Here is a 72089-nt window from a genome sequence, read left to right as displayed (position 1 = left end):
AGAATTGGCAAAAGTTGAAAGATGATTTTTTCGACGCCACACGGGAGTGGTCGCCAGTATGGTAGGCCATGTGGCAGTACACGGGCGTATGGTCGACTAGCCAGGCCGTACACACGAGACACGAGTGCATAACACGGCCGTGTGATGGGTGGTGAAGCCGTGTGTGAGACACAGCCTTGACCAATTGGGCTGTGTAGGCCACACGGGTGCATGGGCCCACATGGGCATGTGGAATTCGGGGCCAGGCTGTGTGATCCACACAGCCAGGGCCAATTTGGGACGTGTCTGTGTGGGCCCACACGGGCAGACCACATAGGCGTGTGAGACCATTTTTCTGAAAAACTCTATAAGGTTGCACAGGTCGCCTAAGTCGACTGTAACCTGTCGTAGGGTCGGTAAGCATTACTTAGACCCCTGATTCTGTGATATGATTATGTGATGAATGTATTAAGCATGTTTATCCTAGCATGTGTATCTGACTAATTATATGATCTGTTAAATTGTGTTATAGAATGCCATATTTTCTTGATGCATTGCATTGGGGTGGGGTTGATATTATGTTGGAGAAAGTATTCTGAAAGGCTCTTCAGCCTTATATCTGGCGGCATAGCTATGACTATCTGATTATGTGTCACATTCGGTACAGCATGGTGTGTAGGGATGGGTGGGTCGATTTTATCCCCACATGGTGTGTAGGGTTGGACGGAGATGGTGTGTAGAGGCTGGTGGGTAGGACACTAATATTCTATTTTGTTCCGATTCTGTATCTGAATAGGCTAAAGCCCTAACTGATTCTGTAAAGGGCTTCGGCCTGGACTGGTTACTCATGACATCTGATATGTACTCTGTTATGTGATTTCTGTGGGGATTACACACTGCATTGCAAAAACTCACCCCTTTTTGTTTAATCTGTGTAGGAAATCCCCAGACTTGACGGATTAGTGCGGTGAAGAACTCGATGGTGACTACCACGTTTTTCGTTCCGTTTTAAACCAGCTTTTAAGATATTTATTTCTTCTACTTTAATCTAGGTTTTTATCCTGTAATTTATGGACTATGGATGTTTGACTTAAATTTCTGCTTTTAAACTACTTTACGATTTTCATACAGATAATAACGATGAAACTAGATTTTTAAATTGCTAAACTCGGTTTTCCTAAGATAGTATGTTTTGCAAAGCTTCCGCGTAAATGTTTTCTAAAGCTTCCGCGTAAAAGAGGTACGTTTTAATCATAACAAAGACCTTGTATTATTACTCCGTGGTAAGACAAAGAATAACTAATCGGAACGATTTTACTCGTCAAATACGGCATCGCCAGATTCGGTCATAATGTCTAGACCGGGTTTGGGGTGTTACATATAGTTTTTTACACAGTAGATAAAGATTTGCATGAAATTACACCAAGGAAAATTACTAAATTAAACAAACTAATTAAACTAATAATCTCAACTAATGCTTTCTTAATAAATGCTTGAGATGGTTAAATAATGAGTAGTGGAGTGAATAACACTTTTCATGATCTTAAGTCCAATTTTCCCTTTTGTAATTGCTTGAGATTTGGCTAATGTCACAACATCGCCACATTAACTGATTCATGTCATGACATAGGGCCTAAAAATGTTCTTCTTTTTCTTTTTCTTTCTTTTTTTTGTGAAAAATAGAAATTACAACTCAAAGATCAAATATTGAGAAAACTCAATACATAATCCTTATCGATTAACCACAATCCAGGTTCCCTATTTCTCCTAAGTTTGACAATCTTGTCTACAATTCCATTCTCTTCACTTGGAATATGTTGAAGATTCTAATAACTTAGTTGCTTCAATAACAAAAGGATTCTCGTGACTAAAGCAGGATTAGAACCAACACGAACTCTTTCATGTATGAGATTAACCACTTCAAGATTATCTGTCCGGATGAGAACTTTCATTTTTCCTTTAGAATACATGATGTCGCGAAGTTAGCTAATCCACTTCATGAGGTCGACCATGTCATGAGTTAGCCCCAATCTTTTCACAATGTTGTGATTTTGGCTTATCCAAATCATGACTTAGCCTCTTCCATGTCGCAGCATTCAAGGCTATTTTCTACTATCTTCTTTCAAGTTGAGTTTTCTCTGACAACCAAACATCGAAAACATAAAAAATAATTTTAAACTTTAAAAACACTTAAAATGCATCAAAAATTGTAAATTCATTACTAAAATGTAAAATCCCCCCAAAAAACACTACTAAATGTACGATTTTCAAGACCTAAGTAGAGTCGAATCTACAAGTGATAATTCTATTTCTTTAATAAAATAAAATAAAAACATAAGGGGTTTAAATTAAAACTAAAACTATGAAAGAAATATCGCAAGATAAAATATAAGAAAAATCAATATGATGAAAATCTAGCAAAAAAGTAAAATATTGAAACAATATCAATTGGAGATTCAATATGAAAAATAAGTTTTAAGCTCACTTTTTACTAATTATTTTCCTAAATTTGTAATAAATAAAATTTAAAACAAAATAGTATAACTAACAACTTAAATAGCATAATTCAATAAAAATTAAAATAAATTAGAATTTATACACTTGTCATAATTTGGGCTTTCAAATTTTTAACATTTTAGAATACCCAAAAATAATGAAAATTAAGGCTTGATAAAATGATAAACACCCAATGATTTTCGTCCTCATAATGACCAATCGATGACATCAAAAATACCGGTATCATAATTAAAGACTTTGGTCTTTATTTAGGGAAGGCTTTTCTTCGAGTCTTAGCATCCAAAAAAACAAAACACAATCTTATTTTTCATGATAATTATGATGTCAGGAGGTAGATCTCAGCTTCTTCTATGTGTTTTTGTAATACAATACTATAATAATATTAAAGAGTTCAAGACCCAAATGAGAAAGGCTTACATTATTGATTACAGACAATTGCTTATCTTTCTTCGTATGGAACGGACGAAAAAAGTTGCTAGAAATTAAATTATTAGCACAAAAAAGTAAGTTTTTAAAAGCTTTATTAGTGTGAAAATTTGAAAAATACATTTTAAAGGTCAAGTGGAATTTAAAACGAAGGGAAAACAGGCCTAGTACTTGCTTCTTTATTAGTGCTTATTGTAAAAAAGTAATTGGATACAACAATTGCAAGCTATTTCAACACCCATAATTGATTTGCTACGATTACTTTTCTTATAGTATGAAGAAAATTTTACATAATTAAATACATCCCTATAGAATGAACGCTCATATTCCATTCAAGTTGGGTCTTTATAAAGAGGGCTTTCCTAAGCTATTAGCATTCAGAATTAAAACAACAAAACACTATTTCATTTCCTCTTGCTTCATATTTCATGATTACGATGTCAAGTTTGAGGTCTCATAAACTTGTTTTATTTTTTGCAATATCTTGTCTTCTTCTTCAGGAGAAATGCACCGATGCTAGTGTGAGACTATTGTGCAAAGATAGTGAGAGAAAAGCGCTACTTGAATTTAAGCACAGCCTTCAAGCCATGGATTCGTCAGGCGACGATGCCCTTTCTTTATGGGAAAGTGAGGAGTGTTGTTTTTAGGCCGGCGTCGAATGCAACGGCCTTACAGGATATGTTGAAATACTCGATTTTAGCCTTGCAATCTTTGGCTGTAGCAGGTACGATTAGCCCTTCACTGCTTAAACTACATCATTTGACTTCTTTAAATTTCAACAGTAATGATTTTAATGGAAGTCTCATCCCAGAGTTTTTTGGTTCCTTGAAAAAATTGAAATTACTGGCTCTCTCTAATGCTAATTTTAAAGGTCCAATTCCTTTTCTACTTGGAAATCTTTCAATGTTGGAAACTCTTAGATTGGGTGGTAACGGTGGAGACGTGACGTATCGCCATAGTTTCAAAAAAATCTTCAGTGTTGGAAAACTTGAGTGGCTTTCCCATCTTTCTTGTTTGAAAGAGGTTGATCTCAGTTTCACTAACCTGAGCAATGGCAATGATTGGTCTCAAGTCATTAGCCACCTTCATTTTCTTCAAAAACTAAGTCTAAGACATTGTGATCTTCCAAGCATATCTTCTTTATCACTTTCCATTGCCAACTCTTCTACATCTCTCACCTATCTCGATCTCTCTGATAATTATCTCCCTTCTTCTTGTTGAAAAGACAAAAATGGTGGGAGGTGCAATTGGCACCGAAAGAAAAAAATAATTGGCAAGTTGTTTAAAGTTGAAAGGGATAATTGCAATTTTGGTCCCTAATTTTTTAGGCCATTTGCAAGTTAGTCCCTAAACCTCAACTATAAATAGGCCTAACCATTTCTCATTTCAACCATCCCAACCAATCTTTCTCTCTTAGTTTTCTCTCTTCTCCCATTTGAGAATTCTTAAGGAATTCTATTTGTTTGTAATAATTTGGAGATAGTAAAGTTATTATCTGGTGTTAGTGTCCGAGGACGTAGGTATAATTTACCCAACCTCGTTAAAACTCTTGTGTTCTTTCTTGTCCTATTTTTCTTTCAATATTTGAGGGTATAATAGTAGTATTTAATTGTGCTATTAAATTACTATAGAAGGGATATTCTGACTAAGGAAAGACTTGGTATTTAAGAGATCCTTGTGATCCACCTCTCTTCCCTGGGAATTGAACTTTGTGTGATTTTTTAGTACAATAATTTACACGCTTCCGACCCTATTGGAACAATAAGTGGCATCAAGAACCGAAGGTTAATCGTAGTATGCTCTGTGGTTGCAGTTTAAACTGATCTTCCACATCAGAAAAGATTTCCTTAGGTATATTGAAAGATTATGGAGAAAACGGTCGGTGTAGGAGCTTCAACATCGTCCTTGTGGACAAGACCGACAATTGCAAATGCAAGATTGGCCGTGGAGATCTTTGATGGCACGGGCCATTTTGGTATGTGGCAAAGTGAGGTTCTAGATTCCCTTTTTCAGCAGAGTCTAGACATTGCCATTGATGAAGAGAAACCAGATGATGTACAGGAGAAAGATTGGAAGGCGATCAATCGGTTGGCATGTGGCATAATTCGATTATGCCTTTCTCGAGAGCAGAGGTATACTTTTTCAAAGGAGACTTCTGCAAATAAGTTGTGGGTGGCACTGGAAGAAAATTTTTTAAAGAAAAACAGTCAAAATAAGCTCCACTTGAAGAAAAGACTGTTTCGCTTCACTTACATCCCAGGTACCACAATGAATGATCACATCACCAAATTTAATCAGTTAGTCACTGATTTGCTAAATACGGATGAGACATTCAAAGATGAAGATTTAGCTTTGATCATGTTGGGGTCACTTCCTGAGGAGTTTGAGTTCCTAGAAACTACACTACTTCATGGCAGGAGTGATATATCTCTGAGCGAAGTCTGTGCGGCCTTATACAGTTATGAACAGAGAAAGAAGGACAAACAGAAAAACTCAATCAGAGATACAGAAGCTTTAGTAGTCCGAGGTCGTTCATACACTCGGAAGAAAACTTAGAAGGGGAGATCAAAGTCAAAGTCCAGACTTGGGAAAGATGAATGTGCCTTTTGTTATGAGAAAGGCCACTGGAAGAAAAATTGTCCAAAGCTGAAGAATAAGGGAAAAGCTGCTGTAGATGCTTGTGTTGCAAAGCATGATACCGGTGACTCTGAACTATCACTGGTTACATCATCATTATCGTTCCATTCAGATGAGTGGATATTGGATTCGGGTTGTACCTATCATATGTCCCCTAACCGGGAGTGGTTCTCTGATTTAGTAGAACTAAATGGAGGAGTTGTTTATATGGGCAATGACAATGCCTGTAAAACTATTGGGATAGGTTCAATCCAATTAAAAAATCAAGATGGATCAACCAGAGTACTGACTGATGTTCGGTACGTGCCAAGTTTGAAGAAAAATCTCATCTCATTGGGAGCCTTGGAATCCAATGGTTCAGTTGTTACTATGAGAGATGGGGTTTTAAAAGTGACATGTGGCACACTTGTGATATTGAAGGGCATCAGGAAAAATAACTTGTATTACTACCAAGGTAGTACAGTTATTGGAGCAGTCGCTGCAACTTCCGGTAACAAAGAATTGGATTCAATGCAGTTGTGGCATATGAAGTTGGGACATGCCAGCCAAAAATCCTTGCAAATTCTGGCAAAATAAGGATTGTTGAAAGGTGCAAAGGCTTGCAAATTAAAATTTTGCGAGTATTGTGTTCTGGGAAAGAAAAAGAGAGTGAAATTCGGCACTACTATCCATAATACAAAAGGTATTTTGGAATATGTTCACTCAGATGTGTGGGGGCTTCCAAGACACTTTCATTGGTAGGAAAACACTACTTTGTTACTTTTGTTGATGATTTTTCTAGAAGAGTTTGGGTGTATACCATGAGAACTAAGGATGAAGTGCTTGGAGTTTTTCTTAAATGGAAAACTATGATCGAAAACCACACTGGCAAGAAAATCAAGCGGCTTAGGATGGACAATGGAGGGGAATATAAAAGTGATCCGTTCTTCGATGTGTGCCAAGAGTATGGTATTGTTCGACACTTCACAGTTAGGGATACACCGCAGCAGAATGGAGTGGCAAAGCGTATGAATCAAACATTGCTGGAGAAAGTTTGATGTATGTTGTCCAATCTTTGGGTTGGGCAAGCAATTTTGAAATGAGGTGTGACATACGCTGGCCATCTTGTTAATCGTTTGCCATCATCTGCATTAGAAAGAAAAACTCCTATAGAGGTATGGTCTGGAAAACTGGCTACAGATTATGATTTCTTACATGCGTTTGGATCCACTGCATATTACCATGTGAAGGAGTCAAAGCTAGATCCGAGGGCAAAGAAAGCTCTCTTTATGGGAATCACTTCTGGAGTGAAGGGATTTTGTCTTTGGTGCTTAAGCACAAAGAAAATGATCTATAGCAGAGATGTTACCTTTGATGAATCTGCCGCATTGAAAAAGGTAGCAGATGAAGATATTCAGACAAGTGATACTCCACAGCAGGTGGAGTGTACTCCAAAATAGGTAGAGTTTGAGCAGATGAGGATTTGGCCAGTTAATAAGTCTAATTCTCTAGCCACAATGGAGGAATTAGAGGTTGAAGAGGTTCTAACCCAAGAACTGTTAAGTACACCAGAACCAGTTGCAGTTGCAAGGCCGCGGAGAGAAATTCGTAGACTTGCTCGATTTTCTGATATAGTGGCCTACGCCCTTCCCGTTGTTGATAATGATATTCTTGTCACTTATCAAGAAGCAATCCAAAGCTTAGAAAGTGACAAATGGAAAAGCGCCATGGATGAAGAAATGCAGTCTCTCCGGAAGAACAATACTTGGGAGTTGGCTCAATTACCGAAAGGTAAAAGGGCAATCGGATGCAAGTGGGTATTCGCAAAGGAAGATGGATCTCCTAGCAAGAAAGATGTTCGCTACAAGGCAAGATTGGTAGCTAAAGGCTATGCTCAGAAGGAAGGAATTGGCTACAATGATGTATTTTCCCCTGTTGTGAAGCATTCCTCCATCAAAATTTTGTTGGCCTTGGTAGCACAGTTGAATTTGGAGCTAGCTCAACTTGATGTTAAGACGGCTTTCTTGCATGGTGAGTTAGAAGAGGAGATTTATATGACTCAGCCCGAAGGATACACAGATGCTGGTGGTAGAAATTGGGTTTGTAAGCTAAACAAATCGCTATATGGATTGAAGCAATCCCCGAGGCAGTGGTACAAGCGATTTGATGGCTTTATGAGAAGGCAGAAGTACACAAGAAGCAAATATGACAATTGTGTGTATTTGCAGAAGCTGCATGACAGATCTTTCATTTATCTACTCTTGTATGTTGATGATATGTTAATCGCTTCGAAGAGCCAAAAAGAGATAGATAAGCTGAAAGCTCAGTTGAATCAAGAGTTCGAGATGAAAGATCTAGGTGAAGCCAAGAAGATTCTCGGTATGGAGATAAGTAGAGATAGACAGAGAGGCAAGCTTTGTTTAATCAGAAGCGATATCTGAAAAAGGTATTACAATGTAAGTACCCCACTTGCTTCTCATTTGAAACTTAGTGCTCAATTATCTCCGAAAACTGAAGAAGAAAGAGAATATATGGCAAAAGTCCCATATGCTAATGCAGTAGGGAGTTTGATGTATGCGATGGTGTGTACGCAGCCTGACATTTCACAAGCTGTTAGAGTTGTGAGCAGGTATATGCATGATCCTGGAAAAGGACATTGGCAAGCTGTGAAATGGATTCTACGGTATCTTCGAAAAATCATAGATGTTGGTTTAGTTTTTGAGCAGGATGAAGCACTTAGTCAGTTTGTAGTTGGATATATTGATTTTGACTTTGCTGGTGATTTAGATAAACATCGTTCAACTACGGGGTATATGTTTACTCTTGCGAAAGCCCCAGTGAGTTGGAAGTCTACCTTACAGTATACAGTAGCTATGTCTACTACAGAGGCAGAATATATGGCAGTTACAAAAGCTGTTAAGGAGGCTATTTGGCTTAATAGATTGTTGAAAGACTTGGGAGTTGTTCAAAGTCACATTAGTCTATATTGTGACAGTCTGAGCGCTATTCATTTAGCAAAAAATCAAGTCTATCATTCAAGAACCAAGCATATCGACGTAAGATATCACTTTGTGCGGGAAGTCTTTGAAAAAGGAAAAATTCTACTTCAGAAGATTCCGACAGCAGATAATCCCGCAGATATGATGACCAAGGTGGTAACAACAATCAAGTTTAATCATTGTTTGAACTTGATTAACATCCTGAGAATTTGAGCACCTTCAGGTGTATGGCGCTCGAGAGGGCATTTGTAGGCACTACAAAAGATAGCTTTGTCGAATTTGGGGAGTTGAAGGAAGTGTGTGAAGATGTGATTATCCTAATCAAATCTTCAAGGTGGAGATTGTTGAAAAGTCAAAAATGGTGGGAGGTGCAATTGGCACCGAAAGAAAAAAATAATTGGCAAGTTGTTTAAAGTTGAAAGGGATAATTGCAATTTTGGCCCCTAATTTTTAGGCCATTTGCAAGTTAGTCCCTAAACCTCAACTATAAATAGGCCTAACCATTTCTCATTTCAACCATCCCAACCAATCTTTCTCTCTTAGTTTTCTCTCTTCTCCCATTTGAGAATTCTTAAGGAATTCTATTTGCTTGTAATAATTTGGAGATAGTAAAGTTATCATCTGGTGTTAGTGTCCGAGGACGTAGGTATAATTTACCCAACCTCGTTAAAACTCTTGTGTTCTTTCTTGTCCTATTTTTCTTTCAATATTTGAGGGTATAATAGTAGTATTTAATTGTGCTATTAAATTACTATAGAAGGGATATTCTGACTAAGGAAAGACTTGGTATTTAAGAGATCCTTGTGATCCACCTCTCTTCCTTGGGAATTGAACTTTGTGTGATTTTTTAGTACAATAATTTACACGCTTCCGACCTTATTGGAACAACACTTCTGCCATATATCCATGGTTGTTTAATGTTAGCAGCAACCTTGTTTCCCCTAATCTCTCAAGTAACAAGTTGAAAGGTCCAATTCCAGAAGCTTTTGGGAACATGAAGGCTATTCAAGAACTTTATCTGGATGATAATCTTTTGGTACTTGCTGAGAATCAAGTTAAAGGCGATTCTGGGTTGAATGAAATCGGAAAACTACCAGATTTTAGGGTTCTAGATCTTAGGTACAACCTTTTAAATGGATCCATAAGCAAAAGCATTGGACAACTTTCCAACCTGCAAGTCTTGCGGCTTGCAGGGAATTCCTTTGATGGTGATGTGATTTCCGAAGCTCATTTCTCAAATTTCACCAATTTACAGGAGTTGGATTTATCGTACACTTCTTTGACTTTAAAATTCAGCACCGGATGGATTCCTCCCTTCCAACCGAGTCAACTATTGCTTTGCTCTTGCAAGTTAGGGCCTCGTTTCCCAAATTGGATTGACGTTGGTATTCCTTCCATAGATTACCTTGATATTTCTGCTTCAGGAATTTCGGATTCTCTTCCCTACTGGTTTTGGGACAAATTTCAGAGAGCATCGTACATAAACATGTCTTTCAATCAGATCAATGGTACTTTTCCAAATAAATATATCCACATAAACCATCTAGATCTAAGCTCTAATAATTTCTCAGGAGCATTGCCACGTTTTCCTTTATAGGACTTTATGGATATGGGGACCATTAACCTTTCCAAAAACAAGTTTACTGGTTCAGTCTCTCCAATTTGCAATATTACCGGTTATAGTCTTTTGGCATTGTTTGATCTCTCAAATAATCTATTTTCTGGAGTGGTTTCAGACTGTTTTGGAAGTTCTTCGTTTTTAACAGCTTTGAATTTGGGTGATAATAGTTTCTCAGGCTCACTTCCAAGCTCCTTAGGATCTCTTACTTCTCTTGAAATGCTCAGTTTACGTGGTAATAAATTCTCGGGAGAATTACCTTCATCTTTACAGAATTGTGCCAAGTTAAAATTTCTGGACTTGAGTGATAATGAATTATCAGGAGAAATACCAATGTGGATCGGTCAGAAGCTTTCATCGTTGGTTTTTCTTAGCCTTCAAGGGAACCAGTTCAAGGGAAGGATTCCCCATCAACTTTGTGGATTGAAATATCTACAAATCTTGGACCTCTCTGTAAATAAAATCTCTGATACCATACCATCATGCCTCAATAATTTCACTTCCATGACAAAAAAAGTGAGTTTAGATCGAATGATTGAGCATCACCTCTTTTATACTGGACCTAGCTTTTTTTTAAGGACGGTTTGATTGTGCTTAGAAGGATCATTCAACTTAGATATGTTGATGAGGCACTGCTTACATGGAAGGGAACAAAGCAAAGCTATCCACAACTTGGATTGCTACTAGCCATTGATCTCTCTTGTAACAAATTAACAGGAGTGATTCCTGAAGAATTAAGTAGTCTTCAAGAACTGGTTGCATTGAACTTGTCAAGAAACCTTTTTAACGGAAAAATTCTTCAAAAGATTGGGCATATAAAACAACTAGAGGTGCTTGACGTGTCAAGAAACAAGTTTTCAGGAAACATCCCTACGAGCTTGTCTGAATTAACATTTCTAAGTACCTTGGACTTGTCTTACAATGAGTTGTCTGGAAGAATTCCAACCAGCACTCAACTACAGAGCTTTGATCCTTCATCATTTTCCCATAATAGAGGACTTTGTGGTCCTCCGATTTCACCGAATTGCTCAATGGTGGAACCACCTCCCCGCAAACCTGCAGTAGGAGGTGAAGAAGATTGTGATGAGTTCATGAAATGGTTTTACACTGGCATGGGACTTGGATTTGCAGTGGGTTTCTGGGGGTTTTGCAGTGTTGTGTTCTTCAAGCGTTCATGGAGGCATTCATATTATTGTTACATGGATAATGCAAAGGATTGGGTTTATGTTACATTTGTTCTGCTGAAAGCAAGGCTAGTGAGGAGAATCAAAGCTCTTTCAACAAGGTAATAAATTTACTTCCTTCACTCCTTAACAAAGTTCTTTCAATGTTGAGAAATATATATCCTTAAGTAAATAACAAAGTTGTATATTATTATTTTTCAGGTGTGATTAGAACTGCAACTGAAGGTGGTTTTTCCTGCATGTGAGAAAATCTTAATAAAAAACTTATAAATCAATACATGTTTGTCTTTTTTATGATTTCTTTTTGTTTTTTGAATAAATTCTTTTTGATGATTTCTAATTTTCTATGTATTAAGAAGAGATTAGTGATGGCTTTTTTTTTACTTTTTTTTTTGTAATACATTTATGTTATATTTGGTTTGTATATTTATTTTTTTGTCAAAAGTAATCTTGTATCTCCCAATTCCGGCATAGAAATTATGGCCATATACATACAGAGATGTTGCCGTAAATCATTTGAAAATCCAGAAACATTTGAATTGAAAAGATTTTGTTAGTTATTGTTACGTAAAAAGCCAGTTTACTAAAAAACATATCTTCATTAACAGATTCGAAGAAACTATTGATTAATTATACTTTGAAAATGTTTACGGTTGCACCGAGGGAAAAATCTCAGTCAAGTCCAATTTTGGAAAACATGATTAAACACATTTATTTGCAGCGAAATTCTTAGTTAAATTCGATTTGGAAAACATAAGTCGTGTTTTGAAAATCTAGCGTTTTGATGTTCGTGAAGTTTCCCTTAAAATCAATAAAGCGTTTAAAACGACATTTAAAAGTCCAAAATTGAATGGTCCCCAAAAATGTCCAAAATAGTCCAAAAATAACAAAATACAATAGTCCTAATATTTAATTAATAAGAAGAAAAGTAAAATATTTTATCTAAGCTCTTGTAGCACCGACCCGTCCTAAGTCTTAGGGTTACCTGAAAATAGCAAACAAACAAAGAATGAGTTTCGAAACTTAATGTGCAACATATCATAACATCAACAGAAATTATTCAAACATATATAAAAAAACAAAAACTGTATTGGAACACAATAGATGTAGATTTATAAACATACCCCCATCCGCTACACACCATCTTCGACCATCTCAACACACCATATAGGATATTGAATACTCATCCAGCCCTGCACACCGTTTAATGTCGTTATGACACTTTTTTCAAAGTATTTGCAGCTTAGTTGCCAGTTCATTAAGCGATTTATCACATTTTACAAAGATATGTATGATTGTGCCACCAAATACGGCAAAGATATATTTGCTTACACTTCCCGGATATACACTAGTCCCACCCCAATGCACAAACAAAATTTATTAGATATCAGAATATACATGTCATACATGCTATTATAACATATACATATCAAACTTACCATAAAAACAGTTCATGCTAAGCATACATCGTATTAATCAAACAAATACATCAATATTTTTATGTTAACAAAACATCAAATTGACCAAACCAACAAGCTCCTTCTATCCTAAATTCACCAAAAATAATTTTTAAGCCTAACGAGCAGAGATAGGCTTAGGAACAAAAATAATTGAATTTTTTTCAAATTTGTGACTTGAACCCAAGACATTAAACATACAACCAAAGCACTTAACTGTTGAAGCAAATACTTATTTATAATAAAATTTAACAAATTAGAAATTAGATTTTTGGGGTGTTACAACTCTCTCACCCTAAAAGAAATTTCGGTTTTGAAATTTACATTGTTGACGAATCGAGTCCTCAGGTTCCCAAGTGGCTTTCTCAGTGTCATGATTCCACCACAGAACCTTAACCAAAGGAACAGTCTTCCTCCTCAAGACCTTAACATCTCGATCCAGAATCTGAACAAGCTCCTCCTCGAAAATCAAATATGGTCTTATCTAAATCTCCTCAATAAAAACAATATAAGATGGGTCAGACCAATACCGCCTCAACATAGAGACATGAAAGACATTGTAAATACTATCCAATTTTGGAGGTAGCCTAACTGATAGGCAATTAGTCCCACATGTTTCAAAATTCGATAATGCCTAATGAACCTAGGGCTCAAATTGCTCTTACGTCCAAACCGAATGACCTTCTTTCATGGAAATACCTTAAGAAAGATTTGGTCACCCACAAAATACTCGATATCTCATCTCTTCAAATCTGAATATGACTTCTTAGCAATTAACAACCACTAGTTTCAACAAAAAAGGAAAACTACAAAACTCTAAATCAATGCTGAAACAGTGACTAATATGTCATGACTCTATAATGAAAAGGTAATTTACCTCAACAATTACAAGGTATTTTCTTATTACATTAATTATGCCCGTCAAATTAAAAATTATTAATTTTTTTTATAAGATATAAAAATTCTATTTAACAGTAGAGGGATTATAGTTTAAAAACTTGCAATAAACTGTAACTATGAGGGTTCGCTTTTGTTGCTAGAGTTTGTCTAATATCTGATGCTTTTCATATCGATTTTATTATTCATAAAGATTAATTTTTTACTAATTTCTTTTATTTTACTAATGCTTTTACGGAACGATGATTGTTGAAATATTATATTGATGTGCTGAACGGTGAAACCGATACTACAAATTGCTATTCGGTAGTGAGTATTCTAAAAATTGTTATATCATATGCTTTATCTACTGTTTTCCATTGATTTTTTAGTGATTGGACTCACAATGAGCTTCTTAAAGCTCACCCCCTTTTATTTCCATTTTTATAGATAACCTATTAAGTTAGGACTCGGACATGACATTCAGAGGGCTTAGCTCGGATAGTTTATTTATTTTGTTTTAGACTTTATATTATAAATTCGGTAATTTAGAACTATTTTGATTTATTTAAACTGTGGCATGAGAATTACGTATTGAGTTTATGCATGACATTTAATTTGATCTTAGGCTATTGAAACATGGATTTTGATTTAATGATGAATGAATTTCTCGTTTTCATTAAAACTATGATTGAATATAAATTTTTCAATGCATTGTTATGTAAATAAGATTTGAAATACATATAAAATTTGAAATCAACATTTGCAAAGTAATTGTTAAAATCAATCTATTTTTAAAATTAAATTGTATCTTTTAGGAACTTGATAAATTTTTCTACAAAATAAACAAAATTTTTAAAATGATGGTTTCATAGCCATTTTAATAACCAATGTAATCTCTTAAATTTGATTTTAACGTCTAGGCCAGGTTAGGAAATTAAAAAAAAAAACATTTTAAAGCTAAAATGGAATTTAAAACACAAAAAGTAAGTGTAGTCGTGTTTAAAGGATTATTGGTGTAGAGCTAAAGTGAAATTTAAAACATAAAAAGTAAGTCTAGTCGTGCTTAAAGATTTATTGGTGTGAAAAATTGAAAAATACATTTTAAAGCTCAAGTGGAATTTAAAAGACAGAAAAATAAGTCTAGAAGTGTTTAAAGGTTCATTGGTGTGGAAAATTGAAAAACACATTTTGAAGGTGAAGTGGAAATTAAAACAAAAGCAAAACAAGCCTAGTACTTGCTCCTTAATTAGTGCTTATAGTCAGAAATTGGAGACACATCAATTAGAATTGCAAGGTATTTTCTGATTAATATTATTGAAGAATTCAAGACCCATACTTCATTTGCTTCATATGAAACTGAGGAAGAAAATTGTGGGTAAATTAAATTAATTAAAGGTTTAGTATATCATTATATTATATTAATTATATATTATCTAAAATTTATTATGTTGAATTTACTGACCGCTAAGAAAAACTAAAAGGATAAACTATTCTGTTAGTCATTCTAAATAAGGGTCATTCATATTTCGGTTATCTTTTTCTTTTATTAATTGGGTCACTTAAAAAGAAAATTGATTAAATTGGTCACTTTACCATTAAAATGGTAATAGAAGATTACCGGTGTATTTATATGTATTTTTTGGGGGTGTCGAAAGTAAGAATGACTCCGATTTAGAGTGGCTAACAGGTTTATTGTAATTTTAAAGTGATCAAAATAGGAATGACTTCTATTTAGAGTGCTCAAATTACACCATTATGTTACCATGTAATGGTGGAATGACCAATTTAATCAAGTTCTTTTTTGGTGTCCAAATTATCAAATAAAAAATAAAAAAATAAGGTGACTAAAATAAGAACAACCGGTCTCAATTTAAAGTGACTAATGGGTAGTTTACCCAAATTAAAAATTGAATTGAGAAGAGCTTAATTTACAAAATATCAATTTTTTCTAATTTTCAAGTACTTTAAAAATGGTTAGAAATTTTTATTAGTACCATATTTGATTTGTTAAAACAATTGATATATTTTAATTATGTTAATTAGTTGTTAATTTGAGTATTGTTGCTTTCCATGAAATAGAATTATATTTCATATTCAATATATTAAAATATTTCAATTATAATTTGAAATTTTTATTATAATATTTGAAATTATCAAATAAGTAAGAATTGACTTTTTAGAAAGTCAAGTTATTTATCAAAAGCAATAAGTGGCATAATGATAATTAATTCTTTCATCATATAAATCTTACATATGTTTAAAATATTTTATATTATGTTAATAATTATTAAAAATTGAAATATATAAAATCACTAAAGATATTTAACTTGAAGGATAAAAAGTAAATATAATTTGATAAATTATAAAAAACAAAATCCAATCTCAATTTTTTCTATACAAAACGTCATCAACTTATTTCATTGGTGCTTTGTTTGATTGCAATTTCTTAATAGATTAATTTCTACATTTTCGTTTCATTTTCAATAAATATGATGGAATATTATTAATACAATTTTAAATTAAAATCTCATTTCCTCTTGCTTCATATTTCATGATTACGATGTCAAGAAAACTTGCCCACATAGATATTTGTCTACACAACTATTTCAAAGATCAAAATCAGGAAATACGAGGGTAAATTTGAATTTTTTAAAGATGATTACTTAATTTACTAACTAAGAATTATCCATCTGCTTGAATTTATAGTCTTTTTACACAATAGATAAAGATTTGCATGAAATTACACTAAGGAAAATTACTAAATTAAACAAACTAATTAAACTAATAATCTCAACTAATGCTTTCTTAATAAATGCTTGAGATGATTAAATAGTGACTAGTGGAGTGAATAACACGTTTCATGATCTTAAGTCCACTTTTCCCTTTTGTAATTGCTTGAGATTTGGCTAATGTCACAACATCTCCACATCAGCTGATTCATGGCCTAAAAATGCACTTCTATTTCCTTAAGAATACATGATGTTGCGAAGTTAGCTAATCCACTTCGTGAGGTCGACCATGTCATGACTTAGCCCCAATGTCTTCACAATGTTGTGATTTTGGCTTATCCAAATCACGACTTAGCCTCTGCCTTGTCGCGACATTCAAGGCTATTTTCTACTATCTTCCTTCAAGTTGAGTTTTTCTCTTACAACCAAACACCAAAAACATAAAATATAATTTTAAACCTTAAAAAACAGTTAAAATGCATCAAAATATCGTAAATTCATTATTAAATTGTAAAATCCCTCCCCCCCCAAAAAAAAACACTACTAAATGTACAACTTTCAAGACCTAAGTAGAGTCGAATCTACAAATGATAATTCTATTTCTTTAATAAAAGAAAATAAAAACATAAGGGGTTAAAACTAAAACTCTGAAAGAAATAACACAAAATAAAATATAAGAAAAATCAATATGATGAAAATCTAGCAAAAAAGTAAAATATTGAAACAAGATCAATTAGAGATCCAATATGCAAAAATAAGTTTTAAGCTTACTGTTGAGGAGCTGTGTAATTGACTTCTGAGGCAGTTGGGAGGAGTACTTACTATTGGCAGAGTTCGCTTATAACAACAGCTATCAGTCTAGCATTCAGATGGCACCTTACGAGGCATTATATGGTCGTAGGTGTCGTACACCTTCATGTTGGACTGAGTTGGGTGAGCGACAAGTTCTGGGTCCTGAACTAGTTTCTGATACTGAGGACAAGGCTCGTTTGATTCGAGATTTACTGAAAGCGGCTTCTGATAGGCAGAAGTCTTATGCAGATCTGAAACGACAAGAGATAGAGTATTCTGTGGGAGACTTCATTTTTCTCAAGGTCTCGCCATGGAAGAAGGTATTGAGGTGCGATCGCAAGGAAAAACTAAGCCATCGGTTTATTGGGCCGTATCGAATTCTGAAACGAGTGAGATCGGTCACATATCAGTTGGAACTACCTCCGGAGTTAGATCGTATACATGATGTATTCCACGTCTCAATGTTGAGGTACTACCGCTCTGATCCCACGCATATTGTTCCTATTGAGGAAATTGAGGTTCGACCAAATCTAACCTTCGAGGAGGAGCCGGTTCAGATTTTGGATCGCGACGTTAAGGTTTTGAGAAGGAAATCCATTCCTTTGGTGAAGGTGCTGTGGCGAAATCATAGCACTGAGAAGGCTACGTGGGAGCCTGAGGATGTGATGCGTCAACAGTATCCTCATCTATTCTGATCAAGTAAATTTCAAGGCTGAAATTTTCTTTTAGGGGGGTAGAGTTGTAACGCCCCAAAATTTATATCTCTGTTTTGGTAAATTTTGACACAAATATATGTTTGCTTTAGTGGTTATGTGTTCTGGGTGTATGTGGGAGGTCCCAAGTTCAAGCCACAACTTGGGTAAATTTTGGCATTTTATGAATAAAGCCTTAACTGAATTCGATAGGCTTATATTTGGTTGTTCTTAAAAACATAATAGAATGGGCCTACTGATTTGGTGGTTAAGAGGAGTGTTAGTTTACTGGGGGTCCTGTGTTCGATTCCCTGTGTTGGCAAGGGCTAGTACTTTTGCTACAATATTCGGCTAGAGTTTGAGTTTTACTGAAAAACTGAGTAGTGGGTTTAGTGGAGAGAAAATCAAGGAGTTGTGGTAAGTGGGAGTCATGAGAATTTTCTTTTCTGATTGTTTCCTATGCAAATTTCGGCTCTCCCTCTCCCTTGTGTTGTTTCTGACGTTAGCCATATTTTTTTCTCCATTTCCCAAAAATCTACTCTTCTTTTCCATTCCTCTATTGAAATTTTGCTACTATATCATTCTCTCCATCTCAATTTTATTTCTTTCTATTCAATGGTTCTTTTTACAAAAATTTAGGAGCGGGTTCAATAAGTTTCCTTTGTAAACTTTGTCGTTGAACTTTAATAATTTGTGTAGTAATGTGTTCTTCTGCTATTGAAGGCATTAGGTGAGGTTCTGAGCAATGATTTTCGTATCGTGGGTGTTAACGATGTTTGCAAAGGACCTTTGTCGGCGGTAAGTCGAGCCTCTGCTCAATCTCGTTATCTGAATTTGCTAATAAATCTATTAAATTAATGGGGGATATCTCAATTTTAGGCTTAGGAGTGCCTGGGATAGTTTTTACAGCAAATTAAATACAGGTGTGTACTCGATTACACAGAAAACGAAAATTGACGAAAGCTGAAAGACGATTCTGTCACGCCACATGGACGTATGGTCGCTAGTGTGGTAGGCCTTGTGGCAGTACACGGGCTTGTGGTCGACGAGCTAGGCTATGCGCACAAGACACAGGCGCATAACACAGCTGTGCGATAGGCAGTGAGGCCGTGTGCGAGACAAGGGCTCGACCAAATAGGCCGTGTGGGCCACACGAGCTTGTGGGCCCACACGGGTAAACCAAACAGGCATGTAGAATTTTGGGCCAGGCCGTGTAATCCACACGGCCAGGGCCAATTTGGGTCGTGTGGGCCCACACGGGCAGACCACATAGGCGTGTGAGCCCATTTTTCTGAAAAACTCTGTAAAGTTGTACGGGTCGCCTAAGACGATTGTGATCTGTCGTAGGGTCGGTAAGCATTACTTAGACCCTGATTCTGTGATCTGATTATATGATGAATGTATTAAGCATGTTACTCCTAGCATGTGTATCTGACTAATTATATGATCTGTTAAATTGCGTTATAGCATGCCATATTTGCCTGATGCATTGCATTGGGGTGGGATTGATATTATGTTGGAGGAAGTATTCTGAAAGGCTCTTCAGCCTGATATCTGGCAGTACGGCTGCAACTATCTGATTATGTGTCACATTCGGTATAGCATGGTGTGTAGGGATGGGTGAGTCGATTTTACCCCCACATGGTGTGTAGGGTTGCACGGAGATGGTGTGTAGAGGCTGGTGGGTAGGACACTGATAATCTATTTTGTTCTGATTCTGTATCTAAATGGGTTAAGGCCCTAGCTGATTCTGTAAAGGGCTTCGGCCCGGACTGGTTACTCATGACATCTGATATGTACTCTATTATGTGATTTCTGTGGGAATTACACACTGAGTTGCGAAAACTCACCCTTTTCTGTTTAATTTGTGTAGGAAATCCCCAGACTTGACGGATTGGTGCAGTGGAGAACCCGATGGTGACTACCACATTTTTCGTTCTGTTTTAAACAAGCTTTTAAGATATTTATTTCTTCTACTTTAATTTGGGTTTTTATCCTGTAATTTATGGACTACGAACGTTTGACTTAAATTTTTGCTTTTAAATTGCTTTACAATTTTCATACCGATAAGCACGATAAAACTGGATTTTTAAATTGCAAAACTCGATTTTCCTAAGATAGTATGTCTTCCAAAGCTTCCGCGTAAAAGAGGTATGTTTAATCATAATAAAGACCTTGTATTTTTATTCCGTGGTAAGACAAAGAATAATTAACCAGAACGATTTTACTTGTCAAATGCGATTTCAAAAGCGCTATCATGTGACATCGCCAGATTCGGTCATAATGTCTAGGTCGGGTTTGGGGTGTTACATATAGTTTTTTACACAGTAGATAAAGATTTGCATGAAATTACACCAAGGAAAATTACTAAATTAAACAAACCAATTAAACTAATAATCTCAACTAATGCTTTCTTAATAAATGCTTGAGATGGTTAAATAGTGAGTAGTGGAGTGAATAACACTTTTCATGATCTTGAGTCCAATTTTCCCTTTTGTAATTGCTTGAGATTTGGCTAATGTCACAACATCGCCACATCAACTGATTCATGTCATGACAAAGGGCCTAAAAATGCTCTTCTTTTTCTTTTTTTTTTTTTTGTGAAAAATAGAAATTACAACTCAAAGGTCAAATATTGAGAAAAACTCAATACATAATCCTTATCGATTAACCACAACCCAGGTTCCCTATCTCTTCTAAGTTTGACAATCTTGTCTACAATTCCATTCTCTTCTCTTGGAATATGTTGAAGATTCTAATGACTTAGTTGCTTCAATAACAAAAGGATTTTCGTGACTAAAGCATAATTAGAACTAACACGAACTCCTTCATGTGTGAGATTAACCGCTTCAAGATTATCTATCCGGATGAGAACTTTCCTTTTTCCTTTAGAATACATGGTGTCGCGAAGTTAGCTAATCCACTTCATGAGATCGACCATGTCATGACTTAGCCCCAATCTCTTCATAATGTTGTGATTTTGGCTTATCCAAATCACGACTTAGCCTCTTCCATGTCGCGACATTCAAGGCTATTTTCTACTATCTTCTTTCAAGTTGAGTTTTTCTCTTACAACCAAACACCGAAAACATAAAAAATAATTTTAAACCTTAAAAACACTTAAAATGCATCAAAAATCGTAAATTCATTACTAAAATGTAAAATCACCCCAAAAAAACACTACTAAATATATGATTTTCAAGACTTAAATAGAGTCAAATCTACAAGTAATAAATCTATTTCTTTAATAAAATAAAATAAAAACATAAGGGGTTTAAATTAAAACTAAAACTATGAAAGAAATATCGCAAAATAAAATATAAGAAAAACAATATGATGAAAATCTAGCAAAAAAGTAAAATATTGAAACAATATCAATTGGAGATTAATATGGAAAAATAAGTTTTAAGCTGACTTTTTTAATTATTTTCCTAAATTCGTAATAAATAAAATTTAAAACAAAATAGTATAACTAACAACTTAAATAGCATAATTCAATAAAAATATTAAAAATAAATTAGAATTTATACACTTGTCATAATTTGGGGTTTCAAATTTTTAACATTTTAGAATACCCAAAAAAATAATGAAAATTAAGGCTAGATAAAATGATGAACACCCAATGATTTCGGTCCTCATAATGACCAATCGATGACATCACAAATACCGACATCATAATTAAAGACTTTGGTCTTTATTTAGGGACATCCAAAAAAACAAAACACAATCTTATTTTTCATGATAATTATGATGTCAGGAGATAGATCTCAGCTTCTTCTATGTGTTTTCGTAATACAATACTATAATAATATTAAAGAGTTCAAGACCCAAATGAGAAAGGCTTACATTATTGATTACAGACAATTGCTTATCTTTCTTCGTATGAAACGGACGAAAAAAGTTGCTGGAAATTAAATTATTAGCACAAAAAAGTAAGTTTTTAAAAGCTTTATTAGTGTGAAAATTTGAAAAATACATTTTAAAGGTCAAGTGGAATTTAAAACAAAGGGAAAACAGGCCTAGTACTTGCTCCTTTATTAGTGCTTATAGTAAAAAGGTAATTGGATACAACAATTGCAAGGTATTTCAACACCCATAATTGATTTGCTACGGTTACTTTTCTTATAGTATTAAGAAAATTTTACATAATTAAATACATCCCTATAGAATGAATGCTCATATTCCATTCAAGTTGGGTCTTTATAAAGAGGGCTTTCCTAAGCTATTAGCATTCAGAATTAAAACAACAAAACACTATTTCATTTCCTCTTGCTTCATATTTCATGATTACAATGTCAAGTTTGAGGTCTCATAAACTTGTTTTATTTTTTGCAATATCTTGTCTTCTTCTTCAGGAGAAATGCACCGATGCTAGTGTGAGACTATTGTGCAAAGATAGTGAGAGAAAAGCGCTACTTGAATTTAAGCACAGCCTTCAAGCTGTGAATTCGTCAGGCAACGACGCTCTTTCTTCATGGAAAAGTGAGGACTGCTGTATTTGGCTGGGCCTTAATTGCAACGGCCTTAAAGGATATGTTGAAATGATCGATTTTAGCGACCGATTATGGGTTATAGCAGGTACAATTAGCCCTTCACTGCTTAAACTACATCATTTGATTTCTTTAAAATTCAACAGGAATGATTTTAATGGAAGTCTCATCCCAGAGTTTTTTGGTTCTTTGAAAAAATTGAAAATACTGGATCTCTCCAATGCTAATTTTAGAGGTCCAATTCCTTCTCTACTTGGAAATCTTTCAATGTTGGAGACTCTTAGATTAGGTGGCAACGGTGGAGACATGACCTCTCGCCATAAGTTCAAGAAAATGTATAGTGTTGGAAAACTTGAGTGGCTTTCCCATCTTTCTCCTTTGAAAGAGGTTGATCTCAGTTTCACTAACCTGAGCAATGCCAATGATTGGTCTCTGATCATTAACCATCTTCCTTTGCTTCAAAAACTAAATCTGAGAGATTGTGATCTTCCAAGCATCTCATCTTCTTCTGTTTCCCTTATCAACTCTTCTACATCTCTCAACACTCTAGATCTCTCTGATAATAATCTCCCTTCTTCTGCCATATATCCATGGTTGTTTAATGTTAGCAGCAACCTTGTTTCACTTGACCTCTCAAGTAACCAGCTAAAAGGTCCAATTCCAGACGCTTTCGGGAACATGATGGCTATTCAAGAACTTTATCTGCGTGATAATCTTTTTATATTAGCTGAAAATCAAGTTAGGGGCGATTCTGGGTTGAATGAAATTGGAAAACTACTAGATTTTAGGGTTCTAGATCTTGGGTACAACCTTCTAAATGGATCCATAAGCAAAAGCCTTGGGCCACTAATTTCCAACCTACAAGTCTTGCGGCTTGCAGGGAATTCTTTTGATGGTGATGTGATTTCCGAAGCTTATTTCTCTAATTTATCCTATTCACAGGTGTTGGATTTATCCTACACTTCTTTGACTTTAAAATTCAACACCGGATGGATTCCTCCGTTTCAACTGAGTGAAATAAAGCTTTGCTCTTGCAAGTTAGGGCCTCATTTCCCAGATTGGTTTCGGACTCAAATGCACTTCCTAACGATTTTGGAATACCTTGATATTTCTGATTCAGGAATTTCGGATTCTCTTCCCTACTGGTTTTGGGACAAATTTCGGGGATACTCGTACATCAATCAGATCAGTGGTACTTTTCCAAATAAATCTATGCACACAGGCCATCTAGATCTAAGCTCTAATAATTTCTCAGGACCATTGCCATGTTTTTCTTTAGACATTGCAAAAATGGGGACCATTAACCTTTCCAAAAACAAGTTTACTGGCTCAGTTTCTCCAATTTGCAATATTATCGGTGAAGGTTTTTTGGCATTGTTTGATATCTCAAATAATCTATTTTCTGGAGTGGTTCCATCGGTAATAATGGTTTGAAAGTTTCTCGTTTTTAACAGCTTTGAATTTGGGTGATAATGGTTTCTCCGGCTCACTTCCAAGCTCCTTAGGATGTCTGATTTCTCTTGAAATGCTCAGTTTACGCAGTAATAAATTCTCGGGAGAATTACCTTCATCTTTACAGAATTGTACCAAGTTAAAATTTCTGGACTTGAGTGATAATGAATTCTCAGGAGAAATACCTATGTGGATCGGTCAGAAACTTTCATCGTTGGTTTTTCTTAGCCTTCAAAGGAACTAGTTCAAGGGAAGGATTCCCCATCAACTTTGTGGATTGAAATATCTACAAATCTTGGACCTCTCTGTAAATAAAATCTCTGATACCATACCATCATGCCTCAATAATTTCACTTCCATGACAACAAAAGTGAGTTTAGATCGAAGGATTGAGCATCACATCTTAGATACTGGACCTAGATCGTTACTTAGTTTGCGTCTGTATAGTGTGCCTATATGGATCATTCAGGTTAGATATGTTGATGAGGCATTGCTTACATGGAAAGGAACAAAACAAAGCTATCCACAACTTGGATTGCTACTAGCCATTGATCTCTCTTGTAACAAATTAACAGGAGAGATTCCTGAAGAATTAAGTAGTCTTCAAGAACTGGTTGCATTGAAGTTGTCAAGAAACCTTTTGAACGGAAAAATTCTTCAAAAGATTGGGCATATAAGACAACTAGAGGTGCTTGACCTGTCAAGAAACAAGTTTTCAGGAAACATCCCGATAAGCTTGTCTGAATTAACATTTCTAAGTAACTTGAACTTGTCTTATAATGACTTGTCTGGAAAAATTCCAACCAGCACCCAACTACAGAGCTTTGATCCTTCGTCATTTTCCCATAATAGAGGAATTTGTGGTCCCCCTATTTCACCAAATTGCTCAATAGGTGAACCACCACCTGGCAAACCTGCAGTAGGAAGTGAAGAAGATTCTGATGAGTTCATGAAATGGTTTTACATTGGAATGGGACTTGGATTTGTTGTGGGTTTCTGGGGGTTTTGCAGTGTTGTGTTCCTCAAGCGTTCATGGAGGTATTCATATTATCGTTACATGGATAATGCAAGGATTGGGTTTATGTTACATTTATTCTGCTGAAAGCAAGGTTAGTGAGGAGAATCAAAGCTCTTTCAACAAGGTAATAATTTTACTTTCTTCACTCCTTGACAAAGTTCTTTCCATGTTGAGAAATATATATCCTTTAACTAAATAACAAAGTTGTATATTATTTTTTTTCAGGTGTGATTAGAACTGCAACTGAAGGTGGTTTCTCCTGCATGTGAGAAAATCTTAATAAAAAACTTATAAATCAATACATGTTTGCCTTTTTTATGATTTCTTTTTGTTTTTTGAATAAATTCTTTTTGATGATTTCTAATTTCTATATATTAAGAAGAGATTTGTGATGGCTTTCTTTGACTTTTTTCTGTAATACGTTTATGTTATATTTGGTTTGTATATTTATTTTTTTGTCAAAAGTAATTTTGTAAATCATTTGAAAATCCAGAAACATTTGAATTGAAAAGACTTTGTTAGCTATTGTTACGTAAAAATCCAGATTACTAGAAAACATATCTTCATTAAACTATTGATTAATTATACTTTGAAAATGTTTACGGTTGCACCGCGAGAAAAATCAGTCAAGTCCAATTTTGGAAAACACGATTAAACACATTTATTTGCAGCAAAATTCTTAGTTAAATTCGATTTGATGTTCGTGAAGTTTCCCTTTAAAATCAATAAAGGGTTTAAAACGACATTTAAAAGTCCAAAATCGAATGGTCCCCAAAAATGTCCAAAACAGTCCAAAAATAACAAAACACAACAATCTTAATATTTAATTAATCAGAATAAAAGTAAAATATTTTATCTGAGCTCTTGTCGCATCTTAAAGTTGGCATGCATGCAGTAAATGCAGCACATGAAGCAGCCAAGAAGCAGAACAAGCTGCAAAGCCATAATTATGCTGGCTAAAGTTCAGCCTATTCATTTTGTTACTTCAAGCACTAGTTTAGTTTTTTAGTTCAAAATGAACTGAGTTGGTATAGTTTTTAATGTAATTAGGTGCTGATAGATTGATAAATCAACTTACCTATGTGTGCAAGTAATGTTTTCATAAATTCCAATGTAACTTAGTGGTGTTAGGTGGATGTTTAGGTGATGTAGTTGACTATAAATGTTTTGTTTTTCTTATTGAAAAGATGAGCTAAATGAGCTGAAGCCATAACTTCCTTGCTGCACATTTGTGAGCAAGTAAAAATACTGCCTTGTTCTGTCCTATATTTCTTCCTTTGCTTCAAAAATCCCCAACAATTGGTTGTTAAAAGATGGCCTTCCATACAACTCATGCAGCAAGGTGCACCACATGCAGTCGAGCCATGCTTGCAGTAGCTGAAGCTTATTGAAGTTGTCCAAATTCAACTTGTTTTTGTTACTTCAAGTTCATGTTTTGTAACTTAGTTTGATTTGAACTTGGTAAAGAATTTGATGTAATTAGGTAGTGATTGAGCTGATAAATCAGCTTTGTTCATGTGTACAAGTTATTTTACCAAGTTTCCATGTAATTAGTGGTATTAGGTAAGCATTAGGTGAAGTTTGCTTTGTTTTGCTCAGTCAATGACTGATATATATAATGGCAATATGCCAATGCTTCTTCTTAATGAAAAATTATCAGATTTCATTCACATATGCTTCATTATTTTTCTTGCTTTCAATTATGTTCTTATTCTGAAGCAAACTTATGCTTTTGTTTTTTCACCAAGTCACGAGGCTTGTTGTACAAGCTTTCGACTCTGCTTGCTCAGCTTTGTTTCAAACACCAACAATTGGTATCATGAGCCTTAATCTTAAAGGCCATTGATTTTTGCTTCCGTTGCTTGTTAAAAGAAAGAAGTTGTCAAAGCATTTCATCAAGGACTGCTTGAAGAGAAGACAACATCAGATCAACCTTAAAGATTCCCAAACAAGCTTGAATAAGCTGAAGGAGGAGTTTCAAGGAAAGTATGTGAGCTTTCCATGTGCGAGTAGCAAAGATGAAGACACTTTAAGAGACAGTAAGCAAAAAAAAATGCGAGCCTGTCAAAGGTGCAAGCTCAGCCTAGTGTGAGTAGCCAAGTGCAAACCTGTCAGATTGCAAGCCAAAATGGCAGAAAGAAGGCAAGCAAACTATACTTGCAAGCTGTATATGTAAGAAGAAACAGGATTGTAATGAACAAAGGAATAAGGTAAGATGTGTTTAAAGACAATTTATTTTTTCTGAATGAAGTATGAGAGACTATCAAGTTCAAAAGCAGACCAGTAGTGTTGAAAATAGCCAACCATGCTGCTGTTATATTTTTGGTTAAGTGCATGCAACTTCTAAACATGCTGCAGCACGTATGCTTGCTGTAACAGCAAGTTTCACTAATTTGTGAACTAAGCTAGGAGTATGCAGCATGCAAGCCAAGGAGGAGCGTTGAAGTTGGCATGCATGCAGCAAAAGTAGCACATGAAGTAGCCAAAAAGCAAAACAAGCTGCAAAGCCATACTTATGCTGGCTAAAGTTCAACCTATTCATTTAGTTACTTCAAGCACTAGTTTAGTTTTTTGGTTCAAAATGAACTGAGTTGGTATAGTTTTTAATGTAATTAGGTGTTGATAGATTGATAAATCAACTTACCTATGTGTGCAAGTAATGTTTTCATAAATTCCAATGTAACTTAGTGGTGTTAGGTGGATGTTTAGGTGATGTAGTTGACTATAAATGTTTTGTTTTTCTTATTGAAAAGATGAGCTAAATGATCTGAACCCATAACTCCCAACACATCATCTCTGACCATCCCAACACATCATATAGGGTATTGACTGTAAATCTACATCTATTGTGTTCTAATACAATTTTTGTTTTTTTATATGTCTGATTAATTTCTATTGATGATATGATATGTTGCACATTGAGTTTCAAAACTCATTATTTGTTTGTTTGCTACTTTCAGGTAACCCTTAGACTTAGGACAAGCCGATGCTGTTGGGGATTTTGAAGCAGAGGAAGAAATACAGTCATAGCAAATCCGCTACACATCATCTCTGACCATCCCAACACATCATATAGGGTATTGAATACCCATCCAGCCCTACACACCATTTAGTGTCAGTATAACACTTTTCAGAATATTTGCAGCTTAGCTACTAGTTTATTAAGTGATTTATCGCATTTTACAAAGATATGTGTAATTGTGCCACCAGATACGGCAAATATATATTTACTCACACTTTCCCTATATACACAAGTCCTAACCCAATGCACAAATAGAATTTATTAGATATCAGAATATACATGTGATACATGCTCCTATAACAAATACAGATCACACTTACCATAAAAACAATTCATGCTAAGCATACATCGTATTAATAAAAAAAATACATCAATATTTTTATCTTAACAGAACATCAAATTGACCAAACCATCTAGATCTAAGCTCTAATAATTTCTTAGGACCATTGCCACATTTTTCTTTAGACATTATGGATATGGGGACCATTAACTTTCCAAAAACAAGTTTACTGCTTCAGTCTCTCCAATTTGCAATATTACCAGTGAAGGTTTTTTGGCATTGTTTGATCTCTCAAAAAATCTATTTTTTGAAGTGGTTCCAGATTGTTTTGGAAGTTTCCCCTTTTTAATAGCTTTGAATTTGGGTGATAATAGTTTCTTAGGCTCACTTCCAAGAACTGGTCGCATTGAACCTGTCAAGAAATTTTTTTACACGAAAAATTCTTCAAAAGATTGGGCATCTAAGACAACTAGAGGTGCTTGACCTGTCAAGAAATAAGTTTTCAGGAAACATCCCATCAAGCTTGTCTGAATTAACATTTCTAAGTATCTTGGACTTGTCTTACAATGACTTGTCTGGAAAAATTCCAACCAGCACTCAACTATAGAGATTTGATCATTAATCATTTTCCCATAATAGAGGAGTTTGTGGTCCTCCGATTTCATTGAATTGCTTAATGGTGGAACCACCTCTCGGAAAACCTGCAATAGAAGGTGAAGAAGGTTTTGATGTCAGGTATGTACCTAATTTATGAAAGATTCTCATCTCCTTGAGTATTTTAGACTTGAAAGGATGTAGAATCAACTTTGAGTCAAGCGACATTAAAGTATCTCGTAGAGCTTTCATTTTGTGAAAGGGTAAAAGAACCGGCAGTGTTTATACTCTAGAAGGTTCTATAGTGACCGGTGAAATCGGATGTCCCTCGTCCATTATAAAGTCAAAGTCAACTTGTTTGGAGTAGAGGCAACTTGGTCATAGGAGGGAAAAAGGTATGACCGTTTCGTTGAAGAGAGGTTCTCTTTTGGATGTAGGTTTTGAAAAGTTAGGGCACTGTGTTCGTGAAAATCTGACCCGGGTTAGTTTTGATTCGGTTGTGCACAATCTGAAGGCTAGAATTCTTCCAGCTTCTAAGCACAGGTTTAACTCAGTTAATTCCTTGCATAGTTCAAGATAGGCCCGTTGCGGGCTTTGGTAAAGATGGCGTTATAAAAATTCGTGTCAAGGTGGAGATTGTTAGAATTGTGTGGCCCAAATTCTAAGAGATTGCTTGCAAGTCAAGTTAAACAAAATATATTTTTGATAAACCATAATATATACATATTTTTACCCCATACTTGGCATATTTATGGATGATTGTTCCTTGGTTTTATTGAATTTGATGCTTTTAATCCTTTAAATTCATGTTTTATACTCAAGAAAGCTTAGGATAATAAAAAGAGCAAGAAATGGGCCAAAAACGGATAAATTGGGCCTAAATCAGTATTTCACACGGCCTAGGCAATTTCACACGGGTGATCCACACACTTGTGTGTGACACACAAGTAGACCACACGCTCGTGTGTCCTGACCATGTCGACAGCAATTCAAGTTAGAATTGCACATGGCCTGAGCATCTTCACACAGGGGTGGCACACGACCATGTCCCTGTCGAGCCCAAGTCTAGTTTTACTCAAAAAAAGCTTATTTTGGGCTAATTTAGGCATTCAAAAGTCTATATAAAGACCCTAGAAGAGGATTAGAGGGACACGTAGAGTTGGAAGTATAAAATACCTAAGGAAAGCCATCAGAATCATCTCAGAAGGAAGGATCTACATCAAGACTAAAGATTTCCATCCAAATTCCTAGAAGTTCTTTGGGGTTTTCTTTATGTTTTGTTGTTTTCCATACTTTGAAATGTTTTCCATTAGTATGAACTAAACTCCTTAAATACCTAAGGGAGATGAAACCTATGATGAATCTTATTACTATTTGAATTATATGATAAAGACTTATTCTTATTCTTAATTGTGAGTTTTAAATTCTTGTTTTAATATTCCAGGGTATTAATTCAGCTTTTGATGTACTTATTCTGTGGAGCAAAAGTCCCTGTTTAAAAGTAGATCATTCATAATTAAGCGGAGTTGAATGCAATCCTAGAGATAGGACAACCTAAATTTGCCAGATTAGAGTCAAATCTAATAAGAGAATCCATAGATCGAGTTAATGCGACAAAAGGGGTTTTAATTAGAAAGAGATTTCAATTAATCAACCTAGAGTCAGTTGATCTTAGTTTCAAGAGAGATATTAACATAAATTAGAGATTTTTACGGATTAAGTTAAGTGAATAAATTGTCTAATTCAGAAGTAACAAGTGAAGTCTAGGTGGATTCTTCCTTGGGTATTGCCTTCTCCATCGGTTTTTCCTAAAGTATTTTCCAAACTTTCATCTTTGTCGTAATCTTAGTTAATTGGATAATTAGTTTTAGTTTAAAAACACACTTTAATTCTTAGGCTAGATAATAAAAAGATAGTAATTACTAGTACTTTTATTCCTCGTGGATACAATATTTCTGGTCTCACCAGAACTATACTACTATTCGACAGGTGCGTTTGCCTTAGTCGAATTTATAGTTAGTTTCACGACCATCAAGTTTTTTGCGCCGTTACCGGGGACTAAGATATTAGGAACGCTTAATTTTTATTACTTTAGCCATTATTTTTATTTTATTTAACTTTGTTCTTATTTACTAAATTTTCTTTTTCTTACTTCTGGTAGGTTTTTATAGTTTATGACTAGAAGAAACCCGTCAAGACCTCTACTTTTTGACAGTGAGATTGAGAGCACAGCTCGCAAAAACCAAAAAAAATTAGGTGAAGCCTAAAATACATAGAGGAAGGGCAAAAGGATAATATCCATACTACAAATGAGGAGATGACTGATAATCAGAATAATCTGCTACCTCCTGCGATTGCTGTAAATCCAGTAGAATAGAATCCTGCTCTGTATACTATGTATGATTATGCTAAACCTAATTTAACATGAACTAAATCGAGTATAGTTAGGCCTGCTATTGCTGCAAATAATTTTGAACTGAAACCTAACGGATTCAAATGATACAACAGTTTGTTCAGTTTGATGGTTCACAGGATAAGGATCCAAACACTCATTTAGCAAATTTTCTGGAACTCTACGACACTTTTAAAATCAAAGACGTTTCTGACGATGCCGTTTGCTTTTGGTTTTTTCTTTTTTCATTGAGGAATAAGGCTAAACAGTGGTTGAACTCGTTACGACGAGGGTCAATCACCACTTGGGAACAAAAGATCGAGAAATTTGTGTTTAAATATTTTTCGCCAGATAAAATAGCTAAACTAAGGAATGATATTTCTTCTTTTGTGCAGATGGATTTAGAAACACTCTATGATGCATGGGAGAGGTACAAGGATCTATTGAGAAGGTACCCTCACCATGGGTTACCATTTTGGCTACATGTTCAAACTTTTCACCACGGACTGAATCCATCGACTAGACAGATGATTGACGTAGCTGTTGGTGGAACTATTAATAATAAGACACCTGAAGAGGCTTATGAGTTTATAGAAGAAATGTCACTGAATAATTATCAGTGGCAATTTATGAGGACAAAAACGACAAAAGTGGTCAGTGTGTTTAACGTCGATTCGGTTACTATGCTTTGTAATTAGGCAGAACTTTTGAATAGAAAAATTGATGGTTTACATGGTTTTTCACAGGTTCATCCAGTAATGCAGTGCGATGCAAGTGGAGGTGGAACGAGCAATTCAGAATACCCACCCTATGACCACAACATGGAGAACGAGCAAATGAATTATATGGGTAATAATCCTCGACCTCAAAATAATCCTTATAGTAACACTTACAATGCAAGTTGGAGGAACCACCCGAATTTCTCATAGGGAGACCAAGGGAATCAGAGACCACCACCCCCTCCAGGCTTCCAACAACAACCTCACTAGCAAGAGAAAAAGCTGAACCTTGAGGAGATGATGACAAAATTTATCTCAGTAGTGGAAACCTATTTTCAGAACGCTAAAACTGCACCTAAAAATCAGCAAGCATCGATCCAAGGGCTAGAGAATCAAATTGGACAGCTGGCTAAGATGATTTCAGAGAGACCACCAAGAAGTCTACGTAGTAACACCGAACCCAATCCAAAAGAGCATGTGAAAGCAGTTACACTAAGGAGTAGGAAAGTGTTAGCTGAATCTGAAAAGAAGCCACCACAAGAAGCTGACAGAAACGAAAGAGAAGAGGTCAAACCTGAAAACAATGACAATCTAATGCCAAAAGAATATAAACCACCAATCCCATATCTAGCAAATGAAGAAAGATCGCATGGATGCACAATTCGGTAAATTTCTTGAACTTTTTAAAAAACTGCATATTAACTTACCTTTTGTTGAAACTATATCGCAGATGTCTACATATGCAAAATTTTTATAGGAGCTTCTAACAAATAAAAGGAAGTTTGATAACTTAACTACAGTGGAACTTAACGAAGAGTGCTCGACCATACTCCAAAATAAACTACCAACCAAACTAAAAGATCCAGGAAGTTTTACTATTCCCTACTTAATTGGTAGTTTGACTGTTGAAAAGGCACTAGCTGATTTAGGCGCTAGCATTAATTTGATGCCAGATAAAATGTTTAAACAACTAAGTCTTGGGGAACCTAAACTCACTATGATGAGTATTCAACTAGCTGATAGATCTGTTAAATATCTTAGGGGTATTATAGAGGACGTACTTGTAAAAGTAGATAAATTTATATTCCCTATTGATTTCGTTGGGCTTGACATAGATGAAGATGTTGAAGTGCCTTTAATCTTAGGTCGTCTATTTTTAGCCACTACTAGGGTCATTATTGATGTAGGTGATGGTAAACTTGTGCTTAGAGTAGGTGACAAAGAGATTATTTTTAAAATTTATGATGTCATGAGATTTTCTAAGGAACAGGATGACTTATGTTATTTTGTTGACTCTATTGATCATGCTACTCAAGATTCTTTTCAGGAAATCGTACATAAGGACACGTTGGAACTGTATCTTGCCCAAGGAGAGGAGGTAGATGATGATGATTCTGAGATAGGTAAGATAAAAGCTAAACTAAATTCCAATGAACCTTTCCCAAGACAAGCAGAATATAAAGGTATTAAGGAAAACGATGAACTTAAGTAAAAACCCTCTATTGAAGAACCTCCCAAACTGGAACTTAAACAATTGCAAAATCACTTGGAATACGTATTCCTTGGAAATAATTCTACATTACTAGTGATTATTGCTTCTAACTTGCAACCCAAGGAGAAAGAGGAATTACTCCAAGTATTAAGAGAGTATAAAAGGGCCATAGCTTAGAAAATTTCTGACATTAAAGGGATCAGTCCTTCTTTTTGCACCCACAAAATTTTAATGGAAGATGAATATAAGCCATGTGTGCAAGCTCAAAGACGATTGAACCCCAACATGAAAGAAGTTGTTAAAGCTGAGGTAATTAAACTCCTAGATACTGAAATTAGTTATCCTATTTCTAACAGTTATTGGGTAAGTCCAGTACAAGTTGTTCTTAAGAAAGGAGGTATGACTGTTGTAGCCAATGAGAAGAATGAATTAATCCCAACAAGGATAGTCACAGGTTGGAGAGTTTGCATTGACTATAGGAAGCTAAATGATGCCACGAGAAAAGATCACTTCCCCCTGCCATTCATTGACCAAATGTTAGAAAGATTATCAGGCCACATGTGCTACTGCTTGTTAGACGGACTCTCTGTTTATTTTCAAACCCCAATAGTTCCTGAAGATCAAGAAAAGATGACATTTATATGTCCATACGGTACGTTTTCTTATCGTAGAATGACTTTTGGATTATGTAATGCTCCTGCTACTTTTCAGCACTGCATGGTGGCCATTTTTGATGAACTCGTAGAAGACATCATAGAGGTATTTATGAATGATTTCTCGGTATTCGGTAACTCTTTCCATCTTTGCCTTAAAATTTTAAAATGAGTTTTAATAAGATGTGAGGAAACGAACCTTGTGCTTAATTGGGAAAATTGTCACTTTATGGTTCAAGAAGGTATTATGTTAGGACATAAAATTTCTAATAAAGGGATTGAAGTTGATAAATCTAAAATTGAAACCATTGAAAAACTACCTCCCCCTAGTTCGGTTAAGGCTATTAGAAGCTTTTTAAGACATGCTGGGTTTTATAGAAGATTTATTAAAGACTTTTCTAAAATAGCTAAGTCTTTGACTAAATTACTAGAAAAAGATGTGCTCTTTAATTTCGATCAGGAATGTTTAGAAGCATTTAATACTTTAAAGGATAAATTGATTAATGCTCCAATAATAATCACACCTGATTGGGATTTGCCTTTCGAACTAATGTGCGATGCGAGTGATTTTGCAGTAGGTGTAGTTTTGGGACAGTGAAGAGACAAGCATTTCAACCTATCTATTATGCTAACAAAACTTTGACAACCGCACAAGAAAACTACACCACCACAGAGAAAGAGCTGCTAGCTGTGGTTTTTGCATTCGATAAATTTAGGCCATATCTAATATTGTCTAGAGTTATCGTTTATACTGACCATTCTACTCTTCGCTACCTTTTAATTAAGACTGATGCAAAACCTCGACCTGTTCAATTGATTCTGTTATTACAGGAATTTGACTTGGAGATTCAGGATAAGAAAGGAGCTAAAAATCTCGCGACTGATCATCTTTCCAGGCTTGAAAATTCAAGTGCCAAAGAGCTAGATGAAGTTGAAATAAATGATTCGTTCCCTGAAGAACAATTTTTTGCTATATCTAATTCTGAGGTACCTTGGTTTATAGACATTGCAAATTTTTTAGCCGCTAACGTTATCCCCAAAGGGTTGACACATTAGCAAAAAAAGCGATTCTTTATTGATGTGAAAAACTACTTTTGGGAAGACCCTTTTCTTTTCCATATATGTGCATATCAAGTCATTAGGAGATGCGTTACAGGGTTAGAAGCATTGAAGATCTTGGAACATTCTCACTCAGGATTGATTGGAGGACATTACAGTGGAACTAAAACCCCATATAAAACGCTTGAATCAGGTTTTTATTGGCCTAAGCTATTCAAAAACACCAATAGGTATGTTACTTCCTGTGACAAATGCCAACGGACAGGTAATATCTCCAAACGTGATAAAATACCTCAAACATATATGCTTTCATGTGAAATATTTGACGTTTGGGGTATCAACTTCATGGGTCCATTCCCTAGTTCATTTGGGAATAAATACATCTTAGTAGCCATTGATATATGTCCAAATGGGTGGAAGCCCAAGCTTTACCTACTAATGATGCTAGAGTGGTAGTATGATTCCTTAAGAAACTCTTCTCTCGATTTGGAACACCTAGAGAAATTATCAGTGATAGGGATACTCATTTTTGTAGCGCCCAATTCGATAAGACCCTTAAGAAATAAGGAGTTCACCACAGAACAGCTACCCCTTACCATCCTCAAACTAGTGGACAAGTCGAAGTAGCAAACCGAAAGCTTAAACGTATCCTAGAAAAGACAGTAGAATCAAACAGGAAAGATTGGGCGATGAAAGTAGGTGATGCTTTATAGGCTTATAGAACTGCTTTTAAGACCCCCATAGGAATATCACCTTACAAACTTGTTTATGGAAAAAGTTATCATCTACCATTTGAGCTAGAACACAAGGCATTCTGGGCTATAAAATTTCTAAACTTTGATCCCAAACTTGCAGGTGAAAACAGGTTGATGCAGTTGAACGAGTTAGATGAGTGGCGAACCAATGCATATGAGAACTCACGCCTATACAAGGAAGCAATGAAGAGTCACCACGGCCCTCGTTTAAGACAACGCAAGCAATTTGAAGTTGGATATCTTATCCTGTTATATAACTCAACGCTCAAATTGTTTCCTAGGAGGCTTAAATCATGATGGTCTGGTCCTTTCGTAGTCCAAACTATCTTTCCATATGGCACAATAGAGATAAGTTACCCATCACAAGGCACTTTCAAGGTAAATGGACATCGTCTCAAATTTTATAACGGAGAGAATTTTAAAGATGATAGAGAGGAGCTACTCATCCACGAACTTCCCTGAATATACCCACAAGGTAGAGTTAAGCTTATACTCTAAATAAGCACTTCTCGGGAGGCAACTTGAGCACTAACCCTACTAAATAACTTAGTCCATTTTTCCTTTTTGTTTTAAAATCTAATTGCGTGTATACTTGGCACACACAGCCTTACACATGGCCGTGCTTGAGGCTGTGGGACCCCCACAGGTAGGAGATATGGGCATGGACATTGCCGTGCTAAAACAGGACAAATATTTTTCGCAAGACAGGATGAAACACGGGCTGCGATAAATAGCCACGGCCGTGTGACACGGCCGTATGAGCCACACAGTTACGAGACACGGGCGTGTCCCTGACCGTGGTAAAACTGCACCTTAATTTCCAAAAATATCAGTAGAGACATGGCCTACGATAAATCCACACAGTCATTCGAGGCGGTCGTGGGAGACATACGGCCTTCAACATGGGTGTGCTTGAGATCGTACGCAAACTTGCCCAAAGATCAAAACGTTCAATGACGTTAGAATAGAGCATGGGCTTATGCCACGATTGTGCTTTTAAGTAGTGTGCAATACTGATTGACTAACACGGGCGTGTTGGACCTCACAAGGGCGTGGGAGAAATGAAGGGAGCACCACATGGCCGTGCGATACAGCTGTATAGGCCACACAGGCGTGTCCGTAGGCCATGTGCGATATTGACTTAAAACATCAACCCATAAGCATAAACCATAAACACGGGCGTGGAGAATCCAACACAGGCGTGGGAGAAGTGAATAAACATGCACACGGTCGTGCGATGCGGTTGTGCACACCACACGGCCCAGGCACACGAGCGTGTCCAATAGTTCGTGTGCAAACTTAACTATAAAAACACGAAAAACAAGGGCTGAGAGTGTACCACACGGTCGTGGGCCACGACCGTAGGGCCTAAAATGGGGCTTACACAACTATGACCCCTCTTTTAATCCCCCCTAATCCTAATTTTTTTTTATTTCATTCACTATTCACCTTCTTCCCCAAACAACCAACCCTTTTCTTCTCCATTTTTCTTTCTTTTATCTTCTTTTTCTCTTTTCTTTTCTTTCTTTCTCTCCCCTTTTCTTTCCCTTTCCTCCTCTCTTCCTTTTCTCCTCCCCTCCACTTTCTCTTTTTTCTCTGCCGTCTAACCACCGCTGCATACCGACGCTGCACCCTTCCTCTGTCGCGCCACTTCTTTCCCCCACCGATTCTCATCGGTTACACTTTATATCATCCTTTTCTTTTCTTTGATTTCTTTTACTTTTATTTTCTTTTGTTCTTTATTTTATTTTAATTTTATCTCTCTTTTATTCATCCTTTATTTATTTACATTTATTTTCACTTGATTATGTGATTCTTATTTAGTTTAGCCAATTATTCTTATTAATTTTATTAGTTTGGGATTCATTGCCATGTTTTATTCTACCATGCCGCTTATAGGATCATCCTTACTCATTATTAGGTGCTTTGAATTTTTAGTTTAGTTTAGTCCAGTTACTAATCCTTTATTATGGCTAATTTAATTAGTATACTGATGACTTAGGTAGTAGCACATATAGGACTCGATTTTACACATTGATCATTTTTCTTATTAGTATTTATTTTCTCACACATTTACTCCTATCCACATTTCCTATCCCACGATGTAGTTGATTGGTATTCCAAATTTAGTAATATCACTGTTCTATCTTTTTCAGGTACACCATGACAAATACTCATGGGAAAAAAGTTGTCGTCCCATCCTCTAAAAAGCAAAAAAGAGCAGCATCCTCCTCGGGTCATACCACCGAGATACGACACCCATTCTTTTAATTCCCACCAGGAAACCAAGAAGAACTATTTCAGATTCTACGTGCCTGACCTCTTGGTGTGGGCCGTTGCATCGATTGGGCCGCACTAGAGAAAGTCTACCTAGTTGACTCGGTTCAGGCCTTCCTAGCCACCGCTCTATGAGACCGGTTCTTTAACATCATCGAGTCGACATATCTAGAATTTACCATGGACTAGGCTCGACTTTCCAGTTATAGACGGTAATGGCGAAGAATGACGACCTAGGAACAGCTCAATTCTACCTTGGCAGTCTAGTACGTCAGTTGAGTGTCCCCGAATTTGAAGTTACCTTGGGACTCTGTACGGACGAGTTCATGGACGCTGACATCTTCACCAACCTCCACCATCACATCCATTGTTCACCTTCTATGTGTAGGAATGACTTCCAACCTGCTACATGTATTTATGATCCAAGTCGTTCAAAGGCATCTGCGCTACCTTTAGCTCTGCGCTATCTCCATGCCCTTTTAGCACACACATTAACAGGGAGGCGAGAGAGCACTGGCATCGTCAACACTCACGACGCACACTTCCTGTAGAGTATAAGGAAAGGGCACATCTTTGATCTCGCATACTTCGTCGCCCTTGTTATTCGCCATCCGACAAAATGACATCGAAAAAGAGTCATTAGTACCGACCCATATGTGACTCGTCTAGCGTGCTATTTTAGGCTCTTGAATACGGTAGCACAATCTTCATCACTCACTCTCATTGCCCAGATGTCCCCACAGGGTATCCAAAGTATGCTCCATATGCGAATGATTGAACGTTGGCATAGGTTCGACCCTCCTCAGTATTTACTTGCACGAGCCGCTGATGAGTATGACGACAAGCATATTCCTGATAATATCCCTCCAGTTCAGGATGAGCCACCTTCTCAGCCACCACCGAGACACCGGCCAGTTAATGCGGCTGCTTTATTGTCTGAAGTTTCAGACCACCTTTATCGCTTTGAGCAATATTGCACTCAGCAATTCGACAGCATCGAGTTGACTTTACAACAAATCTGCCAACATTTTCACATATCGCCTCTAGCACCACCACATCAGGATCCAGCTGTCGACGAGGACTTTTAAGTCTATTTAATTTTTAAATTATTTTTATTTTAATTTTTGCATTTCTTTTGGACTTTATTTATCATTTTCTTCCAAGACTTTTATTAGTTTAATTTGAATTTTATTTTATCTAGCTATTTTATTATTACTAACTATAACAACCCTATAAATATAAATCCCTTAAACATTACTGATGGCATCGCAGTTTTAAAAGGTTCAGTCGATGGGAGCTACTCAGGAATAAACAAACACTCCTCGATGACTGCCATGTCCTGCTCGACCATGACCATAGCCACCACGACACCTTGGTCACCACGATAACCTCTTTGCTGAATACTGTGATTGTGGAACCCAACCTCTACCACCACTTTCACCTCTATCTACACATCACTTTCAAATGCCTCTAAACCCGTTTCTACTCTTTCAAGGATTACATCCAAAAATTCAGGGCAGTTTTGCTTCTCTCCCTCTCTTCTGATATTATGCTTATATTGCTATTATTTATCTTGTACATTGAGGACAATGTACATCGTAAGTGTTGGGAGGTTATTTATGTGATTATCAAAAAACCCCTAAATTTTTATCTTGTTCTCAAATAATTTTATCATATTACTATTAGAATGAATCTTGATTGACTAATGAATTTTATTGATATGTTTTGAATTAAATCATAGGTAATTGTGCATTGATTGTTTAAAATTTAAGACACTAGAGGATCAAACATGATAAGTTGAATTGTGAAAAGTAAAATTGCTAGGTTGTTTCTCTGAATTGAAGTATTATCTTGAAGTTTTGAATTTACAGGATTGACATCAAATACCCATAATTTTTGTGAGATTTTAAGCCTTTTAGAGCATATAACTTTCTTGCTCATTGATTTTATTGGTTATTAGTGTGTCAACATTGATTTTTTATTCTAGAACTTGCATTGATTATACATGTCAAGACCACACATTTGATTTGGTATACTAAAATGATAAAGACACTTAAGTTTTAACCCATTTACCCCATAAAAAGCCTAGCCACATAATTGACCCCTAGTGAACCTCTTTGGGCCTTGACTTTTATTTCTTGATTTTCACCTTAATATTAACCCACAACTTAACCCTTTTTGGTTCGTTAAAGAATTCTTCTTTTTTTTATTTGACTCTCTTTTTGTCAAGATTTAATGTAATTAGTTACCTAATTATGTTCATTCATTCTAGTTACTGAATTTATCCTTATGATGTAGTTTCCATCATTTGTTCTTGTTCTTAAAAAAAATCGTATATTTATTCATTTAGTTACATATTGTTCTAAAGAGCTTGGATAAGTTAAAGTTGTTATATTGAGAAAAAGCTCACATCATTTGCTTTAGATAGTTCAAATTCTGGCATTTTCTTGTAATTCAGCATTTAGCTTCTGATAAACCATAATATATACAAATTTTTACCCCATGCTTGGCATATTTATGGATGATTTATCCTTTGTTTTATTGAATTAATGCTCCTAATCCTTTAAATTCATGTTTTATACCCAGGAAAGCTTAGGATAACAAAAAGAGCGGGAAACGAGCCAAAAACAAACAAATTTGGGCCAAAATCAGTGTTTCACACGGCCTAGGCACTTACACACAGTTGATCTATACGCCCGTGTGTGACACACGGGTAGACCACATGCCCGTGTGTCCTTCCTTGTTGATATTAATCCAAGTCAAAATTGCACACGGCCTGAGCATTTTCACACGGGCATGGCACACAGCCGTGTCCCTGTCGAGCCCAAGTCTAGTTCTACTCAGAAAAGGCTTATTTTGGACTAATTTGCGCATTCAAAAGTCTATATAAAGACCCTAGAAGAGGATCAAAGGGACACACAGAGTTGGAAGTAGAAAATACCTAAGGACAGCCATCAGAATCATCTCGGAAGCAAGGATCTACATCAAGACTGAAGATTTTCATCCAAATTCCTAGAAGTCCTTTGGGGTTTTCTTTATGTTTTGTTGTTTTCCATTCTTTGAGATGTTTTCCATTAGTACGAACTAAACTCCCTAAATACCTAAGGGAGATGAAACCTATGACGAATCTTATTACTATGAATTATATGATAAAGACTTATTCTTAATTGTGAGTTCTAAATTCTTGTTTTAATATTCCAGGGTATTAATTCAGTTTTTGATGTGCTTATTCAGTGGAGAAAAAGTTCCTCTTTAAGAGTAAATCATTCATAATTAAGCGGAGTTGAATGCAATTCTAGAGATAGGACAATATAAATCTGCCGGATTAGAGTCAAATATAATAGGGGAATCCATATATCGAGTTAATGCGACAAAAAGGGTTTTAATTAGAAAGAGATTTCAATTAATCAACCTAGAGTCAGTTGATCTCAGTCTCGAGAGAGATATGAACATAAATTAGGGATTTCTACGAATTAAGTTAAGTGAATAAATTGTCTAATTCAGAAGTAATAAGTGAAGTCTAAGTGGATTCTTCCTTGGGTATTGCCTTCTCTATCGATTTTTCCTAAAGTATTTTCCAAACTTTCATCTTTTTCGTAATCTTAGTTAATTGGATAATTAGTTTTAGTTTAAAAACACACTTTAATTCTTAGGCTAGATAATAAAAAGATAGTAATTACTAATTGATAAACCGTAGTTTATACATATTTTATCCCACGCTTAGCATAATTTGTGGATGATTTCTCATTATATTTGGTGAATTAGGTACTCCTAATGCCTTAATTTCATGTTTTATACTCAGCAAAGCATAAAAGAATAAAAAGAGCGAGAAACAGGCAAAAAACGTAGAAAATGGGCCAACGTACGAAATCAACATGGCCTGGACTTCTTCACATGGGCAGACCACACGGCTGTGTCACTTTGGCAGGATCGAAGCATGACTCACATAAGTAGACCACACGCCCATGTTGATTTAATAGCTTTGACCACGGCCTGAAGCAATCACACACGGGCATGTCCCTGTCGAGCCTAAGAAGAGTCCAAGTCGGAAAAGGGCACTTTTGAGGGTTTTTAGGCATTCGTTTCTATAAATAGACCCTAGAAGAGGAGAAAAGGGGAGACACAAATTAGAAAGTAAGGAATTACTCGAAGAAAGCTTATTGATCCATCTCAGAAGCCAGATTCATCATCAAGACTAAAGATCTTCTCTCAATTTCCCTTCAAGAGTTTTTGGGTTTTCTTTATTTTTTGTATTCGTTATTCTTCTGAGATGTTTTCTTTTATAGTTATGAACTACACCCCCTAAATACCTAAGGGGAATGAAACTTAAGACATATCTTGTTATTATTATCTGAATTATATGATAATTATTTAACTTGTTCTTAATTATGTGTTTTAATTTTTGTTTCGGTATTTCAGGATATTGATTCAAGTTAATGCACTTATTCAGAGAAGCAAAAGTCCTTGTCTAAGAATAAATTTGTCATAATTAAGCGGAGTTGATTACACGCCTAGAGATAGGGTGATAAGATTTTGCCTGATTAGGGTGAAACCTAATAAGGGAATCCATAGATCAAGTTAATGCAATTCTAGGGTGCTAATTAGAAAGAGATTTCAATTATTCAACCTAAGGTTCGACGTTGTTAGTCTCGAGAGAGATAATAATATAACTTAACGATTTTTACGGATTAAGTTAAATGAATAAATCGTATGATTCAGAGTCAAATAACAGGTAAAATCTAGCTGGATTTTTCCTTGGGTATTGTCTTAATCAATCGAATTTTCTAAAAAGTATTTTCCCCAATTTCCTGTCTGTGATTTCTTAGTTTAGTTAATTAGTTAGATAAGCAACCCTTTTTATTTTTAGGCGAGATAATAAAAAAAAGTAATTACTAATACTTTTAGTTCTTTGGGGTTCGACAATCCGGTCTTGCTAAAGCTATACTATTGTTCGATAGGTACACTTGCCTTTTATAGTGATAATAGTTAGTTTCAAGAACGATTAATTATAAATATTTAAAACCTGTCACGAAAATCACGTATCAAGTTTTTGGCACCGTTTCTGGGGAACTAAGATATTAGGAACACTTGATTTTTATTACTTTAGCCATTTACTTTTATTGCAATTTAAATTTTATTCTAATTTTTATTACTAATTTCTCTTTTCCCTTCTTCTGGCAAGTTCTTATAGTTTATGACTAGAAGAAACCTGCCAGGACCAGTACTTTTTGACGGTGAGATCTAACGCATAGCTCGCAGAATCCAATGAGAAATAAGGCAAAGCTTAAGATACACAGAGGAAGAGCAAGAGAACAATATTCAAACCACAACCGAGGAGATGGCTGAAAATTGAGAAAACCTGATGCCTCCTGTGATTGCTGCCAATCCAATAAATTAGATTCCTGCTCCTCGCACTATGTATGATTATGCTAAACCAACTTTAACAAGAATTGAATCGAGTATAATTAGACCTGCTATTGCTACAAATAATTTTGAACTGGAACCTAACACAATTCAAATGATACAACAGTTTGTTCAGTTTGATGGTTTACAGGATGAGGATCCAAATACTTATTTGGCGAATTTCCTAAAATTCTGCGATACATTTAAAATTAATGGTGTTTCTAATGATGTCATACGTCTTCGGTTGTTTCCCTTTTCATTGAGGAACAAAGCTAAATAGTGGTTGAACTCGTTACCACGAGGATTAATTCTACTTGGGAACAAATGACCAAAAAGTTTTTATTAAAATATCTTCCGCCAGCTAAAACGGATAAATTACGTAATGATATCTCTTCTTTTGTGCAGATGGATTTAGAAACACTCTATGATGCATGAGAGAGATGCAAGGACCTTTTGAGACGATGTCCTCACCATGGGTTAGCACTCTAGCTACAGGTTCAAACGTTTCATAATGGCCTAAATCCCTCGACTAGACAAATGGTTGACGTAGCCGCTGGTGGAACTATCAATAACAAAACTCCTGAAGAGGCTTACAAATTTATAGAAGAAATGTCACTGAATAACTATTAGTGGCAAGTTATGAGGACAAAGCCAACGAAAGCAGCCGACATTTTTAACGTCGATTCAGTCACTATGCTCTCTAATCAGGTAAAACTATTAATAGGAAAATTGATGGTTTAATTGGTTTTTTATAGGTTCACTCAGTAATGTAGTGCGAAGCAAGTGGAAGAGGATCGAGTAATTCAGAATACCCATCCTATGGCCACAACATCGAGAACAAGCAGTTAAATTACATGGGTAATAATCCTCGATCTCAAAATAATCCATATAGTAACACTTACAATGCAGGTTGGAGGAACCACCCAAATTTCTCATGGAGAGGCCAAGGAAATTAGAGAACACCTCCAAGCTTCCAACAACCACCTTACCAACAAGAGAAAAAGCCAAACCTTGAAGAGATGCTCACAAAGTTTATATTGGTGTCAGAAACTCGTTTTCAGAATACCAAGACAGCATTTAAGAATCAACATGCATCGATCTAAGGACTCAAAATTCAAATAGGACAGCTTGCCAAGTTGATTTTTGAACGACCACAAGGTAGCCTGCCAAGCAACACTAAATCTAACCCAAGGGAGCAACTCAACGCGATTGCCATTCAAAATGAGGAAGGGTTAGTTACACCTGAACCAGAACCAAGGCAAGAAACTGTGGTAAGCAAAAGTAAAGGTGAGGTAGGCCACTATGAGTAGAGATAGGAAAGTACAGAATACAAACTTCGTGTGCCATACCCTAATGTGATAAGGAAAGACTGCTCTAACGAAAAATTTGGTAAATTCCTTAAACTTTTACAGAAATTACATATTAACTTACCGTTTATTGAAGCCCTTTCGCAGATGCCGAACACAGTCAAATTTTTAAAAGAGCTTCTAGCAAATAAAAGGAAGTTAGATGAAGCATCGCATGTGGATTAAACGCAGTTTGCTCAGCCATTCTACAGAATAAGCTACCCAACAAATTAAAGCTTCAGGAGTTTTACAATTCCTTATCTAATTGGTAGTTTAGATGTTAATAATGCGTTGGCTGATTTAGGGGCTAGTATTAATGTCATGCCTTATAAAATGTTTAAGCAACTAGGTCTTGGGAAACCCAAACAAACTAGGATGAGCATTTAATTAGCAGATAAAACTATAAGATTTCCTAGGGGTATTATTGAAGATGTATTTGTTAAAATTGATAAATTTATATTCCCAGTTAATTTCGTTGTTCTAGACATAGAAGAGGAAAGTAACACTTCTTTAATTTTAGGAAGACCCTTTTTAGCAACTGCTAGAACAATTATTGACTTTGGAACAGGTGAACTCACACTTCATGTGGGAGACGAAACAATCATCCTTCAAGCTCGTAATTCGAGCAACACATCAAAAATTGAAGGTGATTGTACAGATCGTTCCACTAAAATTGACCATTTGGCGCAACCTACTTTGTAGGAAATAAGTTCGAAGAGCATGCATGAGCCATGTTCAAACAACAACAAAGGACCTACCCATGAAGAACGAAGGCTACAAATCGAGGAGCTAGATAAATGGAAGACACATAAACCGAGAAAACACGATAAACTAAAACCACGCCATAACGAGTTAAATTCCTCACCAAATCAACTTAAAGTTGGAGACAAAGTACTACTAGATGTAGCAGATCCTTGCATTGCCACTTCTAAACCAAATGAAGAAATTCCTCTTACGGTACTTAGTATTTTCCATACAGTACAGTCGAGGTAATTCAACCCAAATTCGGTACGCCAAGGTAAACAATACTCATCTTAAACCTTATGTTGATAAAATTGATAGCAGGGGCGAAGAGTGCAAACTCCTCGAGCCACCATAAACACGCACCAGAGAGGTAAGTCGAGCTTAGACTATAAATAAGCACTTCTCGAGAGGCACCCCGAGTACTAACAGTATTAATTTCTTTAAATTTTAAATTCTTAACATCTAACATACTAACCAAATCATGGAACACAGGCTTTCTAAAGACCACACGGGCAGGCACACGAGCGTGCCTCAGGCCGTGTGAAAACAGGGCAACATTTTTCACCAACACAAGAGGCGATAAGTTACCACGACTGTACAACATGGCCATGGGCGAGCCTGCCAAATCAATACCGGCGTGCGACAAGCTCGTGCCTCCAAACTGTGGTCGAAACTAAAAAAGTAACACGGGCGTGCGACACGCCCGTGCTAAGCACCTGTGGTCGAACCTGTCAAATTAACACGGGCATGTACCTTTAAACACAGGCGTGGGAGAAGTGAACGAAGTATGACATGGCCGTGCGGCACAGCCGTGTGCACCAACACGCCCGAAGAACACGGGCGTGTGTCGAATGTCAGACACACTCAGACCTAAAAATGCGATACACATGGGCTAAATTGAGGGCACACGTACGTGTCCCCCGGACGTGTGCCCCAATTTCTATAAATACCCCCTCACTATTCATCATCCCCTTCCCCAAAAATCACTAACCCTAGCCGCTGCAACTCCATAAACCCTACCTGCCACACCCGTGCACATACCACAACACCATTTTCGACGCCTCAAGTGCCCCTCTTGCATTCGTTTACTCTTTTCTATCTGCTTTCTTCAATTATTTTACTTATTTCATGATTCTTTTTGTTTCATTTGACTATTTTTGAGTAAATATTCATAGAAATGATAGTAATACTTAATCTTTTTAGTAGAAATTTGACATTTTTAGTTAATATATTATGCTACATTCATCCATTTTGTTCTTGATTCTATAGGTTTCATGCTATAAAACCCACATACATATTGAACATAATCTCATCCATCATCATAATTTGATATAAATACTTGATTATTTTAGTTCATTCTTTTTTTATGTAGTATGTGAGCCCCATGGAAGTATCATTCCACTTCTCATTGCAGGTATACAATGTCAAGCTCACGTAGGAAAAAGACCGCTGTCCCCACCTCGAAGAAAAGGAAATGAGAAGCGTCATCCTTGGGCCCTACCTCAGAGACTCGCCACCCCTTCCTCTAATTTCCACCAGGCAATCAGGAGGAACTATTTTAGATTTTACGGGCCCGACCCTTGGAAGTGGGTCGTTGTATAGACTGGATCACGCTGGAACAAGTCCAACTTGGTGATGCAATTCGGGCCCTCCTTACCACCGATCCTTGAGGGCTTTTCTTTGAGATTATCGAGCCGACGTATCTTAAGCTCACGGTGGAACTTTGCTCAACATTCCATCTTTAGACAGTGATGATCCGGGAACAGTCCAATTTCACCCTGGCGGTATAGTCTGCTAGTTGAACATCCCAGAGTTCGGTACCGCACTTGGCCTATAAAAGGAAGAGTTCATGGAGGAGAACAAACTCCACACTCTCAATCGCCACATCCATCATTCTCCTTCACGGCATTGGAACTCCCTTGCCCCCGGCTCTGCCTCCTACAATCCTAGCCGCTCTAAGGCATCGACTCTCTCTCCATCTTTGAGGTACCTACACGCCATTTTATCTTACACGTTAATAGGAAGGCAAGAGAGCACTGGCATCGTCAACACTCACGATGCCTACTTTCTATGGTGTATGTCGCACAGGCATGTCTTCGACCTCGCCTATTTCATTGCCCTCGCCATTCAACATCAAACGGAGCGGCATAGGAAGGGGGTCATCTCTATTGGCCCTTATGTGACTCTGTTGGCTCAATTCTTTAGGCTCATCAACACAGCAGCACAGGCATTCTCCCTTACTCTCATTGGCCAGATGTCCCCACAAGGCATCTCGAGCATGCTAAGTATGAGGATGATCAAAAAATGACATGGAGCCTACCCTCCTCAATACCGCCTCACCCAATCAGTAGAGGAGGAGAACCCTGAGGACATTACTGAGGATGTCCCTCCACGTCACGAAGACCCACTACCTCAGCCACCACACACCCATCGTCCAGTTCATGTGGCGGCTTCATACTCTGACATTTCTAAGCGCCTTACTAGATTTGAGCAGCAGTGTTTTCAGCGCTTTGACCACATTGATGCTACTCTACATCAGATCTGTTAGCACCTCCACATCTCATCGCTACCTCGCGAACCATCCGGCGATGACGATGTTTAAAAACTTTTTATTTTTATTTTTATCTTTATTTATTTCTTTATAGTACTTTTTTTTCTTATTTTCGTTTGATACTATTTTATTTTTTATAAATAAATTTTAATTTTGGCTATTTCATTACGAGTAATTATTCTTATTTATATTCCCTAAAAGGTTCATGATTCTATCACAGTTATAAAGAGCTCCAAAGCTCACTATCACTTAGGAACTTGAAACTCCACTAGAAAAGGTTCTCCACAACTGCCATACCCTGCTCGACCACGACCATAGCCATACGAGATATAATATTCTTTTGGCGCAGCACTTGTGGAACCCAACCTCTACCACCACTGGAGTATCCTCCTCTACTCTCATAACTCCAATTCAAGAAATCCATTCTTAACTCAGGAAGTTTCACTTCTCTCCCTATCTTATGAACTTATATTTATATTTTTTAGTATATCTATCTTTGTACATTGAGGACAATGTACATCTTAAGTGTGGGGGGTTACTTATTTCATTATCAGAAAATCCCTGAATTTTATCTTATTCTCATGTGATCTTCTCATATCATTATTAGAATGAATTCTGATTAAGTTATGATTTTTATTGATAACTTGAATTAAAACATAGGCATTCATGCCTTGATTATTTAAACTTTAAGACATTAGAGAATCAAGCATAATAAGTTGATTTTTGAGAATTAAATATTTTAGTATGTTTCCCCAAGTTTAGGTATTATCTTGAGTTAAAATTCACAAAGTTAAACATCAAAAAGCCATAATTTTTGTGAGGTTTTGAGCCTTTAGAGCATCTATTATTTCTTTCATGCTCACTTTTATTATTGTTTTGAGTACGTCAATATTGAATTGTTATTCTAGAACTTGTTTGATTATGCATGTCAAGATCATACCATTTGATTTGATATGTCAAAATGATAAAAGCACCTAAGTTTAACCCACTCACTCCATAAAAGCCTACCTTCATAATTAACCCTTAGTGAACCCCCTTGAGCCTAACAACTCATTCATTGATTTACCCTCAATATTAACTTATAACTCATTATTGTTGAAATCCCCTTAATCAATTTGATCCCCTTTTTTTTGTCGAGATATAAGTTGAAATAATTACGTAGCTATGTTTTATCCTTAGCAACATTCTATATTGTATTTAACTTGTTCTTAATTAAAAAAAATCATACATATTAGTAGTAATCTTTCATTCTTGGGCTTAAGTATCTAATTCTATATTCTGAAATGAAGCTCATTTTGTATTCAAGTGTAATGAGTATTTTTCTAGTTAGGTAATTTTTCAATTCAATCTCGATTCTAACCTTTTCTTTTAGCTTGTGACCACACCCCATAACCAAAGCAACATTACAACCCTCTAAAAGACTTTTTGATTAATGTATCATCTCAATTTATAGTGGTGAAGATTTGATTTTCACGCAAGCCTATGGTAATAACTCTTTATATTGACTAATGAGTGCTTAATTTGTTATCCTTGAACACCTCGAGTGATTTGAGTGAATCTTTAGTGAGGATGTTAAACTTTGTGGTATTTTGAATAAAAGGTAATCACTTAAATGAAGGGGAGACACCTGTGTTTTTGTGCTAAAATGTTCAACTTGGAATGTTTGAAACTTTGATATTCTTTCAGTTGAATTCTCAATGTATGATTACTCATGGATTATTTTAAGATACTATTGATAGGGATTATAAATTGAGAAGAATTTATTTTGATTATGAGTTGATGAATTTGCTTGAGGACAAGCAAATGCTTAAGTGTGGGGGTATTTGATAAACCGTAATTTATACATATTTTATCCCATGATTAGCACAGTTTATGGATGATTTATCCTTAGATTTGGTGAATTTGATACTTCTAATGCCTTAATTTCATGTTTTATACTCAGGAAAGCATAGGGGAGTAAAAAGAGCGAGAAACGGGCCAAAAACAGAGAAAATGGGCCAACGTACGAAATCAACACGGCTTGGACTTCTTCACATGGGTAGACCACACGGCCGTGTCAATTTGGCAGGATCGAAGCACGACTCACACGGGTAGACCACACGCCCGTGTTGATTTAACAGCCTTAGCCACGGCTTGGAGCAATCGCACACGGACGTGTTCCTGTCGAGCCTAAGAAGAGTCCAAGTCGGAAAAGGCCACTTTTGAGGGTTTTTAGGCATTCCAAAACCTATAAATAGACCCTAGAAGAGGAGAAAAGGGGAAACACAGATTAGGAAGCAAGGAACTACTCAAAGAAAGCCGATTGATCCATCTCATAAGTCGGATTCATCGTCAAGATTAAAGATCTTCCCTCAATTTCCCTTTAGGAGTTTTTGGATTTTTTTTATGTTTTGTATTCATTATTCTTTTGAGATGTTTTCCTTTATAGTTATGAACTAAACCCCCTAAATACCTAAGGGGAATGAAACCTAAGACGGATCTTGTTATTATTATCTGAATTGTATGATAAATATTTAACTTGTTCTTAATTATGTGTTCTTGATTCTTGTTTCAGTATTTCAGTATATTGATTCAAGTTAATGCACTTAGTCAGAGGAGCAAAAGTCCCTGTCTAAGAGTAAATTTTTCATAATTAAGCGGAGTTGATTGCGCGCCTAGAGATAGGGTGACAAGATTTTGCCGGATTAGGGTGAAACATAATAAAGGAGCCCATAGATCGATGTAATTTTAGGGTGTTAATTAGAAGGAGATTTCAATTATTCAACCTAGGATTAGACGTTGTTAGTCTCGAGAGATAATAATATAACTTAGGGATTTCTAGGGATTAAGTTAAATGAATAAATCATCTGATTCAGAGTCAAATAACAAGTGAAGTCTAGGTGGATTTTTCCTTGGGTATTGTCTTAATCAATCAAATTTTCTAAAAAGTATTTTCCCCAATTTCCTGTCCGTGATTTCTTAGTTTAGTTAATTAGTTAGATAAACAACCTCTTTTTTTATTTTTAGGCTAGATAATAAAAAGAAAGTAATTACTAATAGTTTTAGTTCCTTTGGGTTCGACAATCCGGTCTTGCTAAAGCTATACTACTGTTCGATAGGTACACTTGCCTTTTATCGTAATAATAGTTAGTTTCAAGAACGATTAGTTATAAATATTTAAAACTTGTCACGAAAATCACGTATCACTAGTACTTTTAATCCTCGTGGATACGATATTTCTGGTCTCACTAGAACTATACTACTATTCGATAGGTGCGCTTGCCTTAGTCGAATTTATAGTTAGTTTCACAACCATCAATTTTATTTCTAGAAGATTTAGTATTTATTAGTATAATATATTTAACATTTACTAGCATAATTTATTTGACTTGCTAATTTAGCCTATGAATAGAATCTTTCACTTTTACAACATTAGAAAATACACCCATTAGATATTAGAACTCATAACACATTTAGAGAATTTTGTGTTTACATTTTGAGGGTTTTTTGTTTTTGGGTTTTTGGGATTTCATTTTTTTATTTCCATCTTTTGTACTCTTCGTTATTTTTTCATTATAGTAAAATTATCTTTACCCGTGGTTTTTTATCCCATTTGGAGGGTTTTTCAACGTTAAATTTGTGTGTTCAATTTCTCAATTTATTATGCTATCTTTTTACTTGTTTCTTAATCGGGTCAATCCTAACATGTGGTATAAGAACTAGTTCAATTTTCATAGATCAGCCCGTTCAGATATGGGAGCAACAAGGTTTGAAATTGAGAATTTCAATGGTGAAACAAATTTCAATTTGTAGCAAGTTCGGATGATGACAATTCTAGTACAAATCGGCTTGGAAAAGATTGGTACCGGGAAAAAGCTTGAGAATCTAAATCAAACAGAATGGGACGAGCTTGATGAAAAGGCCTTATCTTCAATCCAGTTGTGCCTCGCGAATACGGTATTGCAGGAGGTATTGATGGATAAGACCTCATCCGCCTTGTGGAAAAGGTTAGAAACTCTTTATGCGTCTAAGTCTTTGGCTAACCGTTTAGTGTTAAAACAATATCTATTTACGTTTCGCATGAATGAATGTGAGCTTTTTAGAGATCGCATCAGTCCATTCATTACTCATTTAAATGATTTAAAGAACGTTTCATATTAACGATGAAGATTAGGCTATGCTATTATTTTGCTTTTTACCCCCTTCATACAAGTCTTTTAGGGGGACCCTGATTTATGGCAGAGACAAACTCTCGTTCGAAGATGTGAAGGGTCATTTGTTGAGTAGAGACAAACTCGATAATGAGTTTGGTTTGGATAGCAAGGCAAATAGGCGAGCTTCCATTTTGGTAGCATCAAAGAAATGAGACAAAAGGTGTCGCTATTGTAAAATGTTAGGTCACGTCAAAGCAGATTGTTATAAACTGCGAAAGAAAAGAGCTGCTGAGAGTAACGAGGAAGATGTAACTGGTGTTAATTTGGCAGATGAAAGCAGTGATGATTTCTTATTAGTGTCAACGAGTGATAATTCCAAGCTCATGTCCGAGTGGATCTTAGATTCGGGATGTTCTTTCCACATGTGTCCCAATAGAGAATGGTTCTCCACATACAGTTCGGTTGAAGGTGGAGTTGTGCGCATGGGAAACGATTCATCTAGTAAGGTAATTGGTATTGGTACTGTTAAAATTAGGATACACGATGGGACGATTAGGACATTCTCAGATGTCAAGTATGTATCTGATTTATGAAAAATCTCATCTCCTTGAGTATTTTAGACTTGAAAGGATGCAGAATCAACATCGAATCAAGTGATATTAAAGTATCTCGTGGAGCTCTCTTTTTGTTAAAAGGTAAAAGAACCGAAAGTTTTTATACTCTGGAAGGTTCTACATTGACCGTTGAAATCGGATGTCCCCCGTTCATTACGAAGTCGAAGTCAACTTGATAATACTCTAGAACGACATATTTTATATGCTAATTGCATGTTATTCTAAGTATGATCCTACTAATTTGGATTATTTTGTGGTCTTTTATCTTTTAGGGACTAAATTAGAGGCAAGAGGAAATTTAAAGGCAAAAAGTGCGAATTTGAAGATATAATGGGCCAACATGTAAAGAAAGAGAGAAGTGGTGCCAAAAATGTAAACATGGAAGACGCAAGGACAAAAATGCAAAAGAAGAGATTTTATAGCACAAGACTCTATTTTAATTTCAATTATATTAGGATAATTATTAAGGATTTTTATTAGATTTAATTTTAGGATTTATTTTCTTTTATCTTTAATTATCTTTATTTATTTGTATTTATCTTTTAAAATTTAATTAGGAATAGACTAGGTTTTTTGGTACTATAAATAGGGGATGGAGTGGCACATATTTGACATCTTTCTTTTCTGTAAACACTCCCTCTCCCAAAAACTATGTCTTTTATTCTCTCCATATTTTCTTCAATAAAAATATCATTCCTATTATATTTATTTCTTTCCAAAAAAACATGAGCCACTAAACCAATCTAGCCGAAGGTTGTCAAAGTTCCCCAAAAAGGTTCATGAGGCTTAGAACCCGCGCTTAGCCTTCTCAACAAGGTATTCATCACTTCTCCGCATTACGGGGTTGATGCTTCTGTCCATGTCCCTTAATAGGTGATCTTTTCAACTTGTGCAAGGAATGACCGCTTTGTACAATTTGGGAAGGTTGCATAGTCGGCTCGTTGGCTTTCTGCGTCAGAGGTTGGCGAATCCAAGTGACAAACCGCGTGGTATTCGCTGTTGGGAAGTGATGATCTAGCAAAAGATAGTCCCCAAAAAATGATTATTGGCTAGAGTCAGGCTCCACCAAATTTTAAATCTAAATCCTTAGAGCTGGTGGTCGTAGGCGTCCTCTTCCACTATAACTAGCTTATCCTGCTCGAGAAGGGTTACTTAAAAGCCAAGGATTAAACTCAAGGTGGAACGAGACAAGGGGAGGTTGAAATCTCGCCACATAAGAAACTTTCTCTTCCCTAAAATCTGTTTATTTTTATATTCCTCATTTTAATTTCCGCCATTTATTTAATTTCACAATTTCAATTCACTTTAAATTCTGTTTTTATTTTTCCAGATTGAAATTCTTAATTCTATTTTTTTATTTTTCAAGAACGCAGGTTTTCTTGGCCAAGAAATTGTCCAGGATTTCAAGAAACGAGTATTCGTACAATCCGGCCCCTGAGGATTCGACCCTACTTCCCATTTATTGTTATTTTTACTATTTTACAGGGAATAAGATATTTTCGGTGCTCTTAATGACGCATCACAACTCGTTTGGAGCGGAGGCAACTTGGTCATAGGAGGGAAAAATGTATGACCGTTTCGTTGAAGAGAGGTTCTCTTTTGGATACAGGTTTTGAAAAGTTAGGGCACTGTGTTCGTGAAAATCAGACCTGAGTTAGTTTTGATTTGGCAGTGCACAAGTCGAAGGCTAGAAGTCTTCTAGCTTCTAAGCACAAATTCGACTCAGTTAATTCCCTGCATAGTTCAAGATAGGCTCGTTGTGGGCTTTGGCAAAGATGACGTTATAAAAATTCGTGTCAAGGTGGAGATTGTTAGAGTTGTGTGACCCAAATTCTAAGGGATTGCTTGCAAGTCAAGTTAAAATAATTGACATTTTCATAATATTAAGATTAATAGAAGATTAAGAGAGTTTTTTAGAGAGTTTAAGGGAATTTTGTGTTTTATCTAAAGAGCTTTGCTTTTCAAGATTCAAGGTTTTTTGTTTTGGTTATTTCCATATTGCACTCTTTCAGATTGTTTGCTCATTTAGTAAAGTCTACTTTACTTGTGGTTTTTAATCTTTTTTGAAAGAATTTTTTCACGTAAATATTTAAATGTTCAATTTTCTTTTTCTCTTTTTCATTTTTGTTCTCATTTATATGGTTGGAACTACTTGTCTCAAACAGAAAGGAAACTGCAAAAACTCTAAATCAATGTTGAAATAGTGACTAAAATGTCTTGACTCTATAACTTTAAACCTTAAACACGCCTAACCTTTAATTAGCACTAGTAGTCAAAAAGTAATTCAACTCAACAATTACAAGGTATTTTCTGATAACATTAATTATATAATAATATTAAATCATTCAAAGCCAATGGTTTACTAATTATGAAAGAAGAAAATTGTGCTGAAAATAAATTAATTAAAAGCAAGTCTAAGTCCTCCATTAAAGGTTTAATAGTGTGGAAAATGATTACAATTTAATTCTTAATTAATTTAATTTTTCAGTGGTTTATGGAGGCATAAATTAAATATAAAAAAAGTACTAATATATGGAATGGGTTAATCCAAATCCATGGGTTTGTAATTATGTCCACCCTGCTTTAAAAAAAAAAGAAGTAATTATGTTATTAAATTAAAGAAGAAGCTTGTGCTGAAAATAAATTAATTAAAAGCAAGTCTAAGTCCTCCATTAAAGGCTTAAATAGTGTAATTATGCGGGTTGGCTTTTGTTGCAGGAGTTTGTTTCTTTAATTGCATAATTGATGTTAATTGTTTAAGTATTTTGGTTTTATTATTCATAAAGATTAATCCCATGGATGTAGTTTTAGGAAAAAAAAAACTCATTGAATGGACTAATAAAGAGATTGAAGTAATTCAACACCCATAATCTTAAATAATTAAACACATCCATATAGTATGAATGCTCATATTCCATTCAAGTCGGGTCTTTATAAAGAGCCCTTTCCTTAGGTTTTAGCATTCAGAATTACAACAACAAAACACAATCTCATTTCCTCTTGCTTCATATTTCATGATTACGATGTCAAGTATGAGGTCTCATAAACTTGTTTTATTTTTTGCACTATCTTGTCTTCTTCTTCAGGAGAAATGCACCTATGCTAGCCAGTGCAACGAGAGTGAGAGAAGAGCGCTACTTGAATTTAAGCACAGCCTTCAAGCTATGGATTTTTCAGGCGACGACGCCCTTTCTTCATGGATAAGTGAGGAGTGCTGTCTTTGGGTTGGCGTCAATTGCAACAGCCATACAGGATATGTTGAAATGCTCGATTTTAGCGATCAGTTATGGGTTGTAGCAGGTACAATTAGCCCTTCACTCCTTAAACTACATCACTTGACTTCTTTATATTTCAACGGGAATGATTTTAATGGAAGTCTCATCCCAGAGTTTTTAATTTCTTTGAAAAAATTGAAATTACTGGATCTCTCTAATGCTAATTTTAGAGGTCCAATTCCTTCTCTACTTGGAAATCTATCAATGGTAGAGACTCTTAGATTGGGTGGCAACGGTGAAGGCGTGACCTTTCGCCATAAGTTCAAAAAAATGTATAGTGTTGGAAAACTTGAGTGGCTTTCCCATCTTTCTCGTTTGAAACAGGTTGATCTCAGTTTCACTAACCTGAGCAATGCCAAGGATTGGTCTCAAATCATTAGCCATCTTCCGTTGCTTCAAGAACTAAGTTTGAGAGATTGTGATCTTCCAAGCATCTCATCTTCTTCTGTTTCCCTTACCAACTCTTCTACATCTCTCATCACTCTCGATCTCTCTGATAATAAGCTCCCTTCTTCTGCCATATATCCATGGCTGTTTAATGTTAGTCGCAACCTTGTTTCCCTTAATCTCTCAAGTAACCAGTTGAAAGGTCCAATTCCAGAAGCTTTAGGGAACATGATGGCTATTCAAGAACTTTATTTGAGTGATAATCTTTTGATATTAGCTGAGAGTCAAGTTAGGGGAGATTCCGTGTTGAATGAAATCGGAAAACTACCAGATTTTATGGCTCTAGATCTTGGGTACAGCCTTTTAAATGGATCCATAAGCAAAAGTATTGGACAACTTTCCAACTTGCGAGTCTTGCGGCTTGCAGGGAATTCTTTTGATGGTGATGTAATTTCCGAAGCTCATTTCTCAAATTTCACCTACTTACAGAAGTTGGATTTATCCTCCACTTCTTTGACTTTGAAATTCAACTCCGGATGGATTCCTCCTTTTAAACTGGGTCAAATAATGCTTTGCTCTTGCAAGTTAGGGCCTCATTTCCCAGATTGGATTCGGACGCAAATGGACGTCCTAACCCCTGACCTTGATATTTCTTCTGTAGAATACCTTGATATTTCTGCTTCAGGAATTTCAGATTCTCTTCCCTACTGGTTTTGGGGCTCATTTCAAGGATTAAAGTACATAAACATGTCTTTCAATCAGATCAGTAGTACTTTCCCAAGTAACTCTATCCACATAAGCCATCTAGATCTAAGCTCTAATAATTTCTCAGGACCATTGCCACATTTTTCTTTAGACTTTATGGATATGGGGACCATTAACCTTTCCAAAAACAAGTTTACTGGTTCAGGCTCTCCAATTTGCAATATTACCAATAAAGGTGTTTTGGCATTACTTGATCTCTCAAATAATTTATTTTCTGGAGTGGTTCCCGACTGTTTTGAAAGTTTCCTGTCTTTAACAGCTTTGAATTTGGCTGATAATAGTTTCTCGGGCTCGCTTCCAAGCTCCTTAGGATCTTTGACTTCTCTTGAAATGCTCAGTTTACGTGGTAATAAATTCTCAGGAGAATTACCTTCATCTTTACAGAATTGTACCGAGTTAAAATTTCTAGACTTGAGTGATAATGAATTATCAGGAGAAATACCTATGTGGATTGGCCGGAGGCTTTCATCATTGGTTTTTCTTAGCCTTCAACGGAATCAGTTCAGGGGAAGGATTCCTCATCAACTTTGTGGATTGAAATATCTACAAATCTTAGACCTATCTGTAAATAAAATTTCTGATACTATACCACCATGCCTCAATAATTTCACTTCCATGGCAGAAAAAGTGAGTTTAGATCGAAGAATTGAGCATCACCTCTCAGATGTAGGGTCTTCTCAATGGTTCGCTCAGGTTCAGGTTAGGTATGTTGATGAGGCATTGCTTACATGGAAAGGAAAAAAGCAAAGCTATCCACAACTTGGACTGCTACTAGCCATTGATCTCTCTTGTAACAAATTAAGAGGAGAGATTCCTGAAGAATTAAGTAGTCTTCAAGAACTGGTTGCATTGAACTTGTCAAGAAACCTTTTTAACGGAAAAATTATTCAAAATATTGGGCATCTAAGACAAGTAGAGGTGCTTGACCTGTCAAGAAACAAGTTTTCAGGAAACATCCCTACGAGCTTGTCCGAATTAACATTTCTAAGTACCTTGGACTTGTCTTACAATGAGTTGTCTGGAAAAATTCCAACCAGCACTCAACTACAGAGCTTTGATCCTTCATCATTTTCCCATAATAGAGGACTTTGTGGTCCTCCGATTTCACCGAATTGCTCAATGGTGGAACCACCTCCTGGTAAGCCTGCAGTAGGAGGTGAAGAAGATTATGACGAGTTCATGAAACGGTTTTACACTGGCATGGGACTTGGATTTGCAATGGCTTTTTGGGGGTTTTGCAGTGTTGTGTTCTTCAAGCGTTCATGGAGGCATTCATATTTTCGTTACTTGGATCATGCAAAGGATTGGGTTTATGTTTCAGTTGTTCTGCTGAAAACAAGATTAGTGAGTAGAATTAGAGCTCTTTCAACTAGGTAACAAACTTGATTTCTTCAGTCCTTAATGAAGTTCTTTCAACGTTGAGAAATATCTCCTTAACTATAAATAACAAAGTTCTATATGATTGTTTATCAGGTCTGATTAGAACTGCAACTGAAGGTGATTTTCCTGCACGAGAGAAGATCTTAATAAAAAAATCATAAATTAATAAATGTTTGTCTTTTTATGATTTCCAATTTCTATATATCAAGAAGTGATTTGTGACCACTTTTTGACTTCCTTGTAATATGTTTGTCTTATATTTGGTTTGTATATTTCTTTTCTTGTAATAAGAAGGAAAATTATATTGATTGGAAAAAACATATCAAAGTTATAACATTAGTTTGTATAAAATATTGAAAATCTTCTTTATTTTTAGGCTTAAATTATAAATTGGTATTTAAATTTTATCCTTTTTTTATTTTGATACCTAATTTTTTATTTTTTGCACAAGTGGTATCTAAACTACTTATTGTCGAGTAAGATGAGGAGTTTGAAGTTGGCTCTCAAAGATTGGAATGAAAAACCTGATGGTACTGTAGATGTATATATATATTTGGAATTGATAGAGGAAAATAAAATTGGAGTTGGATAATAACAACAATCATAAAGATCTGAATGGTTTGGAAATGGAAGAGCTTGGTCGGTTGAATATGGTGCCGTGGGAAGTTATCAAGTTCCGTGGGGTGGTATGGTGTGAAAATACACAGAGGTCTTCGTTACAAGAAGACGAATCCAACTCTGCCTTTTTTTTCATAAAGCAGTTATTTTTTTAGAGGGGCATTCAGAGATATAAGAAGTGGCTTATGCTCTATTATCTGTACTAATTGTATCGACGCTGATTATTGGTATTGTTAGCATGTGAAAGTCCCGTTTGTATGTAATATAGTTTGTGTGTGCATTGGACTGGCAGTTGGAAAGAAATTATAGACGTGGATGTTGCGGAATAAGAAATTTTAGACGTGGATGTTGCGGAATCTAGTCATTGGTATTGACTGTGGTATTGATCAGCTATGTTGAGTTTATTTCCTAGTTGTTCAATGGCAATTGTTGCGTGTAAATAAATGATGCAAATGTGCAAGTATACATGTCATTCAAGTAATAAAATGATAAGTAAGTATCGTCTCCATAGGGATCAAAAATTAATTAAAAATTGAGTAAGTTATTATTTTAATCCTACTAACTAGACTGAGCATAAGGAGTAAATCTCAATTTGATAAAGATGTTTGATGAACGTACTAATAAGGTTGGAATTATTCAGGTGATATGTTCATATGATAATAATGCCATGGCAAGATTTTGACTATCCTACTGCTCATGGAATCACTGCTGTAATCTGCCTCTTTCGATAGCTAGATCTTAAGTTAATATTCTTAGTTTTTGTACATTTAGAGGACTCAGGAATAATAACTACTTCTCCGTACAATTCGCAACATCTATGTCTAGAGTGCTACAAGTATTCTTTCGAGTGCTTGCTTGCATCAATCAATTCATAATCTAGTGTTCTTAATCTTTTCATATTTAAATCCACCTAAGAACACAAAATACAATCAACTATGTCTAGAACTTGCATGCATGTATTTAAAATAAACTTAAATTGAATGAAATAGTAATATAAACAAACTCAGATCATGGGCATTAAAAATAATATAAAGTTTGCCCAAATAATTCCAACCCAGAAAATGTTCAGTTCATGGGTTGGAAAGTTAAAACCAGAGTTAAATCATTCAACAACTGATGTACTCCTATATTGGACACTTTCTGCTTGTTAATTCCTTTGTCTTATGAATTTTTCACTACTTAATTGGTTGTATTTGATTTATTTCTTGTGTAGTGAACCCAATACTGGAAATGGCAACAAAAGACGAATCTGCAGCTTTTCTTTCTTTTTTTATACATCACGGTGGAGTTGTGGGCACGACGCTGGGCACGACGCGGATCTGACGTGGCAAATCAGAAGTCAACACGGGGAATATTCTGGAAACAACTTATCTTGATCTATTGACATAATTTGGGGGATTTTGGATTTCTTTTTCATAATTTTAAAGATATTATCTTTTTTTTTATTAGTTTGTTGATTTGGGAATTTGAAGCCTATAAATACCCACCTTTGGGTAAGGCTAAGGGGATCTCTTGTCTTTTGTTCTTATTGCTACTTTATTTTCATTTTTAATAAAATTTTCTTCTTTTGTTTTATTTCTACTTTATTTTATTTTATTTTATGTTTTTACTTTATCAAAACATGTTAAGCATGATAATCAATATCATGCTTGGCTAATTTTTTCTCAAGCCAAGAGCTAGTACGAATCAATTCCTCACGTGAGAATTGAATATTGCTTAAATCCCTTCGGGATACATTTTCGTCTTTCTGGTTAGATAGTTTGACAATCGACCTGTAACGCCCCGTACCCGAGACCGTTTCTGGAGTCGAACACGAGGTGTTAACGGACTTAATTCATTACTTAAGCAGCTCATACAATTCATTTTAAAATTTCCAGACAAGCTGGCTAACTGCATCATAGTTGCTTTAAAAATCATATATCGAGTTCCAAAACTCAAAATCTAATTCCGTAAATTTTTCCTGAAACTAGACTCATATATCTATCTACTAATTTTTTTCTAGAATTTTTGGTTGGGCCAATTAGTACAGTTTATAAGTTAAAGTATCCCCTGTTTCAGGGTTTGACTACTCTGACCTCTGTGTATTACCAATCAGATATCTCCCTGTACAGAGCTTCAATAACTATGCCATTTGTCTCTAATAAAACTAGACTTAATAATGAATCTATACATATAAATCATGACTTCTAATTATCTTTTTAAAATTTATGGTGAATTTCCAAAGTCAGAACAGGGGATCCAGAAATCGCTCTGGCCCTGTTTCACAAAATTTTAAACATCTCATAAAATATAGCTCATATACCTATTTCGCTTCTTCCATATGAAAATAGACTCATCAAGCTTTGATTCCATAACTTATTCATTATTTAATTCCATTTATACTATTTTTAGTGATTTTTCAAATTCACATCACTACTACTATCTGAATCTATTTTATGGTAAATTTTACCTATTTCATGGTTTCCATGGATTGGCTAGCAATTTGACATACATAACACCAAATATGATCATGATTAGCCATTCCAATGGCTAATCATTACCAAGCATTTCCATACCACTCAATAACCATATTATAAGACCATATATACAAAATGATTATAATGCTATACATGACATACCCAAAATATACAAGCCATTATGCCAAGATGGTATACGGATAGTGTGAGCGAGCCTCCGACCGTTCCCAATTTCTGAGCTGGCTTGTCAAAACTACAAGGAATGAAAAGGAGGGAGTAAGCATAAATGCTTAATAAGTTCACATGCAAATAGCAAGTAACATAACCATATAAGCAAACATAAAACATCATTTGCATAATCATCACCAAGACATTCATATCACATTTTCATTTATCATTTTACCATATTGTTGTTATATCAATTTTTCAACCCGAGGGTTAAGTACATACCTGTTCAAAGTACCCATTTCACAACACTTAACAATACATCCCTTTCATCTTGAGTATTCCTCCATTTCAGTAGAACTTTACCTGTTGAACACATCGGAATATAATTCGGATACATGGAGAGTTTGTACATAAGTGCCACATATGTAGCCAAGCTACCATGTAACCCGCCCATAAGCGAACTCGGACTCAACTCAACGAGCTCGGGCGTTCGCATCCATAGGTGAACTCGGACTCAACTCAATGAGTTCGGATGCCTAGTTACATTTCACGAACTCGGACTCAACTCAACGAGTTCGGACATTCGCATCCATAAGTGAACTCGGACTCAACTCAACGAGTTTAGATGCTCAACCATCCTAGTGACATGTCACTTGTATCCTAATCTATTCCTAAGGTTCAAACGGGCTTTTTCCCTCGATCTCACATTGCCGTCTTCCATGGAATGCCTGAATCGATACTCAGAACAATTCATATTTATCAAGTAGTAAACATAATTTGCATATTACTCAACATTAACCACGAGCATAATATTTCACGATAAAAAATCAGCATATCATATAATTAACATCAATAACTTAAAAATAACAATTATGCTACATTATTTACACATGAACTTACCTCGTATGCTGAAAATGGCTACTTTTACCATTTCGTCCACAACTTGGTATTTTTCATTTTAGCCCGAATTTCAGTTTTCCTTACTCTATCATTTAAAATATAGTCTAATTAGGACTCACATTATTCAAATTGACCCAAAATCATATTTTGGAAAAATTACAGTTTTGCCCCTAAACTTTTGCATATTTACAATTTTGCCCCAAAGCTCGTAAATTAAACTTCAGCCTATTTTCTTATGTTTTATGACATGATGATCATTTTTCCCTTCTATGGCAACATCAAATTCTCACTCTAACATGTACTTATGACTATTAGGTATTTTTACCGATTAAGCCCTTTTGCTCGTTTTCACTTAAAATCGAGTAGCACAAGTTGTCTAACATAATTTAAAACCTCATATTCTATCATAAAACACCAAAATACACAAATTTCACCTATGGGTATTTTTTCAAATATAAACCCTAGGTTAAATTATTGCTAGCATAAGCTAAATCGCGCTAAGGGACTCCAAAAACGTAAAAATCATTAAAAACGAGGCTAGAACGGACTTACAATCGAGCTTGGAAGCTTGAAAACCCTATCCATGGTTTCTCCTCGCTATATTCGCCATGGGGTTGAAAATGAGCAAAATTGGCTTTTAATTTTTATTTTAATTCATTTTACCCTAAATGACCAAAATGCCCTTACTACTAAACTTTCTAAAATTCCATCCATGTCCAATTTTGTCCATAGACTTAGAAATTGGTAAAATTGCTATTTAAGACCTCCTAATTAATATTTCAAAACAATTTCATACTAGAAACTTCTAGAATGCAAGTTTTACAAATTATTCGATTTAGTCCCAAATTTCAATTTAAGCACTTTATGCATAAAATTTCTTCATGAAATTTTCACACAATCATGCAATCATATCATAGACCTCAAAATAATCATAAAATAATTATTTCTATCTCGGATTTTGTGGTCACGAAACCGCTATTTCGACTAGGCCCAAAATCAGGATATTACAACTCTCCCCCCCTTTAGGGATTTTCGTCCCCGAAAATCTTACCAGAAAAGTGGTCTTCACTTAGATTCCTCAGTTTCATATTCGGTGCTGAAGAACTTTCACTCAGGGGGTGCCTCCAATATATCTCATTAATTTCTCATACATTCTGAAAGTTTAAGAACTCATCTCTTAATTGTTCTTAAATTTTCAACCCTTCTCTGTTTCCCTTGTCATCTTGACATAAAACCAGATCTCAATTTGGTTAATGGAGACTAGAATTCCAAGAAATTAAACAATCAAAAAGACCTGAAATTCCATGAATCTGATGAGTAGGAATTCATTCAATGCCAATATGATTTATAGATCTCGCCAAACATTTAACAATAGGATACATCACATTTTCCTCTTTCCGCCATGGAAATAATTCTGATATGGCCTCATGAATAATCCTTCTCATTTCCATCCCAATATCAACACTGGCAAGGATAATTTTGACAGATTCCAATGCTCGGCTTTAACCCCTTTAACAACTCCGATTTTATGTAACATCGAAAGCTCTAAACTATCACATTACCTCACTGTCTTGAAACACATCACAATTCATACAACGGTACATTACTGAAAGTCAGGAAGTCTTTACTCAATGTAGACTAGTCTAGTTCAGACACTTCGGTTACCAATATTCTCATCTATCCAAACTTTGTCAACATGTAATAAACTTTTCAGCTTTCACAAGACGAAAACCTTATCATTCGTAGTGATTTTAACTAATATCCAACTCTTTCTAATAAATATACACTTCTCGTTCGGACTATTTACTCTTTTATCAAGACAAAATGAATTTATATTATCGACTTGAGAAAATAATCCGACATAATTGTCACATGAAATCTTTCAAATAAATAATTCACCATACCGATTGAAACTCGCGCTTTTATCACCTATGCCTTTCTTGATGTCAAATCCTTACGTAAATTAGAAAAAATCCCAATACTAAAATCACCAAATTACCAAGATCAAATTAGAAGTATAGTCATATTTGACATGATTAGCACGAGTGAAGAACGACTTGAACACGAGTCATAATTGACAAATTATGGAACAAAGATAACAAGGAAACCGAATAAAGAAATCCAAGATACGATACTATGCCGGAGAATCGAAAACCAAACTCATAGAGAAAATATAGAATACCCCGATAATTCTTCAAAGAAAGAAAGTCCAAAAGAAAACATCATTTAATCCCACTGGAATCAAATATAACAAGAACAATATATCTTCCCATACATATATATCAGATGAAGCATCAAGTAGAAGAAACATAATCATAATATTCTTATCAGACGAAATGGAATAAAATACCCGATGAAATAGAGCAATATAAATTATAAACCAGTCAGACTACCAATGCTTTCACCCAACACCAGGATTAAAAGACATTCCCATATAACAAGAATTTCTTCAGAAGATCAATAGCCATAGAAATATTTCTGAGAACGGGTAAACACGTAGAACATCTCAAAAGAGACTGCTAAATCTATCCAGTCATAACTGTCACACTCAGATAGCTCACATTTCAATTATCATTTCCCCAACTAGTTCTCGTCACAAATTTCATATTAAACCATTCACTAAAGAAGGCCGATTCTGAATAAATTTCGATTTACACTTTCTCGGCCTTGCACCGAGTAATTAGGTTTACCAAGGAGAATTCCTTTTCTAATCGGGACGATGCATAACTCCAATAATCTTTACGTCAATCCGATACTTTCTCTGGCTCGACTTTACTTATCAGCTCATTTTCAATCTCTGATCATACTTATAATTATTCTATCTTTGTACTCTTTGGGTTCTCAACCGGAAACTTATTCAATACAAATCTAATAAAATTCCATTATAAGTACCACTTGGTAAGGGGAGGTTGTAGGACCTCGACTCGACTTTCTTATACATACACATATGACACAACTTCCATCATCATAGTAACATCATCAAAATCATGTCATTCATTCATGTTGGCTTACACCAATTTTCCTATTGTCCCATTTAGACAATATACTTATGCATACATTCTATGTTTTCTAGACAGCTTTACTTATCCATTCATTTAATTAAATTAATTCATGCTCATGACATTATATAAGGCCAAACAAACATAGATATTTGCATCACAATCACAACTTTCATTCCGTGCATCATCATGTACATATCATTACAATCATATAATTCAGTCCAACAATTTAACATAGATAAGTTCATTTCATTATAATCCTTTATCTCATAAAAATTATATATCATTAACATTTATCAACATTCGCCGTTCAAATCAAGACAAGGACATTTTCACTCGTATCATAATATTATGACCTTTATTCATACCTCTACTACTTTCTATTTATTCCGTTCATCTTATCAAGTAAGCCACATACACTACATCATATGAGCATTAAGCAAATATGAATATTTACCACATATGTATCATAAACCTTTATTCATACTTTTCTCGAACCGAGACTTATCATAATCATAATTTTACTCAAATACCTTCACATAACATTGAACATGGTCGGCAATTTCGGTTGGAGAGTACCTGCCTAAATAAGACGGTACTCATACGCGTCGAAGACATCACACTATCACGAGATCGATGGCATGTATAGCTTAAACTTTTACACATGCTAGGTTAGTCCGAGAACTGACTAAACCTGCTATGATACCACTAAATGTAACGCATACATGCGAGACCATTTTCGAGTCGAACACGAGGTGTTAACGGACTTAATTCATTACTTAAACATTTCATACAATTCATTTTAAAATTTCCAGACAAGTGGCTAATCGCATCACAGCTTGCTTTAAAATCATATCTCGAGTTTGAAACTCAAAATCCAATTCCGTAAATTTTTCCTGAAACTAGACTCATATATCTATCTACTAATTTTTTTCTAGAATTTTTGGTTGGGCCAATTAGTACAGTTTATTAGTTAAACAATCCCCTGTTTTAGGGTTCGACTACTCTAACCTCTGTGTATTACGAATTAGATATCTCCCTGTACAGAGCTTCAATAACTATGACGTTTGTCTCTAATAAAACTAGACTCAATAATGAATCTGTACATATAAAGCATGACTTCTAATTATCTTTTTAAAATTTATGGTGAATTTCCAAAATCAGAATAGGGGATTTAGAAATTGCTCTGGCCCTGTTTCACAAAATTTTAAACATCTCATAAAATATAGCTCATATGAAAATAGACTCATCAAGCTTCGATTCCATAACTTATTCATTATTTAATTCCATTTATACTATTTTTAGTGATTTTTCAAATTCACGTCACTACTACTATCTGAATCTATTTTATGGTAAATTTTACCTATTTCATGGTTTCCATGGATTGGCTAGCAATTTGACATACATAACACCAAATATGATCATGATTAGCCATTCCAATGGCTAATCATTACCAAGCATTTCCATACCACTCAATAACCATATTATAAGACCATATATACAAAATGATTATAATGCTATACATGCCATACCCAAAATATACAAGCCATTATGCCAAGATGGTATACGGATAGTGTGAGCGAGCCTCCGACCGTTCCCAATTTCCGAGCTGGCTTGTCAAAACTACAAGGAATGAAAAAAAGGAAGTAAGCATAAATGCTTAATAAGTTCACATGCAAATAGCAAGTAACATAACCATATAAGAAAACATAAAACATCATTCGCATAATCATCACCAAGACATTCATATCACATTTTCATTTATCATTTTACCATATTGTTGTTATATCGATTTTTCAACCCGAGGGTTAAGTACATACTTGTTCAAAGTACCCATTTAACAACACTTAACAATACGTCCCTTTCATCTTGAGTATTCCTCCATTTCAGTAGAACTTTACCTGTTGAACACATCGGAATATAATTCGGATAAATGGAGAGTTTGTACATAAGTGCCACATATGTAGCCAAGCTACCATGTAACCCGCCCATAAGCGAACTCGGACTTAACTCAACGAGCTCGGGTGTTCGCATCCATAGGTGAACTCAGACTCAACTCAACGAGTTCGGATGCCTAGTTACATTTCACGAACTCGGACTCAACTCAACGAGTTCGGACATTCTCATCCATAAGTGAACTCGGACTCAACTCAACGAGTTCAGATGCTCAACCATCCTAGTGACATGTCACTTGTATCCTAATCTATTCCTAAGGTTCAAACGGGCCTTTTCCCTCGATCTCACATTGCCGTCTTCCATGGAATATCGGAACCGATACTCGGTAACAATTCATATTTATCAAGTAGTAAACATAATTTGCATATTACTCAACATTAACCACAGAGCATAATATTTCACGATAAAAAAATTAGCATATCATATAATTAACATCAATAACTTAAAAATAACAATTATGCTACATTATTTACACATGAACTTACCTCGTATGCGAAAATGGCTACTTTTACCATTTCGTCCACAACTTGGTATTTTTCCATTTTAGCCCGAATTTCAGTTTTCCTTGCTCTATCATTTAAAATATAGTCTAATTAGGACTCACATTATTCAAATTGACCCAAAATCATATTATGGCAAAATTACAGTTTTACCCCTAAACTTTTGCATATTTACAATTTTGCCCCAAAGCTCGTAAATTAAACTTCAGCCTATTTTCTTATGTTTTATGACATGATGATCATTTTTCCCTTCTATGGCAACATCAAATTCTCACTCTAACATGTACTTATGACTATTAGGTATTTTTACCGATTAAGCCCTTTTGCTCGTTTTCACTTAAAACCGAGTAGCACAAGTTGTCTAACATAATTCAAAACCTCATATTCTATCATAAAACACCAAAATACACAAATTTCACCTATGGGTATTTTTCCAAATATAAACCCTAGGTTAAATTATTGCTAGCATAAGCTAAATCGAGCTAAGGGGCTCCAAAACGTAAAAATCATTAAAAACGAGGCTAGAACAGACTTACAATCGAGCTTGGAAGCTTGAAAAACCCTATCCATGGTTTCTCCTTGCTATATTCGGCCATGGGGTTGAAGATGAGCAAAATTGGCTTTTAATTTTGTATTTTAATTCATTTTACCCTAAATGACCAAAATGCCCTTACTACTAAACTTTCCAAAATTCCATCCATGTCCAATTTTTGTCCATAGACTTAGAAATTGGTAAAATTGCTATTTAAGCCCTCCTAATTAATATTTCAAAACAATTTCATACTAGAAACTTCTAGAATGCAAGTTTTACAAATTATTCGATTTAGTACCTAATTTCAATTTAAGCACTTTATGCATAAAATTTCTTCATGAAATTTTCACACAATCATGCAATCATATCATAGACCTCAAAATAATCATAAAATAATTATTTCTATCTCGAATTTTGTGGTCACAAAATCGCTATTCCGACTAGGCCCAAAATCAAGATATTACACGGCCTTACTAAAATTTTTAAACGTTTTTCAAATAAAAAAGGATCCGTTGGTCTGGAATCATTTAATTTTACAGTTGGGAGGAAGGATTGGCCTGTGGCATTTCGACTTCCTATGAACACTCTTAGCGGCGGTCCGCTAAGGAAAGACGAGATCAGAAATGATTCTCGATAAGACAACTTTCGAGTTAGGCTTTTCCTGTTTTAAAACTAAGTATTTTAACGGCGATAGACGTGGTTGATTTACTTAAGAATTGACTTTCGAAGATAGACTTGGGAAGATCGGTTACATGAGAGAAAACCAAGTTACGATGGGTTGGGCCTCGTAGATTGTAACTGACATGAATCCCGGAGCAAAAATCTATTTTCGATGATCGTAGGAATTGACGAAACTAGCTCGAGGCGATTCTTATACTCATGTTTATTCAACTTAATCTTTCTTCTTTTTTATTTTATTGCTTCTATTTTAATGCATCTTTCTTTGTAATTTTACTTGTTTATTTTATTTTCTTGTTACTTCTCAAATCACCTTTTTTTTATTTCTATTTCAGCTCCTAGGTCGAGAGCAAGAAATTTAATCAAGAATTCCATTAAACTCCCTGTGGATCGATCCTCTTCCACTATTCTACCTTTTTATTTATTTATTTTATTTTGATAGGCAAAACGACGCTTGTCAACAACATTCTTCAAATATGTTTTTGATTCATAGAAATCCAATCAAGAAAAACAAAGGCAGAACTGTAGAAAGTTTTCGCTACACTCCAGCTCCTATTTCAATCCCAAGATTGTTCTCAAACCCAGGGCAAATTTCTCTTCCCCTTCTTCGCGTCTGTGATATGATCTTCATAGCTGCTATCCTTTCTTTTCTCTGAAAATTTTCACTGGAGTTCTTTTTTTATGGAGAGAAAGAAAACTACTTCCACCAATCTTTTCTGACACAAATCTCCTCTCCTCTTTCTTTTCTTTTCTATCTTTCTTTTATAGGGTAGATTCATCTCTCTCAGCACACACAATTTTTCTCCTCTTTTCAGGGTGGTTTTTTTGGGTACACAAACAGCTGGCTGAGAGTGACATTGATTGAGTGCTGCGTCATCTTCCCAGAATTGCCATGGCATTTATGTTGGTAATTATTCCCACCATTTGCGATGGTAATGTTTCACTTCCTTCATTTTCCTTCTTCGTCCTATTCTTCTTCTCCTTCAACCTACACTTGTTTCCAAACACAACTACACCTTTCCTTCCCAGTAGTAAAAGTAACAAATGATGACATTTATAGTGCATCCAAGCTTTGTTATGTTGTAACGCCCCAATTTTCGGGAATCCTGTGAATGTTGGCATAGGTTTAATTATGTTAGTGGGCCTCTAGAAAGCCCAAGCTTAAGATAGAACCCGGCAATTTTAGTTAATTTTTGTTCCATAAGAAAAAGGGGGTGAAATTATGAAATAGGACCTATGTGAAAATGTTTGAAAATGCTATAGGCTAAATTGAAGTGGCCAAATAAATAGGAGTGCAAAATAGGAGGATTTGCATGACAAACCTCCCATTTTACATGAAGTGGCCAGCCATCATGTTGTTGTAGACAAAATGTACACTTGATATCCATAATTTATGGTACAAATTGATACAAATTGATAGTAGGTTAGGTAAATGTTCCATGATAATAGGTTAGGTAAATGTTCCATGATAATAGGTTAGGTAAATGTTCCATGATAATGGGTTAGGTAAATGTTTCATGATAATGGGTTAGGTAAATGTTTCATGATAAGAATTTCATGTCTTTTGTATTAAAGAATTAAATGGATGAAATATGAAGTTTTATTAAAAGAAAAAGAGGTGAAAAGAACAAAGTTTTGTCCATCTTTGTTCATCATAGCTGAAAGTTAGAGAAGAGAAAGGAGAGGAGAAAGCTCTTGAGTATTCGGTCATTAGAAGGAGGAAAATTGAAGGTAAGTTCTTGGTACCTTGCTTCTATTTTGAGGTTCATGAGTTCTTCTTGATTCTACCTTAACTCTTGAAGTATATTTTGATTTTTAGTTGTGTTGTGAGCATTTAGTCATGAATTAAAACGAAGGAAATGGTTGTTGTTTCATGTTCTTTTGATGAAAAATGGAAGATAGGTGAAGTTGAGCCAAACAAATGAGCATGCATGTGCCTTAGATGTTAAAGGGAAAAAAAATCAGCTAACATGTTGTGCTTTAAAATGATGAAATGGAGATTATACTTAAGTAAAATCATAGAAATGTGATGATTGATTGGTTATATACATGTTTAAATAACATGCATGCAAGGTATGTGTGAAAGAGTGATTTGGTAATAAATCTGCTTGGGACAGCAGCAGTAACATGACTTTGGAAAATCACCATAAATTGTGGGAGAAGAATTAGAAGCTGAATAAATTATGTAATTAAAGCTTATTGAGTCTAGTTTCTAATGAAATAAACAAGAACATATTTTGAATTCTTTACAATGAGAAATTTGATTGGTAATGAAGAGTGGTCAGATTAGTTAAACAGTGAAACATGGGAAACTTTAAGAAAAATATGGTATTGATTGGATAAACCAAAAATTCTGAAAATTTTATGGATAGAAGATATATGAGTCTATTTTCAGGGAAAATTAACGGAACTTGATTTGGAGTTTTGTAGCTCCATTTATAAATGATTTATAGACTGTTGCTCAGGAAGACAGCTTGCAGTGAAATTATGATTATGTGGTAAACATTGACAAAAATTTGTTAATGAGTTGCTTATTGATTTCTTATAAGCTTACTATGATCTGTAGGTGTGGTTGGCCGAATATTGTAAGGGG

General features: G+C 35.5%; 3 protein-coding genes, 1 long non-coding RNA gene and 2 other non-coding genes across 6 annotated transcripts in view; 4 read left to right on the top strand and 2 right to left on the bottom strand.

Annotated features, from left to right (window-relative positions):
- The window catches only part of LOC108458779 (receptor-like protein EIX2), a 12515-nt gene extending 1288 nt beyond the window's left edge, over positions 1 to 11227 (top strand). The window contains exons 2-7 of the mRNA XM_053027633.1: positions 3423 to 3549; positions 3647 to 3986; positions 9414 to 10045; positions 10190 to 10608; positions 10734 to 10985; positions 11150 to 11227. Of these exons, the coding sequence (XP_052883593.1) occupies positions 3423 to 3549; positions 3647 to 3986; positions 9414 to 10045; positions 10190 to 10608; positions 10734 to 10985; positions 11150 to 11227 (1848 nt within the window). The remainder of the gene's footprint in view (positions 1 to 3422; positions 3550 to 3646; positions 3987 to 9413; positions 10046 to 10189; positions 10609 to 10733; positions 10986 to 11149) is intronic.
- A 6430-nt stretch (positions 11228 to 17657) lies between these two features.
- On the top strand, positions 17658 to 30243 carry LOC108458780 (receptor-like protein EIX2). Its single transcript, XM_053027632.1, has 7 exons — positions 17658 to 17858; positions 18612 to 18686; positions 22244 to 23741; positions 23833 to 24047; positions 24300 to 24868; positions 28790 to 28885; positions 30189 to 30243. Exons 1-7 carry the CDS (start codon positions 17658 to 17660, stop codon positions 30241 to 30243), a joined length of 2709 nt encoding a protein of 902 aa, XP_052883592.1.
- Positions 30244 to 31498: 1255 nt separating this feature from the next.
- LOC128293564 (small nucleolar RNA R71) lies at positions 31499 to 31605 on the bottom strand. Its single transcript, XR_008283745.1, has one exon. It is a non-coding gene; the product is annotated as a small nucleolar RNA R71 (small nucleolar RNA).
- A 12261-nt stretch (positions 31606 to 43866) lies between these two features.
- On the bottom strand, positions 43867 to 43973 carry LOC128293388 (small nucleolar RNA R71). The gene has a single exon (XR_008283571.1). It is a non-coding gene; the product is annotated as a small nucleolar RNA R71 (small nucleolar RNA).
- Positions 43974 to 55905: 11932 nt separating this feature from the next.
- LOC128292726 (receptor-like protein EIX2) lies at positions 55906 to 59087 on the top strand. Its single transcript, XM_053027631.1, has 2 exons — positions 55906 to 58682; positions 58783 to 59087. Exons 1-2 carry the CDS (start codon positions 55906 to 55908, stop codon positions 58790 to 58792), a joined length of 2787 nt encoding a protein of 928 aa, XP_052883591.1. The 3' UTR covers positions 58793 to 59087.
- Positions 59088 to 71073: 11986 nt separating this feature from the next.
- Positions 71074 to 72089, top strand: part of LOC128293200 (uncharacterized) — a 10497-nt gene continuing 9481 nt past the window's right edge. Inside the window, exon 1 of the long non-coding RNA XR_008283315.1 lies at positions 71074 to 71227. This is a non-coding gene — a long non-coding RNA (uncharacterized LOC128293200). The remainder of the gene's footprint in view (positions 71228 to 72089) is intronic.

Source organism: Gossypium arboreum, chromosome 5, assembly GCF_025698485.1.
Source record: "Gossypium arboreum isolate Shixiya-1 chromosome 5, ASM2569848v2, whole genome shotgun sequence".
Lineage (NCBI taxonomy): Eukaryota > Viridiplantae > Streptophyta > Magnoliopsida > Malvales > Malvaceae > Gossypium > Gossypium arboreum.
This window is presented reverse-complemented; position numbering and strand designations above follow the sequence as displayed.

What these genes read in the sequence shown, in the direction of transcription:
- LOC128292726 (XM_053027631.1), top strand. Translation starts at nt 55,906, where the DNA reads ATGTCAAGTATGAGGTCTCATAAACTTGTTTTATTTTTTGCACTATCT.
- LOC108458780 (XM_053027632.1), top strand. Translation starts at nt 17,658, where the DNA reads ATGTTGAGGTACTACCGCTCTGATCCCACGCATATTGTTCCTATTGAG. An exon ending in GCAAAGGACCTTTGTCGGCG is followed by an intron (nt 18,687 to 22,243) that starts GTAAGTCGAGCC and finishes CTTCTTCTTCAG; the next exon opens with GAGAAATGCACCGATGCTAG. An exon ending in TTGCAATATTATCGGTGAAG is followed by an intron (nt 23,742 to 23,832) that starts GTTTTTTGGCAT and finishes CGTTTTTAACAG; the next exon opens with CTTTGAATTTGGGTGATAAT.